The 72,089-nt window shown below is 42.5% G+C and overlaps 1 protein-coding gene across 2 annotated transcripts; it reads right to left on the bottom strand.

Annotated features, from left to right (window-relative positions):
- Nucleotides 1–9,639: 9,639 nt before the first annotated feature.
- Nucleotides 9,640–48,358, bottom strand: LOC115405395 (macrophage mannose receptor 1-like). 2 transcript variants are annotated; one of them, XM_030114961.1, is made up of 31 exons: nt 48,213–48,358; nt 47,470–47,826; nt 47,004–47,174; nt 46,736–46,891; nt 46,000–46,110; nt 44,756–44,893; nt 44,479–44,655; nt 36,180–36,334; nt 28,333–28,446; nt 26,369–26,484; nt 26,115–26,263; nt 25,818–26,017; nt 25,488–25,603; nt 24,875–24,947; nt 24,617–24,770; nt 23,652–23,690; nt 23,391–23,554; nt 23,226–23,287; nt 22,543–22,643; nt 22,309–22,451; nt 21,137–21,242; nt 20,678–20,805; nt 20,555–20,599; nt 20,369–20,471; nt 19,901–20,133; nt 19,454–19,619; nt 14,534–14,698; nt 11,914–12,030; nt 11,660–11,815; nt 11,506–11,535; nt 9,640–10,788 (listed from the first exon to the last, which is right to left on the bottom strand). In XM_030114961.1, exons 1-31 carry the CDS (start codon nt 48,316–48,318, stop codon nt 10,550–10,552), a joined length of 4,290 nt encoding a protein of 1,429 aa, XP_029970821.1. In that variant the 5' UTR covers nt 48,319–48,358; the 3' UTR covers nt 9,640–10,549. The 2 variants fall into 2 exon arrangements, with proteins under 2 accessions (XP_029970821.1, XP_029970822.1); XM_030114962.1 differs by having other exon boundaries at nt 23,652–23,687; nt 24,614–24,770.
- Nucleotides 48,359–72,089: the final 23,731 nt, after the last annotated feature.

The following is a 72,089-nucleotide window of genomic DNA, read 5'->3' on the forward strand; positions in this document are numbered from 1 at the left end:
GGCGAATCCAGTATGCATCCGGGAACTTCTCGCATACTCAAAATCGCATACTGCCAGTGTAAACGCTCTGCATACTCAATAAGTTAGTATGGTAGTAGGTAAGTATGCGGTTTCGAACACAGCCTTAGTGATCTGTATCAATCATGTCAAAGTTTTTATTGGTCCATAGCTGTGGGAGTAATTACTTTGTTTATTGGTGCATTGCTGCCTACACTTTTTTTTTTTTTTTTTCACTGATACAACATGGCGAATAATCAGTTTATTTGAGATTTTTTTCATGAACCCCAAGTTGTGGTTCACTAACTACTGGGCATAAACACACCCCAGATTCAGAACTGCTGCTCCGTGGTGGACTACCAGCGCCCCGCCGGCCAGTGTTTTGGATTAACTGGTTCCCATGTTAATGAGTGAGGAATTCTGTAAACACACATTACATAGATTTTAACTAAGGCTGTGACTTTAACGCGTTAGTTACGATTAATTAATTACAGAAATTTTAATGCGATAAAAAAAATTGTCGCGGAACGTTTGTCACCGGACAAGTTTCACCCGGACATATTTCGCTGTGACACAACAACGAAACAGCTCCCGACTTGGTGACTTTCTCGTTAAATCTGGCGACTTTCCAAAGCCTCCTGCCGACTTTTTTTTGTCAAAAGCGACTAGCGACAAATGTAGCGACTTTTTCTGGAGCTCTGGAGACGTGACAGGACGTCTCTCTGCAGCTGCTGTCCTCAATGAGCTGCGGAGCTGCGTGAGCCCCTCCCCCGTCCCAAAGCACTCACAGGCGGCCAGTCTCAGCAGCGCCCCCTGCTGCAGGCAGAGCAGAGAGCAGACCCACACCACTCCTCCACAATTCAAATGAATCGCGTGTGTGCTAATCCGCCACTGCTCACTGCTGACAAACCAAGAATCAACAGAAGAAAATTCATTTGTAGTTCTAAACATATTTAGGGTGTTTTTTTAACTCACATTTTGCTTCTCCCATGACGTTATTCCTCTCTCCTACAGCGTCCATTACAATTACATGCAAATTGCAAATTAGGTAACGACCTCATCTAGCGACTTCTGGCGACTTTAAGGACAGCCAATAGTGACTTTCCTTACTGGGGAGTTGGCAACACTGCTCCCGACGACAGCGCACTACTTGGTCTCGTGCACAGAAAATTTAGATTTAAAAAGCCAGCGGATGGCAGCGTGGATAAAACCAAAGCTGTATGCACATTGTGCAGCAAAGAATTTGCATCCCATCGCAGCACATCGAGCCTGCTATATCAACTGAATGCTAAGCCTGTCGCAGCAGCGGCCAACACGCAAGCCTCGCATACAGCTAGAGTGGAAGAGGACGTCACTCCGACTACTTCCAGGACCCTCGCCCAGCCCAACAAAAGTTGCACTAATCAATGTGTATTGGTTTATTTGTCTTGGTTAAATTCCTCCTGCCTTGCTGAAAAAATGAACAGTGTTTTGTTGCTTAAGCTTATGTATCACTATATTGATTCACTATACCAAAATCCATTAGAAAAAGAAAGGTTCTCACTGATCTCGGGTCAGATATCGATATGCGATTAATTGAGATTAATTGATTACAAAGGCCCTAATTAATTAGATTAATTTTTTTAATCGAGTCCCACCCCTAATTTGAACATATAAACACAGATTTTAGATAAGACTCACAAAAGGCTTCAAGCTAATAAATTTACTGTAGAAAACTGAAATTCACTAGAATGACTACAATAGTCCGATAAGGTTCATTAGGCCTTTTTTTGTATTCATGGTTTGGATTCGTATACACAGGCCAGAGGTTATTTTTCCTACCTTGACATGTTTCGGCTGCCAAGCTGCAGCCTTCCTCAGAAGTGTCACGTGATGTTGTCTGGTCAGCTGATTTATACAGGTTTTGGCGCCAGCTTCCTACTGGGTGCAGTAGGATGACAGCGCCATCTGCAGTCCGACTTCTTCAGTACTGTGTCCCAGGTATGGGAAAGTTGGTACGCCCCCTCTGCCCGGTTCACAGTCTGGGGGGGAGTTTCCGGATCTCGATGGCCTCCCTGATCCAGCGGTGGTACTTGTTGCTTTCCGTGCCGATGATCTGGGCATGATCCCAGTCCATGAGGTGGTTTTCCCTCTATAGTGATCAGAGAGGGCAGACTTTAGCTGTTCCTGCTCTGCCTGTCGTTTGGAGGAGCGTGTGCACGCTTTAGATGTTTCTTTTTCACATTCAGTGCGATGTTCTTTTGTCCTGATGTTGAAGGCTCTGCCAGTCTCCCCGACGTAGGATTTGTTGCACGACAAACAAGGTATTTCGTAAATGATATTGCATTTGTGTTGTGGCTCTATTTTGTCCTTGGGATGTACTAGTAACTGCCGTAGTTTTATGTGTGGTTTTACTGGGGTGCTGATGTTGTGCTTATTCATGGCCCGTTGTATTCTCTCTGTGATCCCTCTGATGTATGGAAGTGTCTCCATGGCCCTGTTTTGTTTCTCAGTTTGTTTAGTTGTTGTTCTCTTTTTTGTGTCTTTGTTTTGTTTTGCTTGTTGGCGGCCTTTGTTTATGGCCCACATCGGATAGTTGCACTTTCGTAGTGCTTTTATGATGTGTTGTTGTTCCTCCTTTCTGTCTTCTTCCTGTGTGATTAGTTTTGTGCGTTCGAAAAGGGTTCTTACGACTGAAAGTTTGTGGTTAATGGGATGTTCTGACGTCCAAAGGAGGTATTGGTCTGTGTGAGCGGGTTTCCGATATATGTGAATTTTAATGCTGCCATCTTCCAGGTGTTTTATGTCCAGGTCCAGGAAATGTATGGTGCTGTCTGTTTCCTCTTCGTGGGTGAACTTGATGTTGTTTGTGTCATCCAGTGTGTTGAGATGATCCGTGAGTTCTTGTGTGTGTCCTTTCCTTGTTATTTCCAAAATGTCATCCACGTACCTCTTCCAGAGGGAAAGGCCGCAGTGTGGTGGGACTGTTTTGAGGGCCCGGGCTTCAAGGTCTTCCATGAAGAAGCCGCTCATTATGGCAGACAGCAGACCCCCCATTGCGAACCCCTCCTTCTGCCTGTAGATGGTACCCCGATACTGGAAGTAGGTGGAGGTGGAGACGAATTCCAGGAGCCTTGTGATGTCCTCGACAGTGAGTGGGGTCCTTCTTTTTAATGATTTGTCCTCCTTGAGGCGATTATGTACGATGTGTATTGTGATGTTTATGGGAATTTTTAGTGAATAAAGAAACCACATCATGTGAGATACATATTTCATCTTTTTGAATTGTTATATCCTTCAGTTCCTGGGCCAGTTGCTTGGCATTTTTACAGTGTTGATCTGTGAGGCCAAGGAGTGGTTTTATGAGGTCAACCAGGGCTTCAGACAGATTGTATGTCACAGACCCGATGCTATCCACAATGGGTCTAAGCGGTGTTCCAGGTTTGTGTATCTTGGGGGTTCCATATATTCTAGGGGTGATGCTTGCTGTGGGGATGAGATGATTGTATGTCTCCTTACTTATTTTTTCTTCATTGAGAAGGGGTTTGAGTAGTGATTTCAGGGCCTTCTTTTTGTCTTCAGTTGGGTCTTTCTTTAGAATTTCATATGTGTTGGAATCTTGTAGCATAGTATCCATTTGCTTTTCATAATGCTCCGTGTTCATTATTACTGTGGCTCTCCCTTTGTCTGCTGGTAATATGGTGATGCTCTTGTCTTTGGCGAGTGTTTGTGCTGCTTTCACATCCTCCTTAGTCATATTGGCTGGTGGTAGCTTTGCGGATTTTAAAATGCCTGCTATTTCGTTTCGTAGTTCTGACTTTTCCCCCTGGTCTTCTATTGCTTTGCATGCTATTTCAGTAGCTAAAATATAATCCTCATACGGAATTTTAGCGGGTGTGATGGCATAGTTGAGACCCCGGGCTAAAACGCTTTGCTCTGTGGTGGTTAAAGAGCGACTGGAGATGTTATGCACCCACTTCCTGGATGCTACGTCGTGCGTGTTACGTTCCCTGTCTTGTTTATTTTGGATTAGTGTTTCTAATTTCCTAACTTGGCGATGTTACATTGGTCGGTAAAAGTAAAAACAGTGAATAAGCATAATGGTAATATGTCAATATTTACAGTAACGAGACAGAACGAAGCAACCACCGCCTTCGACCCTCACATCCGGCAAGAAAAAACTCCAAAAACCCAGTGGGAAAAGAAGAAATCTTGGGGAGAACCACAGTATGGAGGGATCCCTCTCCCAGGGACGGACAGCTTTGGCAACAGCTAGCATGAGACAATAAGAAGTAAAGCCTAGGACAATGTTGAGGACAGTCCGTTGGACGGTCCAGCACAAGAACCACGGATCCCAGCAGTAGAACTGAAGCCAGTCCACGGGCAGGACCGACAGGGGTGTCCTCCCGGTCCGGACGGAGCTTGTTCATAGGCCCTCGTAATAGTGGAGTCAGCAACTGAAACTGGAGAAGACTCCCCCTCGAAGGGGGGGACAACAGGTGAAAAGCAATGAACGGACTAAAGGGAATAACATTCAGACATTAGAGGACAGGGCTCAGTGCACCGTACTTCCCACAGCATTCTAGCTCCTGGGGCAGCTTTGTGGATACTTAACTGTTTAAACTAGTATTTGGTTAGTATAGTTTAGTTTAGTTTAATTTAGTTTGGTTTAGTTTAATTTTGTTTATTGTAATTTGGTTTGGTTTAGTTTAATTTAGTTTAGTTTAGTTTAGTTTAGTTTAGTTTGGTTTAGTTTGGTTTAGTTTGGTTTAGTTTAGTTTGGTTTACTGTAGTTTGGTTTGGTTTACTTTAGTTTGGTTTGGTTTGTTTTAGTTTAGTTTAGTTTAGTTTAGTTCGGTTTACTGTAGTTTGGTTTGGTTTACTTTGGTTTGGTTTGGTTTGTTTGTTTAGTTTAGTTTAATTTAGTTTAGTTTAGTTTAGTTTAGAATCCCTAGCTGACCTGATCATAGGCTGCATCGAAGAGAAACGTCTTGAGCCTAACCTTAAATGTGGAGACTGTGTCTGCCTCTTTGACACCACTTGGAAGCTGGTTCCATAAAAACGGTGCCTGATAGCTAAAGGCTCTTCCACCTAGTGTCCATTTAGAGACTCTAGGAGTCACCAGTAACCCTGCATTTTGAGAGCGGAGTGCTCTGATTGGTTGATAAGGCGTTAAAGCATCTTGGAGATAGGTTGGAGCCATCCCATTTAGGATTTTGTAAGTGAGGAGAAGGATTTTAAATCTAACTCTAAACTCAACTGGAAGCCAGTGAAGAGATTTTAGAACGGGAGTAATGTGTTCACGTCTTCTAGTTCCAGTTAATAATCTGGCGGCCGCATTTTGAACCAACTGAAAGTTTTTTAATACACTTTTTGGGCAGGCTGCGAGAAGGGAGTTGCAGTAGTCCAATCTCGCAGAAACAAATGCATGGATGAGTTTTTCTGCATCGCTTCTATGTAGAATGTTTCTTATTTTAGCTATGTTGCGCAAGTGGAAATATGCTGTTTTACAAGCCAGGTTGATGTGTGCTTTAAATGAGATATCCTGATCAAATAAGACCCCGAGGTTCCTCACAGTAGAGGAGGAGGATACACTGACGCTATCTAAGGTAATAATCTGTTTGGATAGACACTCTCTCAGTTTATGGGGGCCTAGTATAATGACCTCTGTTTTGCCAGGATTCAGACGGAGATAGTTCGTAGTCATCCAGGTTTTAATTTCTCTGATACAGTCACTGAGTCTGTCTATTTGATTAGTTTGATCAGGTTTCATAGATAAATACAGTTGTGTGTCATCTGCATAGCAATGAAAATTGATATCGTGACTTCTAATTATGTTCCCTAAAGGAAGCATATATAACAGAAATAAAATTGGCCCGAGCACGGACCCTTGAGGAACCCCATAACTGACCTGGGAGCACGGTGAGGACTGTTGGTTAACGTGAACAAATTGGTACCTATTAGATAAATAGGATTTGAACCAGCAGAGGGCTTTTCCTCTGATGCCGACCTCACATTCTAACCTCTGCAGGAGAATATTGTGGTCGATTGTATCAAAAGCTGCACTGAGGTCTAGGAGAACCAGGATTGAGACTAGACCCGCGTCAGCCGCCAATAGCAAGTCATTAGTGACTTTAACTAACGCAGTCTCAGTGCTGTGATAAGCTCTATATCCTGACTGAAATTTCTCAAATAAACTATTGTCCTGTAGGTGGCGGTAAAGCTGTTTAACCACAACTTTTTCCAGGACTTTTGAAATAAAAGGCAGATTTGATATCGGTCTGTAGTTAGCTAGAATATCAGGATCGAGATTAGGTTTTTTCAGCAGTGGTTTGATTACTGCGAATTTAAATGACTGTGGCACATAGCCAATTTCTAGAGAGGTGTTTATTATAGTTATGATCGTATTTAAGATAACTGGAAGAATATCTTTGAAAAGCTTAGTTGGAATTGGATCTAGGAGACAGGTTGAGGTTTTAGAAGACATTACAATTGAAGTAATCTCAGCCCCATTTACTAATGAGAAACTATCTAGTATTTCAGGTATTTCAGGTGGAGGCAGTGGCTGGATTCCCTGAGCTTGATCTGAGGAAAGCGCTTCACTGATTTTACCTCTAATGGTTATGATTTTATCATTAAAGAATTTAAGAAAGTCATGGCAGTTTAAAGATTCTGGGATTACTGGTTCCACTACAGTATGACTGGTTGTCAGTCTGGCTACAGTGTTGAATAGAAACCGAGGGTTATTTTTGTTTATTTCTATTAAACGAGAGTAATATAATGTCTTGGCTTTAAAAAGAATTTGTTTATAGCTTAGCAAGCTACATTTCCAGGCCTTCAGAGATTGTTCTGATTTAGATTTACGCCACAGTCTTTCTAATTGCCGAGTTTTTTGTTTGAGAACACGGGTTTCAGAATTAAACCATGGAGCAACGCGCCTGGGTCGATTGGTTTTCAGCTGCAACGGGGCCACTACGTCAAGGGCAGATTTTAGTGAGTGCATAGCACTGTCAACAAACTGATCACTATTATCACCACTGGTCAATAAGCTCATTTCTGTGAGTTCACAAGATAATGCAGCAAATGCAGGCTGGATCAATTCTTTGTACCGAGCCACAGATTTTTCAGATAATGTCCGTATCAGCTGAATTTTATCTTTTTGAGCACAGTAGTCTTCAATCAAAACCTGAAAAGTAATTAAAAAATGGTCTGAGAGTATGGGGTTCTGAGGGAGAACATTTAGGTCACTGACTTCTATCCCATATGTTAAGACCAGATCCAGGGTGTGCTTGTGACTATGAGTGGATTCATCAACATTTTGAGTGAAACCGATACTATCTAATACTGCAATAAACGCATTACTCAAACTATCACCAGAATCATCCACATGGATGTTAAAGTCACCTATTATAAGGATCTTGTTATGAGTCAATACTATATTGCTTAAAAACTCTGAGAACTCAATTAAAAAGTCAGAGTAAGGACCAGGAGGTCGATACACAATAATTAATAGCACAGCTTTTTGATTCTTCCAATTTGGACAAGTAAGCGTTAGTATTAAGCTTTCAAAAGAGTTGAATTTAACATTAGTTTTGGGTTTAAGAAGAAGACTGGAGTGGGAAATCACTGCCACACCTCCACCTCCACCTGTTGATCTAGCTGTTTGGAAATTAACATAGGTTGGAGGGGTACATTCATTGAGCCTCACATAATCATCTTGCTGGAGCCAAGTTTCTGTTAGAGCAAGGAGATCAATGTTATTGTCACCGATAAGGTCATTAACTAACAGAGATTTAGTGGAGATTGCTCTAATGTTTAGTAGACCACATTTTATGTATTTCCTACTGGAAAAGTTATTCTGTCTTGTACAGGTGTTAAGCTTTTTACCCATTGACTTTTTTTTAATGCTTTGAGCACTTTGGACAGACTCAGTCTCTGTTAGCCTAGGTAAACCTCCATGCTTGACTTGTAAAAATCCGGGAGCAGGATTAGTGACGGGATCAACAAGATCAACAGAGGAGTGTTCTACACGACTGCTCTGCGCCCGGGGCTCATAGCTGGATTGTCAATTTAGAGCACGAAGCCGATCAGCCATATTGCGAGCTAAGAGGGCTGCACCATCCAAAGTTGGGTGGATGCCGTCCCTGCGGATGAGCCCAGGCTTTCCCCAGAAGGTGCACCAGTTGTTTAGAAAAATAACTCCGTTTTCCTCACTCCATCTAGACAACCAGCGATTGAATGATGAAAGTCGGCTATACATTTCATCATTGACCAAATTGGGCAGGGGACCAGAGAATATTACGGCATCAGACATCGACTTAGCCAATTCACACACCGAGGCTACTTGTAATTTGAGCACCTCTGATTGTCTCCGCCGGGCATCATTACCGCCTGCGTGAATCACGACTCGACGGAATCTCCTACCTTCCTGTTTTAAAAGCCTAAGGTTCCCCTCGATGTCCCCCACTCTGGCCCCCGGGTAACACCTAACCTTCACCGCTGGCAGCTTCACGTCTCTAACTATAGAGCTGCCAATCACCAGCGTGTCCAGTTCAGCCGGCGTGTCGTCGCTGAGGGGAGAGAACCTATTGCAGACGTGAAGCGGTTCTTGGAGTGCTACGTGGCGGTGCTTAGCACTAGCCTTCCTCCGGACTGTCACAAACCGGTCCTGGTCTTGTCCCGGCTGCTCGGGACACGCTGCGGGGCTAGGCTTGCTAACACAACAGGGAACAGGGAAACCAGTTAATTCGACACATCGGCAGGCAGAGCAGAGATCCGCAACCGACTGGGACGTGTCACTTGGCAGGGCGGTGCTCCAGCCAGGGGAACGCTTGCTCTCTGTCATGGAGATGTTGGAACATCATTGATCAGAGATCCAGCAGATAAAAACACATTGCTAGGCTCTGACCACTGCTGGCTGAAGAGCTAAAGATCAGAACCTGAACATTCCCTGAGCGAATTTGTGCTCATGTCACAGATATACTGTCCATTTGGGAAGACGCCGTATAATCCACTTCACTCAGGGCCCTGGTGAACCAGGACTGAACGTGGAGCACAAATGTGATTGTTTTCATTCGAACTAAAAAAAACACTCGTAGAGCATTGAAGCCAAAGTGAGAAGAGGTCTAAGTGTGAAAATCCCAGTTGTCGAGTTTAAATTTGGGAGCGACAGGCTGCCGGCCTGCGTTTCTGGTTGTGCTATAGTGAGTTTGATGCAGGCCGTTTGCCACACCAGAAGAATTTTTTAACTGATGATAACAATCGTCCAATATTTTGGGGGTGGGGCAAGGGGAAGCATCCAGCTGACAAAGTTTACTCTGGGTAGAATATTCACTTTGATTATAGAGATCCAACCACAGAGTTAGTTTGGTGGATTAGAGCACCTCTCTAGCTCTGCTGTGACTTTAAGTGTATTACAGAATCTCGTTTTGATTATCATTCCTATGGAAGAAGAGATATCTATCCCCAGAAAGACAAAGGTTTTAACAACAGGGATAGAAAAGTGGAGAATTGTACAACGCCGGATTTATTGGTAAAAAAATTCATATGTGACCGTTTATGTTAAAACCGGAGAGCTTGCTGTAATCTTTTAAAGTTAACAGAACATGCAGGAGTGCACATTTGTTATATTTTTAAAAGTAGGAGATAAACAATCAGAATTTAGTTCAAGGTTTAATATTTATTTAACAGTGACACAAAGGTACATTTGTACATTTAAGAGCAGAAGCAATGACCGGCATCAGGTAAGCTCCACAACTGACCTATTGGCTCTCTCCCGCCCCTACATGTAAATTAACCAGTAGCAAACACCGACCAACTGCCCAAAAAGCAGACTCAGACATTCTTAGCATAAAACTTTGTCAAGAACCAATCAAGATGGCAACACTTTTCCTGTTTTCTGGCTGATTTAAGTAATTGAAAATGCAAAAATGGTGAAACGAAGTGCCTGGAGTACCTGCAACAGCAGAACTAGGTATCCTGAAATGATACACAATCAGGTTCATTTGATCCAATTTCCCAACACTGAACAAAACATGCCTGGGTCATCTGATGAATGCCACTTCCAGATTGGTGCCTCTAACTTCAGTTTTTCTCATCCATATACAGTTTAACATTTTCCACATAGGCCTCCCTGACATGATGCCGACCTTGCTGAAAGTTCCTAAATGGAATAAATTCAGGCTTGCTCCAGAAGTTGTCTGGTGTGTTGCAGCATGGTTGTGACTCTGACAGGGTCCATCATAAACATGCAGTCAGCTGCCGTGGCTTGTCCGAGTTAGCAAGAGTTACTAAAGGGGGTGGGACTTGGCCGAAGGTCAATCATGTACACTGGCACAGTTAAAAAGACAAAAAAGATCATATACTTATGATTTCCATCGAGACATCCTAGAACCTAAATTGCTCTATTCCACAAGGCTACACAGTCAACTCCACTGAAACTAATGCTTAGCGATGCACTATTCAATACCTGAATATGCGCCGCATGTAGCAAACAAAGAAGCAATGAAGTATCAAAGTGGAATACAATCAGGCTGACATTCAATTATGCTTGTGGACTCTGGCATTTTTTCAATCACAGAGATAAAATGGGTTCCGGATTTTCTGCAATCTCTATCATTTTATTGGTGTCGACTACATCAGGTGGCGATTGTTCGCTGTTGACATAGAGCGGATTTTCAAAGGTGGGCAGAGGTTTAGGGGACTTCTTGTAGAGAACGAAGGCCACAACCATCAACGTCGAGACAATGGCGATGATCAGCACAACTACCAGGCTTGTGCGGAGACGACTGCGAGGATCCTGAACTCGAGGTTCTTCACATTCAACAGGGAGATGATGCTCAGTGAAAACAATTCTGATCACAACTGAATGTATGTATGAATTCCTGTCTGTTACTTAAAGGAGCACAGCGCAGTTTGCTCGTTTTATGCGAAACACCGACCCCTGCAGGCCTTAGGCGTAACTGTAGCTTAGTGAAAAGCTCGTGTCTGTGGCTTGTGCCCATGTGCGTGCACAGAAGAGAGGAACTCCTTCCTCGCTCTTTTAGCAGCGCTCGAGTAAAATGTAAGTTTATTCTGCCTGGTGGGTCTGTGCTGGAGCTGTGGCAGTGCTAGAAGCCGGTCTTTTCTTACTTTCTGGAAGCTCCATCCTCAGTACTGCTCAGTTGTTGCTGCTAAGCGTCTGGCGGAGTAATGGCGGACAAATCGAAATTTAGGATTACCAGGCCAGCGGGAGCACGCATTACGTCAAGCTCAGAGCGATTCGTAACCGAATCACTCATATTGCTGTGCCTTCAGTGCCCTGCACAGGACAATAGGAGCGACTGCGATCTTGCAAAAATAGCTCTTGCTGCCCATCAGGCAAAGGTGAAAACGTGTGTGGGTGTGAATGATTGAAAATTTAATATTTAAAACTGCGCTGTGCCCCTTTAACTAAACATTTTTTTTTTTTTTTAATTTTGCTGAAAGTGTTGGATTTTACAATAATATCAAAATATTAATGTGTCAAGCTGATACTGAAATGTAACTCACCTGGTCTTGACTCTGAATCTGTCAGTATTACTAGAGAGAATGAAATAATAAATATTAAATATTATATGAATGCTTTGGTCATAGATGAGTGTGGCATATGACTTAAACAATGTAATGAAAAGACTGATATATCAGTAGGACTCAAAGATCTTACCTTTGGCTTTCTTACAGATATATGCTCGGTCATGCCATCTTCGACCAGAGGACCAAGCTCCATCTGAGGTTCTGATTGCACCATAGTCAGAATCAGGCTCGTACAGAGCCCAGTTAGTGTAATCCATGACCGTTTTATCCAACCATAACCATGTTCCTAGAAGTCAAACAAATGATGAAGTGTAATTTAAATGTCAGAGCAACAGAAATATTAAGAAAGTGCCTTGCAAATATAGGGCGCAAGCCTTGTCTTACCTTGATATGTTTTAAAGAGGCCAATCCAGAAAGAACTGTGGCTATCTTGGAATATTTCCACATTACTCTTGATGAACTGTTGCTCAGCAGGATCTTCAATGCTCGCCAGGATTCCACCTTGATAACAAAAGCAGTCCTATTTATATTTCAGGGTCTATTTTACTCAATGTTCTTCATGATAAATAAACTCTGATCAGCGTAAAGCCAGGTTTACACTTGCACGACTTTTTGCCACGATGTTGTCGTGGATTCACGAACCGGCAGGCTCCCTGACTGTTCACGACTAGTTCATGCACTGTTCACGACCAGTTCACGGACAGTTCACGAATGCGCACGTCAGTGTCGCGAACTGGCACGACGCATTCACGCATAGTTTACGCGCTTCCCGCATTGGCACGACGTGGTTGCGCGCGCAATTACGTATGTCATTAAAAAGGGGGCTTCCCCAACCCCGGGTCATTTTTGGATTTGCTGTGGAACAGACAACATGCTGAATCCCAGAGACGTCATCATTGCAGAGAAGAGAAGATCCTGTACCTGCAGCTGCTCTGTGTTGAAGAGCAGCAGAAAAGGCGCTGCCAAGGGCCCCGAGCTGAAGGGGCCCCCGACGGACGGCTGACATCAGTCAATTTCAATGACAAATTAAAGGTGCTACACTTGATGCTGCAACGACAGTGTGTCGAAAATCCCCCGCATGGGGCCCTTTTCCGGGTACTCGCCGGTGGCCACGACTGGCACGCATCCTCCCGCACTGTCCCGACGAGTTCATGGACAGTTGGTGCATAGTTCACGGCCCGTTCCCAATATTTTGTCATGACCAAAATATTAAACATTTCAAAATTCTCGTCCCGATATGGCACGCAGTCAAGACGGGTTTACGCACACTTCACGCCACTTTACGAGTAGTTGGCTAACTTTCTGAAGACAGGGCTCACTTTAGGACAAACCTCCGATGCCTTCCATGCAGTTTTTGTGCTTGTACCACAAAAGCTGACACAACATCACAGTCAGGTGATGTCAGGTCGAGGTGTGAATGAACAACATGCCACTGGATTGTTCTTGACCAAGATTCACCACAATATCAGGAATTGGCAACAACTTAGTGGACCCTGACCAAATCCTAGAGTAGCAAAAACATTTACTGCAACAACAACAACCACATCTGTCAACACAGACTTCATCTGTTGGTTGTCTGCATGCGTGCATGCGGTTGCACGTGTGAACATTACAGAGTTAGCTTCTTCATAGTTGCAAGGACTTAAACCAGGGGTGTCCAAACTGAGTCCTGAAGGGCTGATGCCCTGCATGCTTCAGCTTTCTCTAAGCTGCAGCCCACCTGATTGCAATGAAGGATTTGTGGGCTTTCCTTTACAGAAAAGCTTGAAGACGACATCAACAAGAGATCGAGGTGTGCTGCGCCCGGGAGGGAGCGAAGGCGGGTCACAAGGATGGGCAGTGTACACCCCTGACTGGAGCCTTTAAAGGCTGATGGGATTGCTTGAAAGAGGCTGCTTGCCTTCAGGAACAATTATGACATTGTTAGGATACATGGTCACTACTTTGTCAGCTAAGAACCCAAAGAGCTCAGTCTTGTCGTTGTCTCACAGGAGGCTTTTAAAGTTGAGAGGTCGTTTGGTTTTGTCTGAAACTCGACATTGTTTCCCTTAACAACACAACAACAGTACAACTAACTAAACTCTTATTTGAGATATACTGTGTACAGGGACTTATTAGATAGCATTTGGGATACTATAAATATACTACAAGTATACTACAAACTATAGTGAGCACACCACTGCAAGTTAGTAAACCACAACTACAAGCCGGCGCTGAGCCCCTGCTGAGTCTCACAACATTGGTGTCTTCAGTGTGCCCTGGTTTGCTTTGGCATCACTCTTATAAATATATACAAACCAATAGAGTCTGAACACAGCATTTCAATGAATGACCATAGATGTTGCCCTTCAAGTGAATGCAACATCTGTGATAAAACAGCTTAGAAAAAACTAATTTTGAGTCTCCCAACAACTGCCATCTTGTCTATGGGCAGCCATACTGACATTCAATTGGCACCATTTAGTTTTTCCAGCCAGAAAATATTCATTTTGATTTTTGGATCATTAAATACTATTAATTTAATTCAAGTTCTACTTGGAAAACGGATTTTTTTTTTTTTTTTTACATTAAGCGAGGCGGCCATATTTGAACCTGGTGGCCATCTTGGATTTTTAGCTGAATAGCATACTTTTCCAAAAAAGTACATCCTGAACATAATTTGTGGCAAATTTGGTGCTTGTACCACCAAGTGAAAGATTCTTATGCAATATTGTGTTAATCTTCTCCACTAACACTGAGAAACCAGTTGAGAAGCTTGCCATTAGGACACTTCTTGGTGGTCTCCTTAAGAGTTTCATCAGATCACATTCCAGTGGGAGGAGACCCTGACTTAGGCCCAGGACCTACTTTAGAGATTCTTTCTCAAGTTTGGTCTTGAAGTGGTTTGGTGTTCCCCAAGAGGACTTACATAAGTTTCAGAATATGGAGATTTCTGCGCAACTTCGCTCTCCACAATACAGGATGATCACTCCGAGGATCAGACCCAGCCACAGATTCCTCTTACCATGTCTCACACAGCTGCTGGCTGCATCTGCCCATTCTATTTCATCATGGACAAACAAATAGCAGTGTCCCCTGAATGGCAGCCAAGTGTAACTCTGGAAGTAGTCCACATCTGTGTCTGGAGGGCAGTTCCCAGGGAATACAGTTGATTCTGTTGGTGGCACATCTGTGAATGGCAGATACAATCATTAACCACTTGATATTTGAACTACAACAACGACTTGTATGATTGGGTTTATTGAATGTCGCCAAGAAAATGTTCTGGTTTAAGGAGTGTGAGGTGTTGACTCTGCCAATTAGAGTGTTCTGATTGGCTTCATGCATTTGTTCAACTTTAGGTGTTATGTAGACTCCTAGATAAGTGAAACCCTCTGGAGATCGTTGAATGGGGAAAGATCTCATAGGCACTTGTTTCAAGACACCAATTGGCATGGCCTCAGATTTGAATTATCTTGTAGTCAAAAAGCTATTAAAAACATGAACTGTTTCAATTAGGCAGGTAATGGAGGTCTCTGGGTCAGTCATCACAATTAAATATCATTAGCATAGAGCGAAATTTTACATTTCTTATCCAGACCACTAATGTTATTGTTCATACTGATCAACTCTGCCAAAGGCTTGATTGCAAGAGCAAATTACAGCGGCGATAAGGGGACAACCCTGTCTCGTTCCTCTAAAAATAGGGAAACAGGAAGAACAGAATGCATTTGTGAGTACCGCTGAGAGGGGGTTTTTGATCCAGTTTATAAAGGTTTTTCCGAATCCAAACTTATTTAACATGTAAAACAGTTATGACTACTCTATGCGGTCAAATGCCTCTTCGGCGTCTACTGAAAGTACAATAGTCATGTCAAAAATATTGGATTATTTTAAGTAGTCAATGCATATTATGATGAGAATTTTAACCTTTAATAAATCCAGTGATTTGCTTCTCTTAAATATTGTGGTAATGTGTCTTTAACCAGGGAATCATTAAACATGTTTAGCAGGGGATCAATTAATATGACATTAAACTCTTTCTAAAATTCGAACCTGCCATCACCGCTAAACATGAAGCCCTAAAATCCCACAAGAAGGAGCCCTCTGTGTGAAAGCTTTGCTGCACTGCGCGCTGCAAGGAACAATGCCCAAAAGATTTGCAAGGCATTGTGCCAACGACTACTGGCTTAACCTCTGCTGGGGCATGCAGCTCTCTGCAGATCTTGGAAATGTGCAAAAAATGTACGAAGGCACGACGAAAGCTTTCGGTCCCAGTACCATCAAGACCGCCCCACTTAAATCAGCTGCTGCCAACCTCATCAAGGATCGCGGTAAACAAATGGAGAGATGGGCTGAGCGCTACCAAGACCTCTACTCGAGAGAAACCACTGTATCAAACACGACCCTTGAGAACATCCCTTCACTGTCCGTCATGGATGAAGGTGACACTCCACCCACCACAGAGGAACTCAGCAAGGTGATAGGCTGCATCTCAAACGGCAAGGCTCCAGGCTGTGACAACATCCCCCCTGAAATCATCAAAACCACAAAGGAGAGCTCGCTTTTGAAACACCTTCATGAGCTCCTGCTGCAGTGCTGGGAGGAGGGGGCTGGACCCAAAGACGTGTGTGATGCCAAAATTATCATCCTGTATAAAAACAAGGGAGAGTAAGAGTTGTAACAACTACCATGTGGCATCTCTCTCCCATGCACAGTTCGCAAAGCCTTTGCCCCTGTTGTCCTCAACAGACTACAACTACTCGCCAAACGTGTATATCCAGAGGTGCAGGGCGGATTCAGAGCAGCCAGGTCAACCATAGATATGGTCTTCTCTGTGAGGCAGCTGAAAGAGAAGTGCCAGGAGCAGAGACAACTCCTCTATCTGGCCTTCATCCACCTGAGCAAGGCTTTTGATGCTGTGTTTACTCTCCCTACTCAGGCTTTATAGATTCGATGCCCCACTCATATCACATTTCACATCGGTTAGCGTACTTACTAAAAGATAACAGAAATTATCTTGAGAATAGTCCAAATATCGGTCCCAGCCAGTAGAGGTCCCTTCCATCCCGTCAGCATAATCTTCTGTCTCGGTGTGGTTATTAAATACTTTAGTTGGTCCACTGTATGTTACTTTCAGCTTTGCAGGATAGATCAACCTATATTCCGCTTCTTCAATGCATCATGTCCCTTTCTCTTACGAGTGACAGAGGCAGAAAGATCCTGGAAAAATATAACCATGGAGAGCCTCCATGTTTCACAACCGGTTTCTGCATTTCTGTTTCCTGGGATGCATTCATGTCACATCATTTGTCTTGGTAGTTAAAGCTATAGTGCGTAACTTTAAAATGTCTATGAATGTCTGTTTTAGCCAAGTCACTACTAGTGGAGATGACAAAATGCAGATTAAGCCGATCGGCTCCTCTAACATCTCGCGGGATTTTTCAATATATATAATTATTGCTTTGCTTGTCGACCGGCGACATTCCCGCGCTGGCGTGGAGGAAATTACGCATTTCACGTCACAACAAGAAGGGAGCTCACAGTCTCAGGCAGACCGCGGAAGCGACATGCTATCAGGGTTTCTGCTAGACATTTTCAGTCCGGGCGCCTCACCCTAAATTGTGCAGCGCCCGGACAACGGAGAGGAGAAAAAAAAAAAAAAAAAAACTCTCCGACGGTCGAACACCGGCAGTGTTAGCAGCGTTAGCCATTAGCAGCGTTAGCAGCAACACCACACGCTCCCCCCACCCCGCCCCCGGCCAAACTTTTCCTGCAGGAAACACTGTATTTTGTGTGTAACACTTCGTTTTTCATCAAGAAGCAGCTACTGGAGACCAACTGACAACAAATGATTTCCGCTGATAACCACTGGGTCTTTTCATCCTCTAACCTGTCAGTTATAAATTAGCAGGCACCGTGTCTCCCGTTTGCAATAAGCTATTTGCGTTTCTGTGGCCAAAAAAGGAAGAAAGCAATAATTACCTCTTCAGAGGAGTCCGTCTTTTTTCACCAGCTGTCCTTATTCACACAGAATAAAAACCGTTTTCAACGTGCGAATCACCGTGGCAGCGGTTGGGGGGAGAGGGGGAGGAGGGACACCGGGGACAGCTGGGTGTACATCATGTGGAAGCGCTGGCGTTATTGTTGTAAGAACGCAGAATTCCGCTAGAGGGCGACCGAAGTTACGCACTATAGCTTTAAAGGACCTATATCATGCAAAATCCATTTTTTTTAAGGTTTTAAGCATGCCACAAAATTGATTTCCCCTTTAAAACCACCCCCAAAATGTTATTTGCCTTCATCCACGCATGTCTGAGTAATCTCTTTCAGTCTGCTGCTCTTAACAGCAGCCCCTCCCATCGGGTAGAAAACAGCTCGTTTGAAACTCAGCAAACCTAAATACGTCACAAAAGTTGAACTCCCTCCCACCACTCTTCTCCCACCCCACCCCGCGCAGACAACACGCCACTCTCCTCTGACCAGCAGCAGCTGATTCGCATTTTTCACTGAGGAGACACCCCCCCCCCCCCCCCCCCCCCCCCCGCAGGCCCTCGGCAATCAGCCATCGTCTGAAAGCAACAATCAAGCAAGAGCAAGAGTCTGAAGGGTCTGAAGGGTCTGCGCTTGGTGAGTTTCTAACAGGAAAAGACGTTTCGCGTGTCTTTGCATGTAGAGAAGCTAAAGCTAAAGAGCTAAAGCTAACCCTTACAGAAGCGCATGACGTGTTTGTTTTGAAGCTCCGACTGGTTGAAGTACACTGTCAGTCAAAGTCCACAGGGGGAGAGGCGGGATTTTCAGTGAAACAGAGCGTTTTCTCTTCCGGGTTTCAGAATTAACCTCCAAAAATCTTTTATTTAACACAAAATGACTTTTCCTTAGCACCAAAAATAAACTGTTACCATGTTAATGCCAATAATAGGGCTTGGACAAGCTAAAAAAGCATGATACAGGCCCTTTAAGAAAACACAATCACTCTGCGAAGACGAGGGCTTCGGAGCAAGCGAGCGGTGCCGCCTCTCCAGCGTGATCCGTCCACCTTTCACTTTAATGTGCAGCACCTAGGGAAGCCAGCACTCAAAAAAGCGTGTTGGATTGGTCCTCTCTGTGCCCTCAGGAAGATTCAGGAGTCTGATATTCATCCTTCACCCCCAGTTCTCTAAATCACATTCAGTCAAAAAAAGCCTCCGTCTTTTCCAGGTTTTCTCGACCTTCGTTGTGACCGAGTCCACTGTATCTTCTACGACACCAATCCTTTGTTCAGCCTGATCTAGCCTCTCCTTGTGATTCTCTAGCATATCTCCGTGTTTATTCAGTAGCTCCACAATGGGTGTAAACTTCTCATCGATTAATTTAGTTAGTTACCTCATGCACCACTTCTCGTAAAGCTGCCCATTTGTGGCATTAGCGTCTTCTGCAGTCATGCAAGTTTGGGCTTTGGAGGCATCCATGTTTTTCTCCTTTGGCCAAACCTCTTGTCTTAAGAAATAGGTATTTCTACTCATTTTAGAGAGTCAATCAGTGGCTGAGTGGATTTGTGGTCTTATAGGAAAGTATCAGAGAATTTTGTTTTACCAGTAGTCCCAGACGTGTTTTATCCCTACGCCGCTAATTTGAAATCCCTTAAGTAAAGTTTTCGAAAGACTGATTTTTAACCAAGTCAATGAGTTCTTCATCACAAATAACATTTGGCCATTCTGAATAATCTCCTACGTTGATTCTGCTGCTCTTTTCATCTGAAGTGTCTGCATCAATAAAATTCAAATGAGATCAACTGAAGATGAACACAAAAAGTGTAAAATGTTTTCAGTGTTACTGTTGACATGCAAAATGAGTATTTATATATGAAAAACAGTGTGTGTGTGTGTGTGTGTGTGTGTGTGTGTGTGTGTGTGTGTGTGTGTGTTTGTGTGTGTGTTTTAACAGAGCAAGCTAATCATCATACCTGTTGACTGCATGCAGACACTGTTCATGGTCTGGTTACAGAAAGCTGTGTTCATTTTTCCTTCCACATCCAAGTACACACACGGCCTTTCCCTGCTCGGTTCACCTGCTGCCCAGTTGGCAAAGTTTATGTGCCAGCCATCAACATACCGAAAATAATCACCAGTCTGAAAGCAAAAGTTTGTAAATTTAAATTAGTTACAGCAGACTTATTAGAAAAAAATTCTTAACAGTATTTTCAAACCATCAAACTTCAATCTCAAATTACATGAATGAATGATGTCATAGATAATATCTGCAGAAACAAATCAGAACGCCACAACAATGGATTGATAGAATATTCTACAAAAGCTGTAGGCCTTGGGAAAAAAACAAAATAAAGAATTACTGAAAAACTTTTACATGTCCATCTGAACTAATAAATGTTTGAGAAAAGAGCCAGCTTCACCTGCTTTTTGTTTAGTCCAATCCAAAGAGGAGTTTTGAGATTCATAGCCAGTAGTTCGATATGTGCTCGCGTCCACTCATTCCGAAGACTTGCTAAGTTAGCCTTGTCCACTTCACAGCGTTTTTTAGCTTCGTCCCAGGTCAGATTCTGTGTTATGACTTTAACACTGTCATTGCCCAGATGCACGTAGATGTTCGATTCAACTACTTCTGGTTGAGCCGGAATAGTTGGATCTGTTGAAAGCACAGTAGTACAAAAAGTTTTTCTTTCTGTACAACTACACCATAGTTGGTTGGTTAATACTACTACTATCATAGCCCAGTTTCTCAGCTTCTGACAGAGAAAATACGTTTTCACGAGCTCAAACTGGCATCCTGAGAAATATCACGTTAGATAGTTAACAATTAGAAGTTAAAACTATACTATATGATTTGTTAGTAAGCACTAATTTTTAAAATCAATACTTACCAATATCTTTTTGGCAAATGAATCCATAGGAGTCATTACAAGACCGAATGACCCATTTACCGACCCCATTACTAGAACTGGTGCTCACTGTGACACAGTCTTCCTAAAAAGGAAAAGAAATATCTTAGAATCTCATTTACAGTATTGAATCAGCAATCATCAACCGTAAGTTATTTAAACATTTACCTCATCCCATCTTTGATAAAAAGATCCAGGACGACGTTGGTGCTTCTAAAAAACAGAACCAAAACATGTAAAGCCACACATTACTATAGAAAGTCCACCTTTCAGTTTAAAGTGCATACTTACAGAATAACCCCAGTTGGTGAACTGCCTGGATTTCCCATCACTCCAGTAATAACCATCCTGATTTATACTATTCAGACCAATCCACATATCGGTATTTGATACATCAATCAGTTTGGTCACCAAAAAGGCTGAAACAGTTGGAGAAAAATATCAGATGAAATAATTAGTCTCACTTTTTTCTCTCTTCTTGAAAAACTTTATGGATTTATAGTTTATTTTTGCAAAGAAGAGGAACAAGGACATAAATAACATGTCTAATTTGGTCAAGACAAATCACAGTACAAGAGAAAAATAAAGTTCCTAAACACGTTTCATATTGAAAACAACAAGAAAGTCAGTCATTAAAAAAATCAAAAAATAAAAACACAAACACATTCAATACAGTTCAAGTTGCCTTTAGCTCACAGGTTATAGTTGTTGTTTGGTTCCATATGATTTAATGGGAAGTGAAAAACAAACCTTGTACATTTCTTGCATGTATAGAGACTAAATTGCCTCTCATCATGATGCATTGTCTCCTCGCTTCTTCCCATGTGACCTTCCGGTCAGATACTATGTTGTAACACTGAAAGAATCCAACCATGAAAATTACAAGATTACTGAGGATAATTACAATAAATAATCAAGGGCACTGGCACCATAAGTCTGAAATCTTCATGACCAAAAGAGTTGTTTTTTCTGGACACAAATAATTTTACAGAGCTAACCATCATGGCGATCACGTGATGAGTGCTGGCAAAAACTGGCTTCAGTGTCAAATATGGATGCAGACACAGTGATTTGTCAGTTCTATAGAATCGAGCTGTCTTTCTGTGAAAACTATTTATATTGATATTAAACGTTCACACCGGGAAAAGTCAATGGACTGCGGGGGCATCCACACCCGACCCCACCTGACCAAGGGAACCCCCACACAAAAGAGGGGAGCCCCCCTACCAGCCAGGACAGGAGGCTTCTCCCTTTTCAGAAGGGAGTTTGACTCTTTTAGGGAGAGAAGCTTTTAGCTGAATATCTCATGATAGAAATCTATGATATGTAAAATGTGCATCTTTTTACCTTGAACAGCACTTTGTGATTTTATCTGTGAAAAGTACTTTAGAAATAAACTTTACTTGCTTACTTATACTGACATACCAGTGCATCCCTGATTGAAATAACAGAATTATAGTACCTTTTGGCCTTCCATGATATTTTTTGGGTTTTACTGTTGTAACTCATATTGGGATGCAGCACTTGCTTTAATGTGATATCACCCTGAAGCAGTGGTTGTCCAACTTTTCAGTTTGTACCACCTGAGAAAATAGCCAACTCTTGGCTCTTGCCGTAATGGTGGCACATAATGCCTCCATTACAGCTGACCTGAATCTGCAGCAGCTGGGGTTTTATCTTACTGGTTCACAACTCATGCAGTTTTTGTATTTTGATAACTGTATATATTTACAGATATATTTTAATGAAAACATATAATTATGACTTTCCTACTCATACCACCAGAGGGAGTTTGCATTCCACAGTTTGAGAATCGCTGGCTGGGCCCCTAATTCATCCCAACCAACTTGGTTGGTTAATATCAACAAATACTGGTATCAACAACTGTCTACAGAAAATAAAAATGTTTCTGATTTTCTGACCTTGGTACCGAATTTGGTCCATGCGAGTGGACACCCGCCTTTAGGTGGAGCTGTGGGGGCGACAGTAGAGTTGACGGGTGGAGAACTTCTTCGTTTGCAGAATGACTGGAACTCTTTTCCACAATTACACGTACTCCAGAAACCTAGGAAAGTAACAACGAGTCACATATTGAGTGAGAGTTAGAGCCACAGCACTGTCTTTGACTGATGTGAGTTCATACTCCTCCTGCTCACCCATGTGGTAGGACATGAAAACGCAGCGCTCGTCATAGACGTTGGTATTAGGTTGATTTTCGGCCCATCTTTCAAATGATATAGGACTACCATCCATCCACCTTGAAGCATGCAAACATAATTACACATGGAAGTATCTACGTATCTATCTAACTAGATATGTCCTCAGCCATTTCGGTACATTCATACAGCTTGTTGGGGGCATTATGTGATCATTTTTTGTTATGGAAAATGAGCATATTTTGGAATCCGTGACAAGAACTTTTAAATACAAAGAATCTTTAAAAGATGATGGAATGCTTGGTAGTTTTGACAAAGCTTGAAGTCAGAAGAGTGTTCAATAAAGAAAAACAGAATTAAATACAAATATTTGGTTATTTAACATGAATGTGTTGTAGCAGAAACAATATGTGATCCATAAGCTACCTTTGTTCATTTCTATGATTCTGGACAACTTTAATTAATTAATCAATTAATTTCAATTATTTAATCCTGATCATTAAAATCCAACCTCATTTGTTGATGAACCAAGTTGCTAACTAGCCATAGCGCAAGAACAGAAATATGAAGAGGACAATTTGAATTGCATTATAGGAAAAAAGTGAACAAAATGAAAATTTTTGAGTTGATTAAATGACTTCCTCCTGACTCTCCTGTAGTTACTTCACATTACAACTACTCACCATAATGACCCATCGAGATCCACAGACAGACCAAAGTAGAAGGATCCATAGGTCCTAGATATCTGAAAACACAAACCCAGATCGGCACGCAAGTTTTAACATGTTCTCCAATTGCTAATGAAGTCTCTGAATATGTGGCTGATTGGGATGGCTAATAAAATCTACCTGTTTCCATAAGAAGGTGTTTTCCTCCTTACTGTTGATTGTCGCCAGGTCACCATGCCTTTGCTGGCAGAAGTGACGAGCTTCCTCCATTGACTTTGAATATCTGTTGATAAAATACTGATTCCCTCTCCATTCCAGCCATCCGTCTGGTGTGGTATTAAAGACTGGAAACATGTATAAATACAGTGCATTTTTATTTGAGTCTAATAGTGGGAGAGAGAATCGGAAGTTGATGAATTTCTGAATTCAGCCTCAACTTACCTGCTGCAGTTTCATTTGGAGGTGGTTTTGGTGTCACTCCTGTCACAGCATAGGCAGTTGTCAGTTTGGTTCAAAAACATCCATCCATCCACCCACACATACATCCGTGCATGCATATATTCATTCACCTACTGTATACATTCATCCCTACATTCATACATCTTTCATACTATTCCAGCTCACAGCCTAGACAGGTGAACAGTGCATTAGAGGATAAACACATGGAAAGGCAGACAGTCATACACACTTGCATTCACACCTACAGCATATTCACAGTCACCAACTAAAACAAGTTTCTGCACTGTGGGAGGAAACCCGGAAAAACCAGACATACACAGGTAGAACATTTAAAAGAAAAGTCTGTTCTAGATTTCATCCCACAGCCTAAAAGAAAGTCCACTTATTTACTATGAGTGTGCTTACACATTTTTAATTTGGAATTGGTTTATTCTGAATTAAGGGGATTAAATCCTCTTTAACGCTGGGGGCTGTGAAGTGTTCTGATTGGACGGGGCAGCCGTGACATATTGACGTCTAGAAGTAAACAAAGCATTTTGGCAGCTCTTTGTTTCTCAATCAACTTTGATGCTACCGCTTTGAAAATGTCCTCATGGTGATGTGTCCGTCGATATGCTCTTTTCATTAGATTCATAAAAAAGATTAAAGAGTCAGTCAGAACCTATATACACTCCTTCCTGTGAACTGCTAGAACCTTTAAAGAGTCAGTCAGAACCTAAAGCACTCATTCCTGTGAACTATGTAATAGTTCATCCATCATCATTCATCCATCATGATAATGATGGAATAACGCATCCTGTCATGAAAGAAGTGATATAGCTGACGACAAGTTTTGAAGCATGATATAAGAGACTTCTGAAGTTTAAGAGAGTAAAATCAGGCTTTAAAATGATGCAGTGTCAGAGGAGACCAAAGGAAAGAGTAATCAGGTCTGTGTTGACCAGTACCTGCTCGGATCTGACACAGCCAGTCGTTGTAACCTTCACAGTGTGCATCATTCCAGGAGCCCGAGTCGTCCCAGTTATAGATAGTAAACTCAACACAAGATTCTGCATTATTAAAATTGTTGGGCTCTCCTTCCATCCAGTGCTGGAAGTTTAGCTGTGAATGAGAACAAAATTTAAACAATAGTGGTAAATGTGGCATTGTGTCAGTATTAATATGTTACATGAATTAAACTGGAGCTGAGAAGTCCGTTGACCTACCGGGGTTCCATCACTCCACACATATCCAGAACCAGAGTCAGGAACATGTAGTCCAATCCAGGCTCTTCCACCACTGCAGTACAACAAAATGGATTTGATTAAAAATCATTTCTGATTTCAATAACCCAATCACCTTGGTCACTTCACCATCAACCGTTTGGAGGGTTTGGCAATAGGTTTGAGCTATGCAATGGATTGTTCTGAAGCCACAGGGCATACAGTGGTGCACATTGTTAGTACAGTTGTCTTGTAGCCTACACTACATTCAAGTCCAGGTCATACTTGTGGGTGTTTCATTGTTCTTTCTTCAAGTGTTCTTTCTGTGTGTGTGTGTGTGTGTGTGTGTGTGTGTGTGTGTGCCACTTTGCGTCCCTCACTATATTTGAATGCACTATTCTTCCATGTGCAGGATAATGACTGATAATAATTGCCCACCTGTCAAAAGAACATTTGGGAAGGCAATTCGGTGCCCCTCCTGTACACTGCGCCCTAGGCGGCCACCCAGTTCACCTATGCCCTAGGTTTGCATGTTATTTCTCTGTTTGTGTAAGCTAAAGTTGCAGGTGTCTAGCTCATGAACATTAAGTTATAATAAAATGCGAACAGCCCATACCGTCCCACAGCTTGTTCTATAGCACTGTGGATGCTCAGCAGGTCTCCACCAATGGCCCTGCAGTAATCCCTTGCTTCAAACCATGTCTTCTCGTGTGAGCGAGGCCCTGTGAAAAACTAGAAAACAAAAACAAAATTAAGGCTACTCTTACTAAATACTTTTTTATTTTCGTAAATTAAATAAAAATCTCACTTTTACCACTTTGGCTGTATTTTATTTTTAGTTTTCATTTGCATTACTTCAAGTTGAGGGCAACAGGAATAAGGACTTACAATTAGGTCATTATATATTTTCGGCACCCCACACCCTAATCCTGACGATGGGTTTTACCTTGTAGCAGGTGTTCCTTGTTGCCATTCTTGTCCAGCCCTCTGCACAGCCAAGAGGGGTTTTAGTTGGTGGTGGAATGGTCGAAACAGCACCTTCTGCCAGATGTTTGCAGATGTATTTGGTCTTGTTGGTGCAGGGCAACAAGTCCCAGAGTCCAGCCAAAATCCCACTTGTCATAGCAACACAGCCTTGTTCAAAGCCTTAAAGAAAAAGGAAAAACAATACATTCAACCCAATCACAAGGCTGTGGATTGTCAATATGAACCAACAAAAGAATGTCTAGTAAGATTTCAATACCTGGCATGTCTGCATTCCAGTGAGTAAATTTCACTACGTCTGTGTTGGTCCATGTAAAAACCTCAATATTGTTGCGATTTGAGAGTCCGATCCAGAAGTGTTTTTCAGGTCTCCACCCCACCAGACTGACAAGGAAGGCATTATCCACTCTGCAGGTATTTACACAAGGTCACAGAATTATATGAAAAATATGCTTTGAAAGTGTTCCTGTGTGTCTCCGATAAATAATTCCAATATTAAAAATATGTCCTTACCCACTTGAAACATCTGCTAAATACGAGCCTGAGCTCTTGCAGTCCTCTTTTGCATCATCAAAAGTCTTTGTCTCAGTTCCTATGAAGTAACAGTAAGAACCATGTCTCTTCCAATTCTGTAGAAAATAAAATACAGTTTATATACATAATAAAGGTTATGCTGCTTCTGTGTATTAGCATTAGAGGGCAGTAGCTTTAGTTAGTCTCTCATACTTGATGTTAACTTCATGCTCTGTAAGCCTGTTTAATCTATCATTTAGTTGCTGAGGTGTACTTATCATCTACTTATCTCTGCATTTATTTTGTACATGTTGCAGCTGCCACTCCATAAATTTAGCTACTTAGCTAGATATGCCTTTCTCTTGTACTTTTTTTTCCCCCCAAATTTCTTTGAGTTTTTTCGCAGAAAATGTAAAAGGGCACAATAGTTTCACATCGTGTTCACAGTATCTGCATTAGAGTGAAATATAACAAAAGACAAACAAAAAATGAAACCCCTAATTAAATCCCACTATCCCTCCCAAGAACCCATTTCAGATGCAATCACAGTCGTTGACAAGATTGTTGCACAACATACAATAACACAATCAAATAAAGTGCAGTTAAAAAGGCAGTAATGGCAATAGTAATTATAAATCACTGAAATAAAGTAAATCAGTAACTAGCAATAACAGTCAAATGAATAGATTCGTTAAAAATAAATAGATACATACATAATAAAATAAATAAATAAATAAATTGTGTGTGTGTGTGTGTGTGTGTGTGTGTGTGTGGGGGGGGGGGGGGGGGGCTGGGTGTTCTCTCCCCCTCTCTTTAATCAGGTAAGTGTCGTCAAGAGTAACGCTCAGGTTGTTACTAATATAGGCCAGCAGTGGGTCCCACGTTTTATGGAATGCTATCAGAGATCCCTTCTGTGAGAACCTTAATTTTTCCAAATTTAGGCAGAGTAAAATTTCCTGAATCCAACTGTTATGAGTCGGTGGGGAGACGTGCTTCCATTTAAGAAGTATGGCACGTCTGGCAAGCAAAGTGGTAAAGGTCACAACACATTGTGTGGGGACTGGAAGATTTTTAGGCAGAGGGAGGCCAAAAAGAGCGGTCAGGGGATTTAGTTCCAAATTTGTATTGAGGGCCTGTTTGAGAGTTTGAAATATATTCGGCCAAAAGCTAGTCAAGCTCGGGCACGACCAGAACATGTGCACATGGTCCGCAGGGGACTGTTTACAACGATTACAGGCATCACTGTAATTTGGGTAAATTTTTGCCAGCCTAACATTGGTGAAATGGGCTCTATGAACCACTTTCCACTGTAATAGGCAGTGCCTGGCACAAATCGATGAAGAGTGGATCTTTTTTAAAACGTCTCTCCATTGGTCATCGGTGATGTCTATCCCCAGATCCTTTTCCCATGCATTTTTAGGTGATATCGTGGGGACTGGGCTCAAAAGTCCAATCTTATTATAAATGACAGATGTCAGTCGCTTTTGTCGTCGGTCGAGAGAAAGCAGTTGGTCTATTTCAGCTTCAGGGGGGCGGTTTGGGAAATGTGGGAACTGTTTTTGGACAAAGTGCCTCACTTGGAGATACCGAAAAAAATGGCTCTTGGGTAGGTTGAACCTCTCTGACACAGATGTAAAGGCCATAAAGACTCCTTCATCGTACAGGTCCTTAAGTGTTTTGAGACCTCTTTCGGACCATATACGAAATGCAGCGTCGAAACGGGAAGGGGGAAATGCATAATTATTCAAAACTGGAGCAAGAATCGAGGCCCTGTGAAACCCATGCTGTTTTCTGAACTGGATCCAGATTTGAATTGTATTGGTGACAATTGGATTAGACGAGACATTATGTACATTTATGGGGAGCTGTGAACAGACGGTAGAATGCAGAGAGCAATTTTTCTCATATTTTTTCATCTTTAGAAATGCCTTACATTTTTGTTTTTGGTTACCAGCTTTACTCACCACTTTGCAGCCAATATCTTGTTCTATTTCCTCTTCAGTGCTTTCGGTGGAGCTTTGCTTCATACAAATAAAGCCATGTTTCTCCTCACATGCACGGTCTGCCCAGTTCCCATTCTGTAATAACAAATAATTCCCATAAAATTGTTGGAAAATAGCTGAAACTCCTGAAGAGAGGCAGAGGCTACTCGAAGCTTGGGTGGACTGATAACAACTGAGGCCGAAGAAGTCAATAAATCTGGCAAGTCAACAGGACCTGATGCTTTCTTGACAAAATACTATACATTTAATTCACACCTTCTTGTGCCACCCTAAAAGGACACGAAGCCTTTACCAACTGCCATCTGCCTAGAGTTTTGTCTGAATCTACTTTTATTATTATTATTATTATTATTATTATTTTGAAGAAAGGCAAGGACCCATCACTATGCTGTAGCTACTAAACAATGTTGTTCCTAAATGTAAATTTCTAAATCTCCTCCAAAGTTCTTGCATCCCATCGTCAACCAGTACTTCCTCTGGAACAAACTGGGTTTTTCATTGGCTGTTTGTCCTCCAATCTTCTGAGTGGAGTTTGGTTATCGGATTGGATCAAATCTTGAAAATGAGTTATTCAGAAGGGAGAAAATTCAGAAATGGGATTACATTGTGTAATCCAATCCTAGTTTTAATCTTAAAGGGGCTGTATCATGCAAAATTCACTTTTTGTATATTTTAACCTTGTTATATAGTTATGTTCTCACCAAAAACACCCCAAAGAGTTTTTTTCCTTCGTGCCTGTGTGTTTGAGCTTTCCTCATGTTTCTGCTGCTCAGAGAGGCAGCCCCTCCCACACCCGTGAAAACGCTGTTTCCCATGTTCACGTCACACGGAGAAGATGGCTCCCCTGAGCCCCCCTCCCCCCAGGCCCTCGCCAATCAGCGTTGCTGCTTTTTGTATCTCCGATTACGGAGACAAACTTTGACCATCATCTGAAAGCAACAATCAAGCAAGAGCAAGAGTCTGAAGGGTCTGGAGGGTCTGAAGGGTCTGGAGGGTCTGGAGGGTCTGAAGGGTCTGGAGGGTCTGAAGGGTCTGCGCTTGGTGAGTTTGTAACAGGAAAAGACGTTTTCACGTGTCTTTGTGTGTAGAGGAGCTAGAGCTAAAGAGCTACAGCTAGCTAGAGTATTTGTTTTGAAGCTCTGATTGGCTGAAGTACACTGTCAGTCAAAGTCCACAGGGGGAGAGGCGGGATTTTCAGTGAAACGGAGCGTTTTCTCTTCTGGGTTTCAGAATTAGTCCTAGAAAATCTTTTATTTCATACAAAATGACTTTTCCTTAGAGCCAAAAATAAACTATCACCATGTTAATGCCATTTCTAGGGTTTGGACTAGCTAAAAAAGCAGGATACAGTTTTAATCAAAACTTCAGTTTGGGTTATTCAAAACATTTCAGTAGGATCTGGATAAGTTTGATCCAAAATTCAGGATTTTCCAGATCCCAATGAGGGGGGGGATTTCAAGATAGTTTTCAGGAAGAAAATATAAGTGGAACTTTAAAGTTAGCCAAAAAAATCAATTTGTTTAATTTTGTGTTGATGCTTTCATTTATATTTTCATCTTCATTTGTTCAACAGTTCCAGTGATGAAGTACACTAAGTAGACAGAGGCTACCAATTAAGCCTTTCATTAGAGTAAAGTAAAAATAAAATTAAATAAAATGATCTTGTCCTCATGAAACAAACAGGCAACAAACCCTGTGAATAACTAAATAACTGCTGACGATCAAATAGTGAATAGTCAAGTTTGTTGAGTTCATTCGTTTGAACTATAATTGTGATGGAGTCAGTGCTTTAAAGCAGAACTTTGCAACTTTTTTACCTCAATAAATGTGTTTCAGAATCCCTGTGGAGGTAAACAAAGACTTGTCACGTTGATTCGCCTGTCCCTCCACTCCCCCCGGGGTCTGGGTCCTGAAAACAGCGCTTGCAATTTCAGAGGAGCGACCCGACTACATCTGAGAGAACAAACCTGCTTTACGGCGCTCATACGGGATTACAAGTATAAAAGCTGTTGGAGTGCGATATCTGTCACTGTGTTGCAATAGACGATCTTTGCATGATGTGTTGATTGGTTCTAATTTCCGTTTGGTAACTGAAAAATAAAGAGGAGTGGCACCTCCTCTGGTAGACGTGAGCGCGAGTGAGTTCGCTGCACTGAGCTGAAAGCAGGGCCGGCTCTAGGCATAGGCGAACTAGACGGCCGCCTAGGGCGCTACGTCCCCGGGGGGGGCGCCGCGGTCGTACAAGGGGCGCTACGATGCTCCGTGTTCCGTGTGCCCTGCTCTGCAGCGGTCTGATGCACAGCGGTCCTCGGTGCTCCTCGGCACAGATCGGTATCGTTCGGCATTGCTTCTCAGCACCCCCCCCCCCCCCCCCCCCCCCCCCCCCCGCTCAACAACTGTCGGACCGGTCGAAAAATGCGCTCCCAAGGGGCGCTCGTCTCGGGCTCGCCTAGGGCGCCTCCGAAGCCCGGGCCGGCCCTGGCTGAAAGCATCTCCGAGTGTGTTTGTTTTCCAATAAGTCTGAGTGTATGAGGCAGGCATGTCTATTACCCCTTTCCCACTGGCCAAAAAACCCGTTTAAACCCGCTAAGTCATGGCAGTGGGAAAAGGTTTGACCCGGGATTTCGACCCGGGTCGTTCACCCTGCAATCGACCAGTTAAATTCCAGGGTCAGCTTTCTCCCGGCTTTTAGTGGGAGGAACTTACATGATGACGTCGACGCAGCGCGGCTAAGTTAGCGCGCTAGTTGTTGTTTCTGGACACAGCGTGAGATTTCCTTTGTCCAGACGACCCAGAAATGGCAAGATGGCATTGTTTGCTTTCGTTTTGCTCCGTCGCGCTGATGATGTCATCAACGTGGGACACCATCAGTGCGGGAAAACGCAGCAACGCGGCTCGCCAGCAGGAGGTGAGACACGGGTCAGCAGGCGGTGGGAAAGGCGTCTAAAAAGGCGATAGTTAGTGGGTCGCAGACACGGGACGACCTGCTAGTTGCAGTGGGAAAGGGGTATATGACAGAGGGAGTAACCAGAGGAAGCTCCCGGGCAGCGCGAGGAACTGCCGCTGCAGAAGATTTAACAAAAGCGCGTAAAACAAGCATGAAACCCTCGCTAGCATTAGGAACGCCACCCCTTGGTACTCACGGATGGCAGAACCAAAAAGACAGAAAAAAACTTTGTCTAACGAGCGGAAAAAAAAGGAAACGGGAGTGAGACGCTCTGTGCACGCGGGGCGGGGGGTTGATGCAGAGGACGTTTACGACAGTGAGCTTTCACAGGAGACCAGTAGGGGGAGCGCTAAAGCAAATCTTGCATAGTACTGCTTTAAGAGAACAGTAGTAAACATGTGTATATATACACACACACACACACACACACATATATATACATATACATATACATATACATATACATATACATATACATATATATATATATATACACACACACCCACACACACACACATATATATATATATATATATATATATATATATATATAGATAGATACATATACATATACATATACATATACATATACATATACATATTTATATATATATATATATATATATATATATATATATATATATATAAAACACTGTTCTCGCCACCCCGGCGGTATTGTGTCTGTCTCCTTCCAGCTCGGGTCCTCTACCAGAGGCCTGGAGCTGGAGGGTTCTGCAGGATCTTAGCTGTTCCTAGGATTGTGCTCTTCTGAACAGAGCTCTCAGATGTTGTTCCTGGTCTCTGCTGGAGCCATCCTCCCAGCTTGGGGGTTCCTGCTCCCAGTGTCCCGATCACTACTGGTATCACTGTTGTCTTCACGCCCCACACTCTCTCTCTCTCCTCCCTCAGCCCTTGGTACTTCTCCAGCTTCTCTGCTCCTTCTTCCTGATGTTCCATCACTTGGGATTGCTACATCTATCACCACAGCTGTCTTCTGCTGTTCATCCACCACCACTATGTCTGGTTGATTGGCCATCACCTGCTGGTCAGTCTGGATCTGGAAGTCCCACAGGATCTTGGCTCGATTGTTCTGGACCACCTTTGGAGGTGTCTCCCATCTGGACCCTGGGACCTCCAGTCCATACTCGGTACATATCAGTGGCGGCTGCTGGTCTTCCAAAGAGGGGAAGCTCATTTGCAGCATACATTGTAATATGTGTAATCTGTTTTTTGTATGTAAATTCTATTAGCTTTCATGCCTTTTGTACGCCCTGTCAAAGTTAGACAGATCCTCAAAGCCCACTTGTGACCAGACAACACCTCCCTGAGATAGTTTCATCCAGAGGCATGGCCAGCAGGACATTTTATTGGTGACAGCACTTCAGTCAGCAGCTCACCTGGTCAGACCAGGACAGCTGAAAGGACCTGTTACTTTTCCCCACCTTTCGGCACCAGCTCAGTCTTAGGAGTTGATTTGTTATGCAGTTTAACACCAATTTTCTCTTCGTAAGGAAGACTATCAAATGGCTTCGCCAAAATCCGGTCCACAACATTCACATTGTCTGCCGTTGTGTGCAGCTAGTGAGCAGCTGGAGCTGCTGGAGGCTGGAGCTGTGTGAGAGAAGAGGAGAAGCTCCACAGCTGCTAGTCGAGGACAGAAACTACAGAGTGACCGAAACGAGTCTCCAAACACAACGCTAGTCGTTTTTCACAAACATAAAGTCTCCAGGGATCAGCAAAGCCTCCGAATCAACTCAGCACAACAGAATGAAAACCTTCAGAAGCGCTTTGGTGCATTTTTTTTACTTCAAGATCGCTGATTTGCTCATTTCGCTGTCAATCAAGCTTCACACAGATCATCCAATCACCATGCAGAAGCTCAGCGTCCAGGCCAGCCCAATTTTCCATAGACCCCCAGAGACGCTGAGCGTCCGTGGGCGGGACCAGCCCAGTATTTTATCCAATGAGCGTCCAGTTTCACTGCAGCACAACAACCCACTCTAGCTTCCGCATGGACGCTCAGCGTCCGGCTGTTTAAAGCGCCGTGCCGCTGCGAGGAGGAGTGAGAAAAAAGCCGAGTCAATTACTTGAGATAAGTAGCCGATTCTGAACAAAAGATGAACGTGTTGTAGCGCATATTTAGTCAATGAAATGTTCACACAACAGTAAATATTGGACCACTTATTTTTTGATATTTTAGGGGAAGTTGAGCTTCCCTTGCAGTCTTAGAGCAATCGCCACTGGTACATATGTTCCTGTACACGATGCCCGCTATCTGGTTGTGCCGTTCCATGTCTGCCTTGCCTGCCAGCATCTGACCCCCTGCTGTGATGTGCTGTACTGTCTCTGGGGCTTCTTTGCACAGTCTGCACCTGGGGTCTTGTGTGGTGTGGTAGATCCTGGCGTCTATTGATCTTGTGTTCAGGGCCTGTTCTTGTGCAGCCATATATGTACATACACACACACATATACCACCGACTAATTGAAGAAGTGGCTGACGTTGGGAAAACATACCAGTGGCTGGAAAAAGCTGGACTGAAGGCACTTGATGAGCTACCGACATCAAGTGCCTTCAGTCCAGCTTTTTCCAGCCACTGGTATGTTTTCCCAACGTCAGCCACTTCTTCAATTAGTCGGTGGTATATGTGTGTGTGTATGTACATATACATATATATATATATATATATATATATATATATATATATGAGACCACACACATGGATACTTGAATACCTAAAACTGTGCAACATCAACAGGCAATTGAGAACCTTCCTGGGAAACTCAATGAGGCTATGAAGACAACTCTGGAAGCTGACTGAAAGCCAGAGCAGAGGTGAGCATCAGATGTGACATACTGTATGCCAAGGAGACACTCTGTCCCCCCTGCTGTTCTGCAGAGACCTGAACCCCCTCAACAAGATCATCACCAAGAGTGTATATGGGAACTGGTTCCACAGTGGAACAATCATCAGTCACCTCCTCTACATGGACGACATCACGCTGTAGCCAAGACTGAGCGGGACATGGACTCCCTGATTCCCCTCACCAGGACATCCAGCAGGGACATGGACTCCCTGATCCACCTCACCAGGACATCCAGCAGGGACATGGGGACGTCTCTGGGACTAGATCAGTGTGGACGGACGGTATCAAGCAGAGGGAAGACGGTCACTACTGAAGGGCTGAACCACCTGAAGGCAACGTCAGAGATGTGGAAGAAGCTACAGATACCTGGAGAACCACAGGATGAAGCAGCCTGGAGGTCAGAGGTCAGCCACAGCCAGATCCCACCAGAGGGTGAGACAGGTCCTGAACAGTCAGCTGAATGGCAGGAATCAAATCCTGACCATTAACACGTCTGTCCTACCAGTAATCAGATTACCCAGCTGGTATAATACCCTGGACACTGGAAGAGATGCGAGCTACCGACATCAAGACCAGGAACCTCCTCACAAAGCAGGAGGGTTCCACCCCAAGTCCAGAGTCCTGAGGCTGGAAGCCGAGGACTGGGGAGGGTCAAAGGTCAAAGCCAGCATCCAGGAGGAAACATCCTCCCTCGAAGAACACATCCAGAACATGACCCAGTGAGAACCTGCTCAGTGAATGCAGACAGTGCTCAGACAGTGGAACCCCGAGAGATCCAGGAGCCAGAGGAGGATCATGGGAAGACAAACCCCTACAGGACATGTTCCACCACAGACTGAAGAAGAGGCTGACAGAGAGAGAACACAGAGAGAACACAGAGAGAATATGGAGAGAGCACAGACAGAACACAGAGAGAACATTCCAGTGGTTGGAAAAGGCAGGACTGAAAGAACAGAGGCTCTGATCATGGCTGCACAAGAACAGCCCCTAAACACCAGATCAATAGAACCCGGGGTGGGTCTGACTAGACCAGACCCCAGACCCAGACTGAGACAGGAACCCCTGGAACAGTACAGACCATCACAGCAGGGGACCAGATGCTGCAGGACAGGCAGACATGGAACCAGAACCAGGCTGAAGCAGAGTTTACAGAACCTCTGTGCCGAGTATGGACTGGAGAACCCAGAGTCTCGATGGAGAACCCCCCCGAAAGGGGTGGAGAACCACCAAGCCAAGATCCTAAGGGACTTGAAGATCCAGACCAACAAACTGGTGATGGAGGATCAGTCTGACATAGTGGTGGAGGAGAACCAGGAGAAGAGAGCAGTGATGAATGTAGCAATCGCAGAGACAGAACATCAGAAAGAAGGAACTGGAACCACTGAAGAACCACCCAGGACTGAAAGAGCACCTGGAGGAGATGTGGGCAGCAGTGGTCCAGTCGTGATGGGGGGAGGGGCAGGAACCCCGCAGCTGGAGGCATGGCTCCAGGAAAGACCAGGACCACATCTGGATCTCTGTCCAGAAGAGCAGTGCTAGGAACAGCTAAGATCCTGCAGAACCCTCCAGCTCCAGGACTCTGGTAGATCCTGCAGAACCCTCCAGCTCCAGGACTCTGGTAGATCCTGCAGAACCCTCCAGCTCCAGGACTCTGGTAGATCCTCTAGAACCCTCCAGCTCCAGGACTCTGGTAGATCCTGCAGAACCCTCCAGCTCCAGGACTCTGGTAGATCCTGCAGAACCCTCCAGCTCCAGGACTCTGGTAGATCCTGCAGAACCCTCCAGCTCCAGGACTCTGGTAGATCCTGCAGAACCCTCCAGCTCCAGGACTCTGGTAGATCCTGCAGAACCCTCCAGCTCCCAGAACTCTGGTAGAAGATCCCAGCTTGAAGGACATACTGCTCAGGAAGGGCGAAAATACAGTCTATATACTGTATATGTACATGTATGTGTGTATGCATGCAGAGAAAAAGGGAGATTAAAAACAGGGGCTCACCTGGCCTGTGATTAGAACACAGTTCTCTGTGTCTGAGGATATCGCTGGTTCTCCATATTTCCAGCTGGTGAAGCTGACAGCTGAGTGGTCGCTCCAGTCAAACAGCCCCTCGATTGTCCTGTCATTCAGCCCGATCCAAAGCTCATCAGTGGATGCTGGTGAAAATGTCATGAAAACCACATGGTTAAAAGCTCTTGCTCTTGGAACTGTTAAGAGTCACTCGGAATTGATTCATTATTTTTTTCATCAATAGGTCGAAGAAGGAGGGGAGCGAGGTGTGTTCGTATGAAGAGAGAGAAGAGGAACACCAATAGTCTATGACTGAGAGTAGGGACTTGAGGACTGTATTTAGGAACAGGATTCAAGTTGTTCTATCATGGTGTAGATTGGAAGAGAAATGGAGTAGGAGTTATCCTGAAGGAGGAGTTTGTTAGGAATGTCCTGGAGGTAAAAAGAGTGTCAGATTGAGTGATGAGCCTGAAGCTAGAAATCAAAGGTGTGATGTTCAATGTTGCTAGTGGATGTGCTCCACAGGAAGGATGTGAGCTGGATGAGAGGGAGAAATTCTGGTTGGACCTTGATGAAGTGATGCAGAGTATCCCTAGAAGTTACAGAGTTCAATGGACATGTTGGTTGACTTTGCAAAAAGAATGGAAATAGCTGTAGTGAACACTTTCTTCCAGAAAAGGCAGGTGGAGGTAGGAGCACACAGGTAGACTCCTTCTTGTGCAGATGGTGTAATCTGAAGGAGATCAGTGACTGCAAAGTAGTGGCAGGTGAGAGTGTGGCCAGACAGCATAGGACATATATGTGTGTGTGTATATATATATATATATATATATATATATATATATATATATATATATATATATATATATATATATATATATATATATATATATACACAGGACTGTCTCAGAAAATTAGAATATTGTGATAAAGTTCTTTATTTTCTGAAATGCAATTAAAAAAACAAAAATGTCATATTGATTGGTATGGATTGATTACAACTCAACTGAGATATTTCAAGCCTTTTATTATTTTAATATTGCTGATTATGGCTTACAGCTTAAGAAAACTCAAAAATCCTATCTCAAAATATTAGAATATTTCCTCAGACCAAGTAAAAAAACAAAATTATAACAGCAAAACAAAATCAAACATTTGAAAATGTCCATTAATGCACTCAGTACTTGGTTGGGAATCCTTTTGCACGAATTCCTGCATCAATGCGGCGTGGCATGGAGGCAGTCAGCCTGTGGCATTGCTGAGGTGTTATGGATGCCCAGGATGCTTCAGTAGCGGCCTTTAGCTCATTTGCATTGTTGGGTCTGGTGTCTTTCAGCTTCTTCTTGACAATACCCCACAAATTCTCAATGGGGTTCAGGTCAGGGGAATTGGCAGGCCAATGGAGGACAGTCATGCCATGGTCAGTACACCAGTTACTGGTGGTTTTGGCACTGTGGGCAGGTGCCAGATCATGCTGGGAAATGAAATCATCATCTCCATAGAGCTGTTCAGCAGAAGGAAGCATGTAGTGCTCTAAAATCTCTTGGTACACAGCTGCATTTACTCTGGACTTGATGAGACACAGTGGACCAACACCAGCAGCTGACATGGCTCCAAACCATCGCTGACTGTGGGAACTTCACACTGGATTTCAAGCAACTTGGATTTTGCTCCTCTCCAGCCTTTCTCCAGACTCTGGCGCCTTGACTTCCAAATGAAATACAAAACTTGCTTTGGTCTGAAAAGAGGACTTTGGACCACTCTTCAACTGTCCAGTGCTTCTTTTCCACAGCCCAAGTCAGACGCTTTTTCCATTGTCTTGAGTCCAGAAGTGGCTTGACCATGGGAATACGGCTATTGTAGCCCATTTCCCGGACACGTCTGTGAACAGCGGCTTTTGATACCTGGACTCCAGCTTCAGTCCACTGTCTTTGAAGCTCCCCCAAATTCTGGAAGCGGCTCTTCTTCACAACGCTGTTCAGCCTGCGGTCATCTCTCTTGGCTGTGCAGCGTTTCCTGCCACATTTCTCCCTTCCAACAGACTTTTTGTGAATGTGCTTTGAAACTGCACTCTGTGAACAGCCTGCTCTTTGAGAAATGTCTTTTTGTGTCTTACCCTCCTGATGGAGGGTGTCAATGATGGTCCTCTGGACAGCAGTCAGATCAGCAGTCTTCCCCATACTTGTGATTTAGTTTACTGAACCAAGCTGAGTGTTTTTCAAGGCTCAGGAAACACTTGCAGGTGTTTCGAGTCATTTAGACGATTCAAGTGATTAGTTAAATAGCCTACTAGTATACTTTTTCATGATATTCTAATATTTTGAGATAGGATTTTTGAGTTTTCTTAAGCTGTAAGCCATAATCAGCAATATTAAGATAATAAAAGGCTTGAAATATCTCAGTTGATTTGTAATGAATCCAGAATGTATGACATTTTTGTTTTTTTAATTGCATTTCAGAAAATAAAGAACTTTATCACAATATTCTAATTTTCTGAGACAGTCCTGTATACAGTCCTGATTAAATTTTTTAATCGTGATTAATCGCACCGAAATCCTGGAGTTAATTGTGATTAATCACGATTAAAATGGCTCATTTGAAGTCTGCCGATTCCATTCAAAATGTGGGTGTGTTACATAAATAACTTTACAATTCATCAAATATCATTTATACCAAAATACAAAGTCTTTTGGAAGATTGCCCCCAACACACACACACACACATATATATATATACAGCACAGGGTTGGGGAGTAATGGATTACATGTAATGGCGTGACGTAATCAGGATACAAAAATATTGTAACTGTGATCTGTTACAGTAAACGCGAAAAATATGTAATCTTGTTACAGGTACTTCTGGTAAAAACACGGATTACTGAGCGGGATTACTTTTGAAAATCAGACGGAATATAGCAGCAACAACAGACATCCGCGCTGTGACACTTTACAGCACTTTGCGGCACAAACCGCCACATCGTACATCTATAAACAATGGACACCGTAGATATATAAATGATAGACGCCGCATCGACCGCTGTCTCGGAGCAGCCTCCCGCTCTGCTGATATGTTTAACCGTGAATAAACAACCGGCGATGCCGTGAATTTTACCACCTGCTGCTGGAGTCATGGCTGCTCCAGAGAGAAACTCTTTCTTTGACTGGAAACCTTTAAGTCAGATGAGGCCAGAACTTCTCTGCACAATGTAAACTCTGCCTCCAGCTGAGAAAACGCTCTCAACATCCAGGAACTCATCAAACCTGAAGACACATCTACAGTATGAAACACACCTGGACTCACAGTGAAGCTAAAGTGTTATTAGCCTGCTAACCTGTCAGTAACCTGCTAACCTGTCAGTAACCTGCTAACCTGTCAGGAACCTGCTAACCTGTCAGTAACCTGCTAACCAGTCAGTAACCTGCTAACCAGTCAGTAACCAGTCAGTAACCTGCTAACCTGTCAGTAACCTGCTAACCAGTCAGTAACCTGCTAACCTGTCAGTAACCAGTCAGTAACCTGCTAACCAGTCAGTAACCAGTCAGTAACCTGCTAACCTGTCAGTAACCTGCTAACCTGTCAGTAACCAGTCAGTAACCTGCTAACCTGTCAGGAACCTGCTAACCAGTCAGTAACCTGCTAACCTGTCAGTAACCTGCTAACCTGTCAGTAACCAGTCAGTAACCTGCTAACCAGTCAGTAACCTGCTAACCAGCCTCACCAGGCTGAACTCAGAAGAATCTGATGGAGGCAGTAATCTCTTCATCCTGGATGGAGGATTTACTGGAGACTGCATGTTTCCTTCTGTCACTGAGGAATGAATCAACTCTGAACTCTTGAAAAAATACTCTGCATGTCCGACCTGAAGACACCCTGCTCCTCCTGCAGCAGTACAGCCACACAGCAGACTGAGGATACAGTAGAAATGTGTGTTAACACTGTCAGTGCGGCTCCTGCTGCTGCTGGACTGTAGAACTACTAGAGGAACACAGTCTGGACTGATGGAGCTGATCCTGAGTCAGAAAGAAAGAAAGTCAGATTCTCAGTAGGTTTAGAGGTTAAAGGTCACGTTGTTGGTATTAACTGGGGCTGAACAGAGTTCAGCAGAGTTCAGAACACTCAGAGCATTTATTAGTGTTTACTGTGTAGAGTTGTCAATACACTGTGAGGATGACACTTTGTATCTGTCTTTATTTTTTATGTTTGCTCGTGAAGTAACTAAAAGTAACTAAAAGTAATCTGGTACGTTACTTTTTAATTGAAGTAATTAGTAAGTTACTGATTACATTTTTTGACAAGTAACTTGTAATTGTACCGGACGCATAACTATATATATATATATATATATATATATATATATATATATATATATATATATATATATGAGTTTGAATATATTGATTGTATCTCCTAGTTTTCTGCGCCCCCTTGTGTGCACAGGAAAGAATAGCATATTCAATTGTATTATGGATCATTATGTGCTAAATACCACCAGCAGCCCCTCCATTGCTACAATTATATGCATGGAGGACTGAACAGTGACTTGGGATGAAGAAGTTTGGTTACTTTTGAATCACAGCAGACCTCCTACAGGCCAGGCAGCTTCTAGTCAAGTGAACCTCATGGCTTCTATGGCAAGCCGTTTTAACATTTAATGCCTAGATTGCACTATCCAGAACGAAGACTGCGGATATCCACAACTCCATTCTGACTAGGCGTAATGAATTTTGGATATCCGGAATTTTCATTAAAGATATCTACAATGTAGTTTTGACTATCCGAAAGAACTGATCTAAATCTCAGTTTCGTCTAGTCGAAACTGAGATTTAGATATCTCTAATGACGTCACTGAAATGTCATGAAACGCATCACATATCCTAAATGACAATTACAGATATCCGTAATTCAGTTTCCACTAGGCGAAATGTAAGTTAAAGATATCTTAAATGTCACTATGACGTGTCGGAATGACGTTGCTCTATTTCAGATATCCAGAAATGCGTAACTTCCCAACCCTGCCAGAAAAAACAGGAAGCTTATGGCAAATGAAGCTTTCCATGGCGGCAGTATTAAACAATGTTGTACAAAAATGCCACGGAGTAGAACGAGCCCTCAGTCAGGGCGTCTGCGGGGAGAGAGAGCGTCGTGCTGTCCAAAGCTGTCAAAGCAGAACGAACTGAACATTTGCTGTCGCCGGACACAAAAAATGCGCTTATAGCCTGCTTAGATGAGCTGCGAACGTTCATTTACACAAATGTACCGGCCGTGGAAAACCGAGGTTTGTCTGTGAGGCGCATTTGTGGCATTTAGAGCCATTAGTGGATTAAGAACTGTTGTTATATAAAGCAGTGTCTAACTCTGACCAGTAGAGGGCGCGTTCACTACACGGTGTGTTCGGGTATAGGGATAGTCTCACGTGATTACACTCAGAGAAGGGAACACACACAGAAGCCCTGAATGTATCAACTGTGGTGTTAAAATACAGATTTTCCCTCTTTACAAAACCAAAATAACAGAAATTCAAATTAAATGTGTAGCGGAGGGCAACTTCGCCTCGAGCCACGCTACACATTCGGTTCAAATTAGCATTTCCCCGCTTTCCGCCTGAAAGTGGGAGGAGAAATTGCACGACATTATGGATATCTGCAACGTCATTTTGTCTAGTCAAAACTGTCATTCAAGATATCTTTAATTCCATTTCGCCTAGGCAGAATTGTAGTTACAGATATCTCCATGTTTTAGATATATCTATCAAAATGAATTGAAGATATCTCCATCATAATTTTAGATATCTACAATCAAGTTTTGCCAATCCGTAATTCCCATTTGAGATATCTACAACATTATTTTGACTAGGCGTTACTTTAATTTAAGATATCTACAACAAATTCCGCCTAGTCAAAACTGAGTTGTGGATATCCATAAAGAAACATGTAGATATCTGTAACTGAGGAGGGGTTGGAGATATCTGGAATTGGAATTTTGACTATCCGTAATTCAATTGCAGATATCCGTAACTCATATTGCAGATATCTACAACTGAGTTATGGATAGGCGAAATGACGTAGCACACACACATGAATGGCAAAAGTGACGTCATTTCTCCTAGGAAGAATGTATTTGTGGATATCTGAAATGATAGTTTCGGATAGGAGAAATAGAGTTGTTGATATCTCTATCGTTCTTTTCGACTAGGAAGAACTGAATTACAGATATCTTTCGCGAATATCCAGTCTGGGCATTAAATGTTAAAACGGCTTGCCATACGGCTTCAACCCTCCAGCTGTGGGCCACAGCCCCAGTGTTCAATCTGGACCAGTACAGGGGAGGTAGGAATAGCCAGGCTTTAAAGCTCGTGTCCGGAGTTTTGAAAGAGAGAGGGTTTTTTTTAATCCAACGTGTCAGGCTCCGCCCTCCCTCTGCTTTCATGAGCGACCAAGCCACGCCCCTTTAATTGTGCACGCTATTATCCGTCGGGTGAAAATGAGAGCCTCCAGTCCTGCAGCATCCTCCATGTTTAGCTGTTTACGGTGGATGTTCAGCAGACGGTGGATATATCTGCTGCAGAGCTAACTCTCCTCTGCTGGGCGAGCGGCCGTGCTCTCTGGCTGCTCCACACTTTGATTGACAACACGAGAATGAGGAAGCTCGAAATCTATTGGCTGAAGCTGACCGGCGCTTTTTCGGATAACATGGGGGTCTATGAGACGAAGGCGGAGCTCATAAATACATTTTTATATTGCTTTATGCTAATATGATATTGTAGTATGGAACCAGACTGACACATTGAAGCTCTGTTGAAAAATGATTCATACGTTGGAAACGAACAGAAACTCCAGACACCAGCTTTAAATAAGCATATTTTATATATACACAAATCACCAGTTTAGAACTGGTGGAGTAGTGTGAGTTGCTCTGTGGACCGAGAAGTGTGAAAAGCAGCTCTTAATATCCCTGCTAACAGGGAGTCTTCTCTGTAAAACAGTTAACAGAACACCTCTGTGTGTTCAGGTTTAAACAGCAGCAGCTCAGTATCATTAACAGTGATTTAATGGAGGGGAAATATGTGAGAGATACGGACAGTTAGACACATTTTCAGTTATTTCTGTTTCCAATTGTATAGAAGGAAAACAACATCGCTAAGAATAAGTTTTACATTATATAAGGGTCACATTATTTTTGGTGTCTCAATGTGTTGTCTCTTTACTTATTTCAGTAAAAATTGTGAATTAACAGTTGCTTCACATTAAAGCTGCCTGAATGTGACCGGACAGTGTTTGACAAATGTTGGCCTCAAAATGAAAAGCAGTCAGGACCAGCAGAGGTCCTCTCTGCCACAAATACAATGAATCTCTGTCTAACGGCACTGCGCGCTGACGCTGCACTTCTCCAGGACTGAGGATCAATCTGTTCATCAGAAGCTCTCCGTATATTGTTTAGATCCAGTAAGAGTCAGTCACTCACATTCATGATGCAGTGCAGTCTTTTGTAGAGAATGTATTTGATGATCGGCGACACACAGTCAGCCTTGAGCAAGTCACACAGACAGCGGACTGCAGTGGAAATAAGATTTAAATAAACTTTTCAGGTCGTGCATGACGCGAGTCTGCTCAGAGAGCGTCTATTAAACTTTAACCTAGACTAACTTTACAATAAAGCCTGGTGATTGTGACCTCCCAGCAACAGCAACATCTTCACATACAAAACTACAAGGTGGCGACAGTCATTTCACTCAATATATTCAAACTTCAACCGTACATTCAAGGTTTCATTCCATATATTCAAACAACTTTTCCTGAATGCCATGCAAATAATATATAGTGAAATCTCTTAACTTCAGTCTCATCACAAGGTTTCTTAGGAGTTCCAATAGATTAAACTCTCCGTCTATATACATATAAAGGAGACATTTACTGCACTGTACTTTTTGGGCTAATTTATTGCTTTTAATTCTATATGTGTTTACTATAATTGTACAAAATATGTGATGTTGAACTGCTTTGTATAAGCGAATAGAAAAGTGTATTTCTTTAAAAAAAAAAAAAAAAAGACAGAAAGAAAAAAGCCCATGATAAATTAATCATGGAAAAAAATTCAAAGTTGTCAACAATTGATTTTGATGAAATGAAACAGAAATTGTAGATTTTGTTTGTTTTGTTTGTTCTTAGTTTTTTTTTTTTCCAAAGTTGATGAAGACACATTATAATGGAGAAAATGCTAAATTTCTGTAGTGTGAAATGATTATATTTTGGGGATTCTTTGATTGTGCTTATATTTTCAGGATGTCTCATACCATATCCCAGCTGAGTGATGACAAAGCTCTGGTCCTCCACGTTGCGAATGCTCACGAGGTCGCCTCCTTCCTTTCGGCACTCTCTCCGAGCGTCGGGCCAGGATTGCACAGGACGATGGAGATGGAAACAGTGGCCATTGTAAGGGATCCAAGGACTGGCACAAAAGCCTGTCTCAACTTTTGGTGTAAAAAAGATTAGAATAGAAAGAATCTAGACAGAAAGTTGGATCATCTCTGGTGAATGAGCTGTCTCGGGAAATGCTGTGGTATTGCTTACAGTGTGGAGGAGCAGGGGGAGAACCCTCTTTGTAGCAGATGTAACCCAGTTTCTTGCTGCAGGTTGAACTTTGCCAGGAGTGCTGACCAGAGGAGTCGAGAATCGCACAGTTGTGTCCTGGATTGTGAAGTGGATTTCCTAAAACCGTTTGATACAGTGTCATATTTGTAACATGATGTCCTTGCAACAGCTTGTGTTTTCTTCATTGTACCAATCAGAAGATCACCATATCAAGTCTGATGTTATGAAAGTGCAAATCTTTTAAATCAGGCCTTCAGTCCATTTACTGTATTGTAAGAACTTGCACTCCTAATGAGATATGACAATATTCAGTCACACACATAATAACACACATGATTATCATCGTAGCTATCCATATGAAGTGCACATTTTTTCATGGACATTTATATGTGGTGGCATTAGACCTGTGGTTTCAACCTGTCCTTCATTTTTGTTGAGGCTCCTTGAGAGTATAATATATCTTCAACCAATCTTCAACAAATGTTTTTGTGATACAGCACGTGGTATTTTCTGAATGGAGCCTTAGAAAATAGGAATCTTTAATCTCAACTAAATGTTAACAAGAAAATCAGGAATCTCACATCTAATGTGCCCTCAGCAAACAAGAGGGTGGTGCACTGATAAATATTCTGGGCAACTACCAACAGTCATCACCGTGAGCTACATGAAGCAGAGAGCTACACCATTAATGAGCATTAGTGTTGTAGTACCATTTTCTACCACAAGATGTAGTAATAGTTCATTGAAGTAAGCAGGTTGTCCTTAGTCCAATCCAATGCCAATGAAAATGCAATTAAGAAGATGCTTTAAAGTCTTCACCAGTTCCAACCAGCTGCAAACTGATGAAAATATGGGCTCAATAGAACACTGGAGTCAAATACATGGCCCTTGAAGTCACCTTACAAAGTGTAAAAGTTGGACCAGCCTGAATGATGCTGACTTTTCATAAGTGGATCGTCGTTTACAATTGAACTTTGCAATGACTCAAAGGGAAATAGCTGTATTTCCAGCTTCATTGAAATGAGTTTGATTACTCTTTCACCACTGCCACAAGCGTCATTACTGACATCTCATATTTTGTTCCGGTCAAGTTTCCCTGACTTTGCTTACAACTGCATTTTTTCCGTTCCTTCTTTTTTTTTCTTTTTTTTCTTTTGTACAAATATCTGTGGCGCAGAAATGTTAAAGATTTGCAAAAGAGACCTTTTTCTGTGAGGACTTACCAGCATCCCACCTCAGATACCGATAAGGCTTTTCATCAGACCAGTGCCATCCATGTTCAGGGTTCAAAACCAACCCAAGCCACAGCTTTTTTTTCCCTGATCCCAGCAGTGCTGTGTGTTTGTGTGACAGACAGGGACAAAAAAAGAGATGGAGTAAAGATTTTGTTCCTCTTTTTCATTGCTTAATATCAAGTCTGGAGAAAACAGAAGAAGCACAAAGAAACGCTCCTGGTGCATGAAAACACAACAGAGGTATTTTGGTTTTTGGAGAATGTGTCAGTCTGGCAGTCTGGATAAAAATAATAATAACTCCAATCCATTTGTTTTATTATTTCAATAACAAAAAGCATATTTTTTGACACCTGATAAGAAGGTAGTGATTTAAATGGAAATGAAAAACCGCACTGTCGAAAGTACTTTTTTTCATTGCTGGTCTAACACGTTACATTTTCAGACACAGTTTTCTGTTGTGCCTTAAAGTTTTTTGTGTGATTGACAAATGGTGAAACTGAGCAGTGACCCAACTGTCCACTTTGGTCTTATCACATATGATGGGGCCATGAGTCCCTGCGACTTTTTAAATTGAGATTTTTTTCTTTGAGTTGTGTAGATGTCAAGCTTGTTGAATGCTAGTATTAAAAAAAAAAACTTTAAAGCAAGAAACAATACTAATGTGAACTTCTCCATCGAGAAAACTGAATACTTAATAAAAATAAAGAATACCAAAGACATTTACCTGAGATGAAAGCTTGCTGGTTGGGATCAGTGATGCTCACTAAGGAGGCCGCCTGCTGATTGCAGCTGGTTTGAGCCTGGGCCCAAGTCAGAGCAGCCTGACCATTAATCTGGTAATATGCTCCCGTTACCAGGTTTTTGGCCCAGTGGTCTGTGGCTGTGTATTGACAGAACAAAACACCTCTCAAATATCACAGAGCTAGAAATGATTCTTGCATTCACATCACCCTAGCCAAAATAAAGCCACTTTTTCAAGATGTCATACTCACAAGAGGTTGGACAGTATCCCCACTGCTCATGTTCATATTTGGTCTCGACCGCACACCAGTATCGTTTGGAAGAGGAGTCAAATGTGGTGCAGTCTCCAAACCAACGGTCCTTGTACATAAAGGGAAACATGCAAATCTTACCGAATGCATTTCCCTCAATGGTGTAAAGTTCTAGAAAGAGGAAAAGTCAGAGGTTGATCAAACCAAATCAAACACCTTGAAAGAAATCAGATTAAAGACGGGTGTATTTGTGATAATGACCACCTAATCAAAACAAAGCTTTATTTTGCTGTTTATCTTTACATGATATTTGAAATGAGCTCTTTGTGGTTTGACAGTTAAAAGTATGGCTCACTGGTAGCTGAACTACAGTGGCTGTCAAGTAACACAGATTTCAGATTCACAATGGACTGGAAGTCTTCACAGTGGAAACATGACAATAAACTTTCATTTGAATTGAATTCACCTCTGTGAGTTCTGGTGCAAGCCCCGGAAGACGTCCCTGTGATGGTCAGGTAGTTGTTTGGGCCGACAGTTCGAGAGAGGGCAATGGATTCATCCACTCTGACTTCGATGTAAAGTTGTTGGTTTTTGAGTGCAATCAGCGTCCCATTCCGACATTCCCACTTTTGGAGGTCGTTCTTGTCGTCACAGTCGTACAGGCTCACTTCGCTCCCGACGCTCTTGCCTTGAGCGCCAAGACACTTCTTAGTTGAGGTCACAAAAAGCCGCCCGCCAGTTGTCCAGCGTACATCTAGGCAACGATTAGCTTTTTTCACCAGACAAAACCCCGTGGCCTTGTTGGTAAGTGAAAATGGAGAGTCTGTAGAGAGAAATTCACAGAAAGAAAATGCTCATCAATTCAGTGTGTTTTCATTGCAGAAATATGTTTGCAGAGGAAATGTTTTTCACTTAATTCTCACAACAAAATCATTTCCTATTTCAGTAAAAAAGACTGACAAAAGGTTAATTCACCAAACTATTTACAAAGCTGTAATATTGACATGTTGATTTATTTCATTACATTTTTACACAATAAAATTTGCATCACTAAAGAGAAAACATTTTGACTGACTTCCTGTTTCAAAAGAAAAATCCACTGGTTAATGATATCAGGAACAAAATCTGTATATTGAAGAACCTTTTGAAAAAATTTGGCATCACACATTGAAAATATAGACATAATAACACATTAAGCTGATACTTCACCATTTGTTGCTGTGCACTGAAGCAGTGGTAAAATGAAGATGAACAGGGCCAGCACAGGTCTGGTCTGTGCCAGCGTTCTTCTGATAAGTCTCACAACAGCAGACATCGTTCCACACTGCAGGCAGATGACTTATGAGCCAGGCAATGAGAACAGGGCCGTCTTAAGAGCACTGACAGGGTCTTTTGCTCCTTTGACTTTCATTGACAAAGTGTCATGTTTCAGATTGGCACATTTCAACACTGTGTTCCTGGAGTGACGGGGGAGGAAGGAAGTTTCTTGCTCGCACGGATGTCACAGTCCAGAAGTTGCATGAAATGGCCCCATTCACTTCCCTGTCCATTGAAAAAAGATACGTGCTCACCCTGAGATACTCAATTTAAACCGTTAAATTCAGATATGGCAGACCACAGTGGCGTAGTTCTTACAAATAAAAGCTTTTGCCAACCGAGGAGTTCCACAGCTGTAGTTCTGAGTGATGTTTTCCCATCAATTTGACTTTGGCTGATTAGAAGATTGTGTTCTCATTTACACTTTTCATCTGGCTTTGCTGAGTTTACATATTCTTCCTTTGCCTGTGTGCTTCTCTTTGTGTACTTCAGCTTCCTCCTAAAATACATTAACATGTCTGTGGTTATTTGATTCTTTTTTTTCTATGCTTGTGAAAATGATTCACTGCATTTGTAAATCACGCCATAGGTTTGGGAAGATTTCCCAATCACTTTATGAAAACACTGATTTTTTTTGCTGCCAGAAATACACAACATAGAGAATCTCTACTGTTGAACCTTGGCCCAAGCTTGTGGAACATGTTCTAATGTCATTATTCACCACTACGCAGATACGGTGCATTAGTGAAAAACCCAGCAATGCATACAATATTGACAGATCTTATAGAAAAACATGCTGATTTTCAAATGAGATTTTTTTTTTCAATAACATAGGCAGGAATCAGTGGCATTGGCACCAGGTGTGTGGGCAGCGCTTTTAAAAACAGCAGCAGTAGCAGAGTAAAGGCCTCTGCAAGCTCCATTCTCCACGCCAAGCCCAACAAAGTCACCCAGCAGCCCCAGAAAGCTCGCCTGCTGGCTGGCATTTCATTTTCCAGCAGAAGCTCCAGAGGCCATGCCTCCTCACTGCAGGCTCCCCCTCTCCACATTTTTCCAGCAAAACAACAACAGCGTTTTTAGTGGAAGAATTTATGAAGGATTTGTTATTGATGAGCAGCTGAAGAAAAGACGAGTCCAGTCTACTGGCTCAACAGAATTCACATCATTAATCTCTTATCTGTACATAAAATAAATACAAATAAGCCCATTTTTGTTCTGCAAAAGTTGTAAAAGGTTTTTGTTTGGATGGCAGAAGCAAGGCAAGTTGCCTGATAGTAAGCAGTTCAGAGAGGGGCAGATACGATAGATCCTGACCAAACAGGGTTTATTAAAAGTAGACATTCATCCACTAACATGCAAAGATTAGTTAATTTAATAGATAATACATACAATACATAATCTAGAATCCATAGTTATACCTTTAGATGCCGAAAAAGCCTTTAATCTAGTAAACTGGGAATTTTTATTTGTGACATTAACCAGATTTGGGTTTGGGACGTCTTTCAAAGACTGGATCAAAATCTTATATAACAACCCAGCTGCATGTGTAAAGACTAACGAGCAGACTTCTCCAAGCTTCTGTCTGCAGCGAGGAACCAGACAGGGCTGTCCACTCTCTCCTCACTGTTTGCCATCTTTATCGAACCTCTGGCAGCTGCTATAAGACAAAATAAAGACATCAGAGGGATCCTGGCTAACAATAAGATAGAACATAAAATAAGTCTTTATGCAGATGATGTATTGCTTTTCCTGCAGAACTCTCAAACCTCTTTCTCCCAGACAATCACACTTATTGACAACTCCTCACTAATATCTGACTATTCTATCAACTGGTCTAAGACTACAGCCATGCCTATAAACTGTGATTTACAAAGTATACCCAATGCTACAATGCAGTCTGGAAACATGAGATATTTAGGCATAAACATTTCTCCAAGGATATCAGAACTTTTGAAACTAAATTATGTTCCGTTACTGAATTCAATAAATGACCTCCTACGGTGGAGACGCTTACCTATATCTCTTATGGGGAGGGTTGCCACCATTAAAATGATGATTTTACCTCAGGTTAACTATTTATTTTCAATGATACCAACCAAACCATCGTCTGGCTGGTTCAAATCACTGGATCAGTTCAGTTCAGTTCAGTTTATTCATTTGTCCCTTGGAGGGCGATTCAGTGTGCAGTAAGTTCACGTTCATACATAACATAAATATGCAAGACAACATAAAAGCATAACAAACCTCGGTGCATCATCAGCTCCAGTACAAATAAAAAGCAGATCAGCAAGGTGGACCCATAAAACCAAGCTGTGTGAAACATTCCAGACGGCAAACAAGAAATGACAAACCACTGTCAGCAAATGTGCAGTAGTCGCATAGTAAAGCATGGAGACTGGTGGACATGCTGTTACTTCCTCTTCTTCTCGGCATTTAAAGCGCGGATGGAGAGAGGCACAAAGGAAAATTTATATCTGTTTTTAGTAGCTAGAGGGACAGTGAGGCGGAGGCCAGAGGGAAGGAGCTGATACTCCTGATGCAGAGGGGGGGTTTCGTCTCTGCAAATGTTCTTGGCTTTCTTAAGCAGCTGAATATTATAAATTTCCTCCAGGCTGCTGAACTTCACCCCGGCTACTTTGGAAGCAACGCGCACAATTCTCCCTAAGGAGTTTTTGTCTTTAACAGTAAGATTACCGTACCAACAAAGGATACAAAAGGAAATAACGGACTCGATATAAGCACAGTAAAACATTTTCATCAGGCCTCTGTCTACCTGGAATTTAGCGAGCTTCCTCAGACAAAATAGGCGCTGCTGACCCTTTTTACAGAGCATGTCACAGTTCTCATCAAATTTGAGCAAGTTATCTATTATAGTGCCCAAATATTTGTCGCTGCTCACCAGTTCAACTCCCTGATTGTGAACGACACTGCGATGAGGAACCTGAGTCGCTCGTCTGAAGTCAATACAGACTTCCTTGGTTTTAGTAACGTTGATCTGTAAAAAGAAATCATCGCACCAGGATACAAAATCGTCAAGTACCTGGCCGTGGCTGACCTCCTCATCATGGAGCAGGCTGACTATAACAGAGTCATCTGCATACTTTATAATGAATCTGTTTGTGTGACGACTACAACAGTCATTAGTATACAAAATGTAAAGAAGTGCAGACAGGACACAGCCTTGAGGTGAACCGGTTGAGGATGATAAAAGGCTGGACAATGTTCCATTCACTCTGACTTGTTGTGATCTGTTAGTGAGGAAGTCAAGAATCCAACCCACAAGACACGCATCTAGACCAAACAAGTCCATGAGTTTCTCTACTAGGATGTGAGGCTGGATCGTGTTGAAAGCTGATGAAAAATCAAAAAAAAGCAATCTGACATGATTTTTGCTGCCCTCGAGGTGTTTGTATACCAGGTTGAGTAAAGTAGCTGTGGCATCTTGAACACCTCTATTGTTTCTGTACGCGAATTGGAGGGAGTCTAGTAGATGCTCGGTTTTTGCTAGTATCTCCATTTTAACTAATTTCTCAAACTGTTTCATTACTGTGGAGGTCAGTGCCACCGGCCGAAAATCATTCATTGTGCTGGGATTTTTTGTTTTAGCAACAGGTACCACAATAGACTTTTCCCATAGAGATGGCACAGTCTGAAGAGAGAGAGAGATGTTAAAGATATAGTTGAAGATAGGGCCAAGCTGTTCAGCGCAAGTTTTTAGTAGGCGACCGCTTATATGATCAGGGCCTGGGCTTTTCTTTGGTTTACATTTTCTGAAGCACTTAATTACATCTTCCCCTTCAAAGAAGGGGTTTAAAGGAGGAGCAGATGAGAGGCGGTTTTTCAGCTCAGTGTGTTTTCTATGGAAATCAGAATCATCGAATCTTACATAAAAGTCATTAAGGCTCTGAGCTAGTTCTAAATCTGTGTTGTAGCCATTGAGTTGAATGTTTTTCCGGCTACATTCTTTCACCCCAGTGATCGTTTTCAGACTGTCCCAAACAGAGCCCAAGTCATTTGTTTTAAGCCGATTCTCAATTTTCTCCTTATAGCGCTTTTTACAGGCTCTGATCTCATATTTGATTTCTTTCTGCAAGTTATGCAGAGATGATCTATTCCCTTCCCTGAAGGCTGCTTTCTTTTGTTGTAACAGATCTTTGAGTGTTTTAGAAACCCACGGCTTGTTGTTAGGATATATTTTTACCGTTTTAACAGGGATAACACAATTTTCGCAGTATGTAACCCAGCAGCTCACGACATCAGTAAGTTCATCTATGTTGGCAGAGGACTCAATGAATGTATTCCAGTCAGTAGCATCAAGACACCCTTGCAGAGTTAGGCAGGCATCATCGTCCCAGGTCTTCACTCTGAGGGTCTGCACTTTGCCTCGCTTCAGCACAGTCCGGTAGACAGGGATGAGTTGGATGCAGTTGTGGTCGGAGGAACCGAGAGGAGGCAGAGGGATGGATTTATATGCACCTTTGATGTTTCCATAACAGAGATCAATGGTCTTATTCTGTCTGGTGGGGCATGTGATGTACTGATAGAAGTCTCTCAGCGTAGTTCTCAGGGTGCAGTGGTTCATGTCACCCAGGATGATGTGAGGAGCATCCAGGGAGACAGACTGAAGCCTCTGAGTGACTTGATGGATAAGCTCACAAGCATTTTTTTCATTAGCCCCAGGGTGGATGTACACAATAGTCACAAATATCTGTGGAAATTCCCGAGGCAGATATGGAGGGCGTAATGACACAGAGAGCAGTTCCAAGTCAGCAGTACAGAGTCTCTCCCGAACAGTGACAGATCTACACCAACGCTGGTTAATATACAAACACACACCCCCGCCAGATGACTTGCCTGTTGCAGCGGCGTCTCTGTCCAGCCGTATGGGTGCACCAAATCCATCTACCTCCAGGTCCGCATCCAAGTCTCTGTCGGCCAGCCAGGTCTCGGTGAATGCCATGATGCAACAGTTCATAAAATCCTTCTGGAAACGAACATTTCCCTGGAGTTCATCCACTTTGTTTCTCAGAGACTGGACGTTCCCCAATATGAGAGAGGGCAGTGGGATCCGGTCGAGACGCTGTTTCCTCAGGCGCTGTCTCAGACCTCCACGTTTACCCCGCTTCCTCTTCTTAAGTGTTCCAGGCCCGCTTGCTTTATTAGCGTTTCTGAGGAGACAATCCGGGATCTTGTATATCTGGTCAGCCGGCTGAGCTAACGTGGCTACGTTTAGCTCCAGCAGCACGTCCCTGGTATATTGAGTCCTCACGGTTCTCACCTGACACGCCGCTATGCCGGTGTTGCAGGTGAGCAGAGAGAGTAGAAGAAGCCACAGTGAGAAGATATAGAGAGGATCCATTGCTGATAAGTAAAACAAGGGAGCTAAAACGTCCGAGGTAGTTAAAAGGGCGATAAAATCACAGTAAAAGACAATAAGAGCGTTAAAAACGCTAAAGAAAAACGATAAAAAACACGCTAAAAAACACGGAAGACAGACAAAGACGCCGAGCTGTCACTCGCTGCCGGTCGCTGCGTGCGCATGCGCCCTCGAGTCCAGCAGTCTGAGCTCCTGACTCATATGTATCCAAATTTCTCTGGAAAAATAAACCATCACGTATCAGTTTAAAGACGTTACAACAGACCAAAGACAGAGGTGGACTAGACTTGCCCAACTTCAATCACTACTTCCTAGCCAGCAATCTGCAATATATCTCCAAATGGCTTAAACCGAACAATCTAGATGAGCCATGGCTGGATGTAGAGCAAGCATTATGTGAGGATCTAGTCATCTCTGACCTGCCATTCATCAGTCCCACCATCAAATCCCATCGGTGTTTTAAAAGTGTCAACATCAGTTCCTCTTTAATGGCTTGGTGGGACTTTCTAAAGCTAACCAAATCTTCTCTGATCCCGTGTAAACTCACACCCATCTGGAACAACCCGGACATCGTGCAAAACAAAAACATGATAAACTTCACTCAGTGGAGAAATAAAGGAATCAGCCAGCTTGAACATATCATTGAAAACGGCAACTTTCTATCATTCAATACTCTCACCTCACAATATGGAATCAGCAGCACAGCATTTTTAGAATATCATCAACTTAAATGTATTATAGGTAAAGCAATATACTTTCACCCAATTGCACTGGCAGCTACCTCCCAGGGTTGAAGAATTCTTAAAGGGATACTTCAATATTTTGGCAAATTGGCCCATTTAGTGCAATTCGTTAGTCGTTTCGAACAGCATACTTACTTTTTTTGTGAGGGCGAGCTGTTGTTTATCCAGAGGCGAGTCGAGGAGGGCTTTGCGGCGGACATAATGGAAGTGAATGGTATTTTTGCTTCCCCTCGTCAAACTCATCAAATACACACTCCAACAACCCCAAAACACTTTGGTGGACACGTTATAATCTGCACATTCACTACGCTCATATTCATGATCACTATCACATTTGGATGATCACACTGATCTTTAATCACTCTTCACGTTCTACCTGTGGACTCAGTTACCTTGTTTTCTTATGGTGGGCTAAACTAATGGTGATCTGTAGTAGGCCTCTCCTGACGCTCTGGTGTAATTTCATAATTGAATCCTCAGTTTGCACGCCCCAGTTCACTACCAGCTATATTCTCCAACAAAAGTCCGTAAGATGCCCTCACCTTTATGTCGGTGCAGTAGCCGATTGTCTGGAGTATATATATATAAAAAAAAAGTTGTATCCTTGCACTCTCTTCCTTCTCTCCACCCCCTTCTGTTGTTGTTGACCGTCTGTTCACTAGTTTGTTTCTTTCACTTTCTGTCCCCTTTGTCAGTTCCAGCAATATTATATATCATTACTCTAAATAAATAAAATTAAATAATAAATTTAAAAAAAAAACATGTTAAAGGAAAATTACGGTTTAAACAGCTCTCACGTTGTGTATGGAATGAAGTACAACAATAAACTCACCCAGAATGCTTTTCTGATCCGAACAGAGCTTCGGGAGAAATTTAGATCCAAAATCGAGCGGTGGACATCTGTATACGGCTAGCAGACGGGGCATCGGTAACGCCGCTCCTAAAACGGCTTTAATCGTCCAAAAACTAATTAGTTTCACCAATATTTCATCCTGGTCCGCTCAGCCTCTGGAAGCACTGTTCAGATCAGAAAAGCATTCTGGGTGAGTATATTGTTGTACTTCATTCTATAAACAACGTGAAAACTGTTTAAGCCATACTTATCCTTTAACAAGAGGAGCTTTACACTTTTAAGCTCTTCTTGGAAAAGCAAATCTGTCGGGCATATAACAGCAGCCAGACTCCCATTATGCTGCTTCCATTCTGGACAGGACAGGTTTAGAAAAAAAAAAAAAAGATATGATGTGAGATTCATCTGTTTTTCCATTGTTCTTTTATTCTTGAATATTTTTTTCAATGTTTTATTTTTTATTATTTAAATGTTTTTTTTTTTTTTTTTTCTGGGGATATGCAGTGTTTGTGGTATCTTGGCATTATATAATCCAGCCATTATGTTTGAAGAACAACGTTACATTTCATGAAGTTTGTCTTTTGGAAATGTGTTCACTTCATTTATTAAACAAAATCAGTTTAAAACATAATCCGAGTCCAGACTTAATTTTCAATATAACCAAAAGAGGCACTTCTACATTGAACATTACTAGCATTTTGCTAAACAAAAATGGGTACGAGTAATGTAAATATATACATCGACAGTTAAATAATTCTACAGACAAATTCAGCTGACTTTATGAGTGATTGCTGGAAAACTGGCAGCTTTCTGCTCATTTAATAAACCAGGGTCTCTTCAGTGGCACCATTTTGATATGAAATGTGGAGTGCACGAACAAAATGAAGTCGTTTGTTGGCGGACACCCTGAGCAGCTGAACCGTGTTTGTCTTGGTGTGCAGTTTGAATGGAGGTGTTGGCCAGCAGCCAAACATTTTTCAGCTGCTGGCTGACACTGGCTCTGTGTGCTGGTACCCCAGCAGTCCTGGCCTTCTTCTGGACAGAGATCCAGATGTTCCTGATATTTCCTGGAGTTATGCATCCAGCTGGGGGGTTCCTGCCCCTTCCCCCACCACTACTGGCTCCACTGCTGCCTTCACAGCTCACATCTTCTCCAGCTGCTCTTCCAGTCCTTGGTGGTTCTCCAGTGGTTCCTGTTCCTTCTTTGTGATGTTTTGTCTCTGCGATTGCTACATCCATCACCACTGCTCTCTTCTCCTGGTTCTCCTCCACCACTATGTCAGGCACAGTAATAGGAACAGCTAAGATCCTATAAAACTGTGTTCTTCGATAAATAAATCAATTATCTACACACACACACATATATACATACACATATATACATACATACATACATACATACATATATATATATATATATATATATATATATATATATATGTACATATATACATATATATATATATATATATATATATATATATATATATATATATATATATATATATATATGTATGTATGTATGTGTGTGTGTGTGTGTGTGTGTATGTTATTGCAGGGAGTTTTTTGTTGTTTCTGGTTTAGTATTTGTTCAGTGAGACGGGCACAGCGCTGTGGAGGCTCAGCTGGCCTCCCCTTCGCCGGCCGGCTGAGCAGAGCCACAGCCGCGGAGCGGCAGACCGATGGAGATCTCACTATTGAGCGTATCCTGGAGCTATTTCAACAGCATTTCAGCAGATATTCATCAGATGAAAATGCTCTGCTGAGTGCTGAAGACTGCTGACTGCAAAGCTAATGATCAGAACCTGGAGAGCGGAGAGAGACCTTTAGCTCATGTTACAGATACTGAATAATCTGCTTCACCGGGGAGGATTGAACCTGGATCACTTTAAATGATGTCCATGTCTGCAGATGCTTTTGTTATTTGGATTGAAATAACACCCATGTCTTTGAGTCATATCACCATTCAGCACCTTCAATCTGATTCATCAAACTCTGTGTTTTTCGTGTCTAAATGTAGAAGATTGAAAGGCAGGCGGACACCCGGGACGGCGTTACTCACAGAGGGCTGTGGTCTGTGTCCAGAAACGGGTGGCATTACCCAGGACTGTTCATCATTGACTGAATGTTTAGATGACAGAGAGATCTGGAGGCTGTCTGTCTTTATGAATGAGACTGTCCTCCCCAAGAAAACAACCACAATGGCCATGAATTCATGCCTCAAATTATGACAATGACACGGACTGACGGAGTATTTTTTTTTTTTTTTTTTTTAAAGGAGCAAGTTGCACGTAATAATTACATTTAACCACAAATACAATTCTCTGTATTGAATGACTTCAGTTTCATTTACAAAACGGAACAAAACCTTTGGAATACTTTCTGAAACAGATCAGAAGCCACAATATGAACCACAACAACAACTCAAAAAACAAAAATCTACAGATTTCAATCTATCTGTGTTGTAATTTACACAATGCTTCTCTGGAGACAAATATACTCTTTATCTTCAAAGTTTCCACTCGGTTTATGGATATGATCTACAGTTTTTTCCTTTCCTTTCTACGTGTCTCCTGACGGATTACTCTGCAGAGCTGTCGTAATGCCTTCTTAGCAACTGCGACTGGTTGCAAAGGGCTCTGACCCCCGACCCGGAAGGAAGTTGATGTGCGTCACGGACTGCTTTTTTTTTTTCTTCTTAAATTACAGAGTTTTGCACTTTAACTAAGTGCACAAATACCCTTGTCCACAAATACTCTTCTGTGCATTAAAGCTCGTGTCCGGAGTTTTGAAAGAGAGAGGTTTTTTTAATCCAACGTCTCGGTTCCGCCCTCACTCTGCTTTCGTGAACAACCAAGCCACGCACCTTTAATTGCGCTCGTGCATTACCTGTGGGGTGAAAATGAGAGCCTCCGAGTCCGCAGCATCCTTCATGTTGAGCTGTTTCCGGTGGATGTTCAGACAGTGGATATATCCGAGGTGAGCGTAAAGTCTCTCTGGCTGCTCTACGTTGATTGACAGCATGACAAAGCGGAAGCTCGAAATCTATTGGCTGAAGCTCACCGGCGCTTTTTCGGATAACATGGGGGTCTATGAGACGAAGGCGGGGCTCATAAATACATTTTTATATTGCTTTATGCTAATATTATATTGTAGTATCGAACCAGACTGACACATTGAAGCTCTGTTGAAAAATGATCCATATGTTGGAAACGAACAGAAACTCCGGACACCAGCTTTAAATAACAATTGGTTTTATTTTCCAAATAATATTTATTTATTATTTGTTTTTGATCCAGAAGTGTATTCATTCAAAAAGTTTCAAAGTGAGATAAAAGAACATTTTGCTAACCTTTACTCTGTAATCAAAACATACTTGATGGACAGATGTGAATAAAGATGATACCACATGCTATGAATTCCAGAATGAATGTAATGAGGAGATAATACAGAAGACTGCATTCGCGCACTCTCGCATCCTGAGTGTAGCAACACAATATCCTGTTTGGGGAGGAGGTATTCACATGTTGAGATTTGTTCACCAGTTCTCCCTTAACATCCATCATAGCATTTTGCATTTTCACTTCCCTTTTTGTTATTCTGCTTTTCTCTCATGAAACACGATTCTGAAGTATGAACACTTGAGACTGTATTGAAAACTTTATGATTTGAGTTGATTCCTCCAGCTATATATCAGAACTACAAACTGAATCAAACTGTAGTTATTTAAAGGGGGGGGGGGGGGGGGGTTGGTGGGTGAGGACTCAAACTAAAAAAGCTGTATTTGAACTCAAAGTTCATCTCCAAAACCGCTCTGAAGAGTTTGTTTTGCAGTCCGTTGATGTTTAATGACGTTGCACGCATGGACACGTCATAAAACTGCCACACCGTTGTTTTAATTATCTGATACTCATGTATAATTAAACCTTTTCAGCTTGAAAAACATTGGGAAAAGTAACAGAGTAGATACTTGATAAAGTAATTATGATACAATGACCACTTTTGCCATAGTAATCCCATTACATTACTGTGTTACACAAAAATGTATTTAATTACAGTTCATAAAATATTACTCACCAGTACTGCCAGTAACTGTTCATCACCTGAATACCCCACACTTGACAGTTTCAGGACTCTGGCTTCATGCAGACTCAGAGTGCGCCCCAAACCAGCCCTTTGCCATCAGCAGCTGCCTGTGAGCAGCTGAATGCAGTGGCATCGCTGGGATTTATTCCACATGGGTTCTCATGTGGTGCCGAGAGTTGCCAAGAGGGGGGGGGGATTCCGAGCAAGCGATTCCGAGCGGTGCAGTGCTCACACGGAGGCGTCGGAGCGGCGCAGAGCGGTGCTCACTCGGAACACGGAGCGTCAGGGGGCCCGTGGGTTTTCATAACCCACCAACCCTACATCAATTAGGCCTGTGGCTGAATGCCATCCTTTGTGGTTTTTGTAATCCGTGGGACTCACACACTGAGAGGTTTCCAAGGGTTTATAGAAAAGTTGGCCATTTCTAATAAGTTCTAGGTGTCGGGGTCTTGATATGTATGGGGAGAAACAGCTTGATGACTGCACCACAAAGTTCCTGGACACAGTTGAGCACAGTGCACAGTCCTACTCTGAAAGATGGCTGACAGTCCTGTATTCACTGCCAGTGGCAGTTTGCAGATGGGTATAGCAACCCACTTCCACACTGATACACACCAGTGGTCATCTCTGTCCTTCTTGGCAGCGTTCTTCATCGCGTTCCAGGTCTGATCATAGATGCAGTCGAAAGGTTGCCGCCACACACAGAAGCTGTGCACAAACTGCTGCGCTCTGAAATGAGGGACAGTTGTGTCCCACCAGGACCGTGATTGTGTGTGATTGTTTTTTACAAGCTGGTTGACGATGTCAACATGAGACTGGGGTGGAGGACTACTTTTCAGATCTGGAGGATTTTGTTTATTTCAGTAAAGTGAACATAAAGCACAAAAGAAGGGGGGAGCTGACGGATCGGGAGAAATACAGAATGAAGAAACTAGTACAGAAAGTGATAAAAGAGTAAAAAGAATACAACAAGTGCCCATGATTACTTTTTTCATATAGAGGATTGTGTTTGCTGAGACTGATGGAGGCTTAAACCATGGAGGGAGTCTGTGACCGATCCTGATATGAAAACCTCCTTCAACAACTTGTGAACATGAGAATGGTTATGGAAATGTAAGGGAATATTTGAAATGTGAATAAAATGTGTTTTAAAAATCAAATCTCCCCCTCTTTCTCTCTCCCTGTCTCTCTCTCTCTCTCCCTCTCTGTCTCTCGCCCTCTCTCTCTCTGCCCCCCCTTCTCTCTCCCTGTCTCTCCCCCTCTGTGTGTGTGTAGGGGAGACTAGCTTTTGGGACTGTCTTGCCACCTATGGACGTAAATTTGTTTCTTTATTTTTCAATCAAAAAAAAAGTTGCTCCAATCGCAAAACATGTTTTCAATCAGAAAAAACTTCACTTCAATAAAAAAAAAAAAAAAAAGCGTTTTCAATCAAAGAAAAAACTTGTTCAAACTCCCCAAAAATATTTGATACCCCAAAAAATTGCATATAAACACGTTTTTTCTTTGATTGAATTTTTTTTTTTTTTTTGGTTGAAAATACATTTTTTGATTGAAGCCCTATTTTTGGATGTGAGCCATATTATGAGTAGGACATTTGTTTCTTTATTATTCAATCAAAGATGTAACTTCAATCGAAAAAAAATGTTTTCAATCAAAGCAAAAGAAAAAAAATGTTCAGAGTGTTTCGACTTTGTTTTGACATTCAAACACCTTTTTTTCCGATTGAAGTTAAAAAAGTTTTAAAGCCTGTTTTTTATACCTTGTTTTTTGAAGCCTCTTTTTTGAAGTCTGTTTTTGATTGAATCATTTTGACACAAACGTCCCACAGTGGGCGGAGCTTCTCCATTGGTCGGGCATGTTTGAGTGACAGGTGTCCACACCAATGAGAATCTCTCCAGAAGAAGCTAGAAGCTGGAAGCTAGCTGCTGGTGTGTGCGGGGAAGTCCGTTTCTATTTTGGGGTCTACTAGAGACTGGAGCTCCGACGACGCATTTCTGCCTCCGACTCCGGCGATGGATCCACAAACTACTTGGCTTACGGCGTCAGCGCCTGCCCGTGTGAGCAGTTCCGACATTATAAATCTCTGGAAGCTCACGGACATTTCACGAGTGGCTGGATGCAGGATCTGTCCGTGTTCTGCTCCATGTGAGCTGCTGGTCTGCAGCATGCACCGGTGACCGGGGACTGTTGGGTCTGCAGTCATTGCAATAACTCAAAAAGACTCCAAAAGTGTCAATGACGAGCTTTATTATTGTGTGTCAGAAACAAAAACATGCACTTCAACAAATATTGAGAAAAAAAAGTTCAGGGCTTTTACTGGTCTAACTACATACAGATATATTCCATCCGGTCTTTGCTCACTGTCCAGGTCACTACACTGCTGATGGGCGGTGGTTTGTCAGGGCACAGCACACATTTACAATCTCATCCAGCAGTGTGACTTCCTCACCTCCACATGGAAGAATCCTGTGTCTGGGTTTGGTCCCTGACAAGATTCTATATCCCTGACAGGTATTTCCAGTGACTCTTTCAACATGAATCCTCAAATGTGCCATTTTCCTGGTTTCCTCCACATCTCTGGCTGCTGACTGACAGCAGCCTTTTGTAAATGCTGGGAGTCTGACCTCCGCACACATCACAACAACAACAACTCACAGAGGTCACAGTCAGTCTGTGTGGCATCCTGACTGGTGTTGTGTGTGTGTGTGTGTGTGTGTGTGTGTGTGTGTCGTCTTCTGTGACCAGCTGACTGCTGTCTTCCTCAGCATCAGGTGTCTCATCCTGTGATTTTGTCCAGGCTCCTCAGTCCCCTCCTCGGTCTGCAGCTCTCCAGTCTCTGCATCCCGGTGGACTCCCGTCTCTGGTGCTTTTGGTCACACTTTCTGTAGCTGCTCCCACCAACGTCGCCTTGCAGAGCGCCTCATTGGTCGGTGTGACCGATGTGTGTCCAGATGTAGGGAAGGTGTCCAGTCTGGATCAGTCTCCATCATTTCATAGGCTGGTTGACCTGCAGACACATGTTAGGTTTAATTGAGAAAGCTAGTAAACACTGGATTTTTGCATGACATTGCACAGAGTTACAAGGACTGTAACTCAGGTGCAGATGGATTTGTTGTTGTGCTGATTGTCTCTCAGGCTGGAACATCATCTGACATATTTTGCTGCTGCTGAAGCTGCTGGCTGTGTTCTCTAGGATGTGTTGTAAATTTAATTTGATCAGTTATAGCAAATAAATCAATGACTGTATGTTTGTTTTCAAAAGGAGATCAGATCTGATGTGTTGTGTGTTGCGGTGTACCAGGGAGTGTGTGTTTATCTGTCTGTGAGGACAGAACTGACGTGACGTGTCCTCTTTCGGACAGCAGGTCTGACTGGATCTTTAAGGTCACTCCCTCCGTAACGTTTAAATTTAAGATGAAGAAATAAAATAAACCGTTTTAGCATGAAGTGATGATCCCATCTCTACTGCCCTCCTCCTCTGACCGGAGTTTATAAGTGAAGTTGGCTCGCAGCTGCTGAGGCTCGCTGGCAGCTGCAAACTAGCTTCACCGCTAACGTGACTTCAGTCACAAAGAAACCGCTTTTTTAGTAGCATCGCTTAAAAACTAATAAACTCACTTACTTGCCTTTATGAAAATGGCGAGAGCAAACAAGCATGTTGTCAGAAATGGAGTCTAAAGTGATGCTCTTCTTTCATGTCGCTGCTGCGCCCCCTGCCATCCGACGCCTCTTCCTCAGTCTGCTCGTAATTTCTTTTCCACTTGGGAAACTGGAAAAACCGTAGATTGTCGTCTGTCCTGCTCCCATTCCATCAACGTGACCGATTGTGGTCGCCTTTCACGCAACACGATCTTCTCGTTTTGAAGAAATAATGCCGCACTCAGAAACGTTAATCACGGAAAGTAGCTCGCAAGCGAGACCTGGCCACAGAAATGGCGGTTCAATCCCTCAATGCAACAGCGTGAGGACAGCTGCAAAGGACCGAAATAGAAACGGACTTCCCCGCACACACCAGCAGCTAGCTTCCAGCTTCTAGCTTCTTCTGGAGAGATTCTCATTGGTGTGGACACCTGTCACTCAAACATGCCCGACCAATGGAGAAGCTCCGCCCACTGTGGGACGTTTGTGTCAAAATGATTCAATCAAAAAACAGGCTCCAAAAAAGAGGCTTCAAAACAGAGGTTTCATAAAGAGGCTTCAACACTTTTTTAACTTCAATTGGAAAAAAAGGTGTTTGAATGTCAAAACAAAGTCGAAACACTCCGAACATTTTTTTTTTTTTGCTTTGATTGAAAACATTTTTTTATTGAAGTTGTATCTTTGATTGAGTAATAAAGAAACAAATGTCCTACCCATAATATGGCTCACATCCAAAAATAGGACTTCAATCAAAAAATCAATCAATTTATTTTTGTATAGCCCAGTATCACAACAACAGCTGCCTGAGAGGGCTTCAAAAAATGTACTTTCAACCGAAAAAAAAATTTTTCAATCAAAGAAGAACGTGTTTATATGCAATTTTTTGGGGTATCAAATATTTTTTGGGAGTTTGAGCAAGTTTTTTCTTTGATTAAAAACGTTTTTTTTTTTTTTTTAATTGAAAACATGTTTTGCGATTGGAGCAACTTTTTTTTATTGAAAAATAAAGAAACAAATTTACCTCCATAGCCACTGCATTTATAAAAGTTGGATGAAATGAATCCCTCCTGTATTTCCTCAGATAGCCATTGAAAGTCATATTTGATGACCATGCAGTATTCTTTGAATACTTACCGTATTGGCCCGAATATAAGACGACCCCGATTATAACACGACCCCTATTTTTCAAAGATCATTTTGTGGAAAAAAAAAAAAATGCTGAAGACAATAAGGTCACTCATAAAACAACTTTTTATTATACAATTATTATAAACTCAGAAGCTCCCAACTGAGATAACATTTCAAGAAATATAAGATGAAACAATATTACTATAGTATTAAATAAAAAATATATTCTTTTTCTCAAAATAAAAAAAGCAACAAATAAGAAGCCTCAAGGGGTCAAAACCGCATGAATGATATAAATAACTTTATAATCATCAAATTAAAGTTCTATTCAACTTCATAATCATTAACAATTCAGTCTAAAGAACAAATTCTAGACTGCAACAAAATAGTAGTGCATCACTGAAGTAATAACAGTGCAATAAATTGCATTAAACATCAAAGTCAAGTGCTAATAAAGAACATTAACAAGTCAGACTAAATAAACAGTAGTGCAGAGTGTCCTTTGGCTCATCATATGTTTTTCAGAATAGACTGCAGTCCATTACTCACAGAGATCTTCTGCCTCACTGGGCTCACTGTCGCTCTCATCACTCCCGTCCTCCTCACGTTGCTCTGCGGGCCCCACCTCCTCCCACAAAACATCGTCCTCGCTGCCATCCATTGCGTTTGAAATGCAGCATTTCTTGAAGCCGTTGATGATGCTCTCTGATGAAACAGCATCCCATGCCTGTAGGACCCACTCACAGAGCAAACGTACAGCAGGCTTCTGGATCCTTCCAGTTGGCGTCAGTGCGTGATCTGCAGACAGGAGCCACTCTGTGTATTTCTTGCGCAGGTTATCCTTAAATGGCTTGTTGACGACAACGTCAAGCACCTGTAGCTGGCTTGTCATCCCACCTGGAATGATCACTATGTCTCCGTTCATAGAGCGTAGTTGCTTTTTGACAGGCTCAGTCAAGTGTCCACGGAAAGCGTCCAACACCAGCATGTTTCTTGTTTTTCTGAGCCCCCCGTGCCGTCGGCCCCACACAACCTTGAGCCAGTCCACCACGAGCTCTGTCTCCATCCAGCCCTTTTCCTGAGCACGAACAATAATTCCAGGTGGCATGGGCTCTTTGGGTATTGTCTTTCTTCTTAAAACCACATATAGGGGCAGTTTTGTACCATCAGCAAGGCACGTTAACATCACTGTAATCCTGCTTTTCTCATTACCAGTCGACTTGACAAGGACGGATTTCTCTCCTTTCTTTTCCACGGTGACGTGTGATGGCATGTCAAAATAAACAGGTGTTTGATCAGTGTTGCCCATCTGATCCAAGGGGTAGTGATGTTTCTTTCTTAACCCAAGCACATACCGCTGATATGACAGTAGTTTTTCTCTGAAGTCAGAGGGCAAGCGTTGAGCAAGGCTTGTTTTGCGTCTCAACGCTAATCCATTTCGCCGCATCATTCTCTTACACCAGCCGAGACTCGCTTTGAACTCGGTGGGCGGGATTTTGAGCTCGTTAGCTATTTCCAGTGCCTTCAGCTGAATCACGGCTCTGGTGATGGGCATTCCTTCATTCCGTTTTTCAGAGACGTATTCACTCACCCTCCTGTCAATCTCTCTGAAGAGTCCGCTCTTGGGACCACGGAAAGCTTTTCTCATCGTGTTAGCATTTTGTAGGCGTTCTTTCTGTGCTCTCCAATATCTAACACGGCACTCTGCTACACCATATCTCCTGGCGGCTTGGCAGTAGTTTGATGACTCTGCTGCGTTGATCACCATCAGTTTGAAGTTGGCATCATAACTTCGCCTCTGTTGTTTGTTCAGTTGTCCAGCGTTCGAGCCCCTTTGTTCCAGATGATCCGCCATTTTTCATCAGATCATTTCATCTCATTTCATCGCTCCACTCGCTCTCTGGTCAGTGATACTTTGGCGCCATCTAGCGGCGCGGATGCGTATTGACCATCTACCGTAAGTCCGCGATTATAAGACGACCCCACTTTTGAGGATGCAATCTCTGGAAAAAAACATTGTCTTATATTCGGGCCAATACGGTATCTTTAGGCCCGAGCCGCTGGCCAGCCAAAGACAAAGGGCCTATTGGTTCTGCAACACAGACAGCTCAACCAAGGACTTTCGCACACTCAAAAAACACAAAAATGACAAGTCGAGCGCGCCACCACAGACATAGGCCAACATGTCCAAACATACACACCGACATGCACTCACACATACACATACACAAAGGGTCCGCAATAAACTTTGTCGTACAGCCACAAAATTCGGTACACACATGCGCCTTGTCAGGACAAACAAAAAATGTTATTATGACCCCGCCCTCAGAAAAGCAGGAAAGCAGCTATCTGGGATTGAATTTTAAAAAATGCTGAGTCAGCGTTTTCCAGGACGTCGTACAAAATGTTCGTTTTGATCGCGCGCTTCTCCAAATGAGCTGAAATTTGGTAGACACCATCTACACAAGTAGACAATTCAAAGTTATCCAAATCATAACTCTTCAGTTCACGGTTTCCGTGTGGCAACGCTGCAAAGTTGATGTCAAATTTTGCCATTTTTTTCAGTGTGATAAATGGCTGCCATTCGTACATAACAAATCCAATCTCAAGTAAATTTTAAACACTTATGGGCTATATGCACGCTACACTTCCGGGTTCTACTTCAGGAGGGCGCTAACTTCCGGTCAAGCTCCCGGCGATACGAGAAAATGGCTGAGTGTTCGGAGGATTTCACCCGGTGCTTGTTGGAGTTGCCCAAAATAACCATCAATGATGTGCGACGTATTGTTCGTTCGTGTACCACCACACCGCAAAGCAAGATGGAGAAAGGATTTAAATTCTACATTTCATCCTACTTGTGTAACTTTGAAGGTAAGATACTTATGCTAATTAGCATAGCAATAATTAATTAGCATACTACCACATAGTAGTTTCGTGACTTTTTTGATGCAAATGGACCACAAAATGTATAATAAATTCATGTAATATGTTAATTTGTTGTCTTTATTGTATGTTGAAGTGTCAGGGAAATGCAGAATGTCAGGAGAGGTGACAGTTAGAGCTCGCTGCTACCGCTCCATGAGGAAGGGAGAAGCACCGCATCACCTGAGAGTAGGCTCAGCCTCTACATGTCAAGATCAACGTTCTGTTCTTCTGTTCTTTATATCAAGTAAATAAATATTTCCCAGTGCATCGTGTTGTATCTGGTTTGAATTAGACATAACGAGGTACTGCCAGATGAAGCAAGTTTGTGATGTTAATGTTCTAAACAGCACAGTTTTAGTGCTGTCAGTGCACTTTGCCTTTTTCAACTAATAAACCAAAATATGTAGGAAATGAATTTGAATGACCATCTTTCATTTTTTACAGTCAATCATAGTGTCTACTGGTCCCATATTTTAATATCTTGAAGGGCTGAAGTGAATCAGTTTTTGCTCTATGTAATGTGCATTAAACAAGCTGATGTTAAGTCATAAACCCGTTTGACAGCCAGCAGAGCGTTATGTCTCTTCTGTGTACTGGAAGCAAAAGCGGTATGATGATATTAATTTAAGATCTTTTTTTTTTTTTAACATCTGCCACTACCCTGAACTGTTAAAATGTTGCCAGATATTCTCTATTTTGTTCATGTTCAATTACCTATCAGATACACTTGAATTTTGCATTTGTTAAAAAATGTCTTTTTACCTTTTAGATGACACTCCGTGATGCGGTTCCCGTTATACTGGTACGAAGTTCCTGCTCCTGCGTTGCCGGTCAAGAAATGTGCAACCATATAGTTGCGTTGCTCTATCAAGCGGCACATTATTCTGCAAGTGGCATGCCCGTGGTTCCACCTGTCCTTTCATGTACGGAAACCGAACAGAAGTGGCATAAACCACGTACCATGGTTCGTTGTTTTTTTGTTTTTTTGTTTTTTGTACACGTTTTTGTTTTAAATCGGTCATTGTTCTAATATCTCATTCTACAATTTAGGGAGTGAAGCCTGGTCCTGTGGATGCCATGGTGGTTATGAAGGCCAAACCAGGCTCCTCTTCAGCGAGTGGGATAAGGTAGATGTGGTCTGTGTTAAGAATGTTTCTGTGCATGTGCCTGTCAGTGCTTTGAAAATGTTAAAAATTTTAACAAATTAATTTTCAACTGGGCACATTCAGACACATTGTGCAAGTTCTTATCCTTTGGAAGTAAGATTAAATTAATCAAAAAATGTGGGAGATTATTTGAAGTAATTATGTTATGCCACTGTTTCTACTTAACTTTTTACTGGCAATTCACAAGCATAACTTTCTATCACCAATAATTGTGTTGTATTAACGTCTAATTTTTATCCTGTTAGGTCCACTCTATACAAGGCCTACCGTGGTGAGCTACCTGTGCAATCCACTCTCAACCCACAAGCTCACTACACTGGATTTGACCCGGAAAGCCTTCCTCCCATATGCCACATGAACATCTCTGCGGACAAACCACTTGTAGACTCTGCATTTGGTAAAGTACAGTATGGAAGCATTCTGTCATACCACCATCCTCCACCATCACCTACAGGGCACATTTCACACAAAGATGCCCCACCTTTTCCAAAACTGCCTCTAGAGGACTACCGGTTAAAACCCACAGACTGTCATCATGTGCCAACAAACCAGGAGCAGCTGCATCTAACATCTTTGAGCGTAACCTGGCCCCAGTCCCATCAAATTGAAGAAGCAACAAGGAGTCAGAGTTTAACTCCTGAGTGGCATATTTTGAGGAAGCAGAGAGTAACAGCTTCTCACTTTGGAGAGGTGTGTCATGTGAGGAACGGGAAAACAGCAGAGAACCTTGCAGAGAGGATCATCAGAGGAGTTCGACAAACTGCAGACATGAAAAGAGGACTGGACACAGAGACAGTAGCAATCAAGGACTATGCAACAATGAAGAACTTGAATGTGACTAAATGTGGACTGATAATACATCCTGACGCACCGTGGCTTGGAGCATCACCAGATGGACTTGTGTATGATCCATTAGAGAGACCAGCGTTTGGACTTGTGGAAACGAAATGTCCCAACGTGCAGAGCTACATTGACTGCAAGTACCTTTTCAAGCAGCATGGGAAGCACACACTGAAACAAAGTCATGCATATTACTGGCAAGTGCAAGGGCAGCTTTTACTCACTGGCATGCAGTGGTGTGACTTTGTTGTATGTGCCACTGAAGATATGTTCATTGAGCGGATCTACAGAGACAATGTTGTGTTGGATAGGCTGAAGCAGAGCTGTGACATGTTTTTTTATGATGTATATATGCCAAAATATCTGTCTTTGAAATAGAATAATTGTGGGATGATCAGATCAGATGATGGTCAGACTTGTTTGTCTGTCTACTTTGGATCTTTTTACTGAAATTGACCGGAAATTGCTGCCATAAACAAAAACAAAATGTGCTTCTCAATTATACAACATATGTGTTCAAAGTTCCTACATTGAATAACAATTCAAATTAAATGTTGTAAATGACATCCTGATTAGAAATTTCAATATGTAATGCTGTGTTAATTCTTGTAAATATTATATAGTTGTTCTGCTTTAGCCTTAGTTTACTCAAAACAGATCTGTAAATATTAAGAAAAAAATCAGTCTTGTTGACGTTCAGTCACAATCAAATACAATTTATTAAATGTCTGCACTTCTTATTTACAAGATACATTTTTTCAGTCGCACTCAAATACAGTTTATTAAATGTTTGCAATTCTTATGAACAGGACACCTTTTTTCATTCTGTATTAAACAAAGATTTGGCAACTGGAATTCATTCCTGTCTCTGTTTCTTTTTTTTTTTTGACGTTCACTTTGTTTGCAGCCGTCTCGTGGAACCAGGGTTTATTTACAGCAGGGGTCTCCTAACTGGTCCAGAAAGGGCCGGTGTGGCTGCTGGTTTTTGTTCCAACCAAACAGGAGCACAACAGACTCCACACATTTCCTCAAGTCTACAGGTGGACTCCCTTGACGAAATGGGTGGAGTCTGATGTGTTCCTGTTTGGTTGGAACAAAAACCAGCAGCCACACCGGCCCTTTCTGGACCAGTTAGGAGACCCCTGATTTACAGTTGCTTATTACTTTCTGGCCCACGCTTTCACAAGAGGCCCGCTTTCATAGTTAAGCAGGAGACAAGCAACAGCAAACAGCTGATTGATGCTGCCAGTAAGCGAAAGCGGGATTTCTTCTTTAAAGAGTCTGTGTTCCTTCAGCCTACGGATGACTCGCTCTACATGCACTCGAAGCCTGGCAATGGATTGCGTCTTCCTGACTTCCTCACTAGACAGCTGTGTTTTTTTTCTCAGGAAAGCAGGAATGTAGACCTTGCAAGGGACAAGATCTTCTACAAGAAAACCCTTGTCCACCATGATGGCCATCGATGGCTTCAGAAGAGACAGAAGCCCTGACTGCTTAAGGAGTTCCCTGTCACTCACACTGCCTTCATATAGAGGGGACACAAATGTCACTGGGCCATGAGGGGCGATTCCAATGAGTCCTTTGAATGTACTGTGGGACTTGTAGTGTGAATGCACTTCACTCTTCAACAGGAGAGAGTCAGGTGTTTGGCAGTGCATCTCAGTGCAGTCGAGGATAACATGGGTGTCAGAGTAGTCTTGGAAAGCCTCTGGCAGGTTGTCCTTGGTCGTCTTCTCATCGAGCCAAATGCCCACAGCTCCAAGAACATTGTAGAGGAAGTTAGCCCAGGTGTTGATGATTCGGCTGACAGTCGACTGGTGGACTCCAAACTTGTGGGCCAGATCTTTTTGTGGAGGAGCCAATGATAAGTAATGCATGAACATAAAAAACTCATCAATTGGCTTAAGAGACTGTAAAACGAAAAAAAAAAAAAGAATAAGAATTATTTAGTATTAAAAGATATGTTGTAAACTAACAAATAACAGTGCAAAAAAAACACACATTCAAATTGCAAGATGAATTACATTCCTTTTCATTTTACCTTTGCATTCGCTGTATGATGGGCCTCTTCAGTTTGGAATGAAGTCCGAGCTCTGCTAGACACTCGAACCATGTCAGGCAAAGCTGATTCAATCTGGCTCCAAAAAGACATAAGGTGGTCATAACTTGCAAACCTGTGTAGCAAAGAAAGATAAAACAAATTAAATACAGTGCAGTGTTATTTATATTCTCTTGGTGTTTGTTCAATACTTTGGCCAGCAGGTGGCTCTATAGACCTATAGCAGCGGTTTTCAAAGTGTGAGGCGCGCCTCCCCTGCTCCCCTGGGGGGCGTCAGCGGGTTTCAGGGGAGGCGCGGTGCGACAGAGAAGAAAAAAACCCGTGTGGGCTTCCGAAGCAGCTGCGCAGTGTGTCCTGAATTGTTTGGCTGTCTCCTTAACGACTCCGCTTATCGGTTCCGCTGTGTGCGTGACAACGTACCATGCGCTCTGCGCATGGGCTCACAGCAGCCACAGCAGCTTGCAGTCTGCTCTGGCACCGCCACAGAGCCGCGGACCGGAAACAATCTAAACTTCAATCTAAACAAAATCAAGTCGGGTACCAGATGTAAAGTTGATATGTGTTCCTAAATCAGTGATTTCAAAATAAAATCTGTGTCGTGTTTTTGCCTTCACATTGTTTTTTGTAATACTTCTGGTAGAATATATGGCAAACAACGCGATATAATCATTGTATGCTTTAGAAGAATGAACAATGTTGAACTTACTCATTGTAGGAAAGTCAAACACACCAAAATTGCACAAAACAAAGCTCCATGACCGGAGCGGCTGTTTTGCCAGGTTGGACGGGTTTCTGCACAATCAAGCTTCTTTAGAACCCGAGGTTGGTTGATGGAATGGTTATGTGTTTGTGACGTGTTTTTTTTATGCAAATCCAGTTTTTACGGTTTAAACATATATTTTCTACAACGATGGAGGTTTGGACTGCTTTCTATTGTTGGATGGTTTTAACATTAT

This window comes from Salarias fasciatus, chromosome 18 (assembly GCF_902148845.1).
Source record: "Salarias fasciatus chromosome 18, fSalaFa1.1, whole genome shotgun sequence".
Classification (NCBI taxonomy): domain Eukaryota; kingdom Metazoa; phylum Chordata; class Actinopteri; order Blenniiformes; family Blenniidae; genus Salarias; species Salarias fasciatus.

What these genes read in the sequence shown, in the direction of transcription:
- LOC115405395 (XM_030114961.1), bottom strand. Translation starts at nt 48,318, where the DNA reads ATGTCTGCTGTTGTGAGACTTATCAGAAGAACGCTGGCACAGACCAGA. An exon ending in TCACCAACTGGGGTTATTCT is followed by an intron (nt 20,600 to 20,677) that starts GTAAGTATGCAC and finishes TCTGTTTTTTAG; the next exon opens with AAGCACCAACGTCGTCCTGG. An exon ending in CATTTGCCAAAAAGATATTG is followed by an intron (nt 20,134 to 20,368) that starts GTAAGTATTGAT and finishes TGCTTTCAACAG; the next exon opens with ATCCAACTATTCCGGCTCAA.